This window comes from Nomascus leucogenys, chromosome 13 (genome assembly GCF_006542625.1).
Source record: "Nomascus leucogenys isolate Asia chromosome 13, Asia_NLE_v1, whole genome shotgun sequence".
Classification (NCBI taxonomy): domain Eukaryota; kingdom Metazoa; phylum Chordata; class Mammalia; order Primates; family Hylobatidae; genus Nomascus; species Nomascus leucogenys.
Window position 1 is genome coordinate 65,268,054 of NC_044393.1, and position 58,987 is coordinate 65,327,040.

Sequence of the window (58,987 nt, forward strand, 5' to 3'; positions counted from 1 at the left end):
TTTCCTGATACTGCTCCCCTCTCTGGCTGTTGAACATTTGAAGCGTGGCCACTGTGACTGAGAAGCCGAATTTTAAATTTTAATTAATTTTAGCTAATTAAAACTTAAATAAAATTATTGAAAATTGAAATAACCACGTGCAGTTAGTGGCTACCAAATTGGATGGCGCCCTTCTAGACTTCTTTCCATTGCCTCTACTGCCCCATCCTGCTCAATTTTGATTTCTCTCTAAGCAATTTCTGATTGTGGAAACTTGTCCTAGAAGAGAGTCCTGGAGGGTCAGCTTTGACATAGCACAAGGGCTAGATGGCTTCATTGCCTCCCTTCAATCCTTTTTACTTTTCCAGCTGCTATTATAAAATTGGCCTGAAATGCTTTACAATAAATAACTGGAGGAGAGCATTCTAGTTCTTCCATCCATCAGACACCATTCCATTATTTTCTTCCCTCCTCAAAACATAATCTTTTATGCATATATGTCTTGTGGCTTTCGGTGGTTTGCCCTCACCTCTTGTGTTCTGGGGTTTATGAAGGTACCATATTACCAAGTTTTGTTGTAAAGCTTATCCCTGGGCATTTGGTTTTGCTAATTAGTGGATCTGGTTTTTGTTTGTTTGTTTTTCTTAATGTAGGTTTTCGTAGGGATTGAAAACTACACAGACACTGCTCTGTCCCCCTAAAATACTTGAAATAATGTATTTTTAAATAAGGTTTTTCCATTTAAAATAGTCATACTAATCATGGAATATTTTTAAAAGGAGGAAAGAAATCCCCATGGACCCACCAATCAAAGGCAAACTGCTGGTGACATTTTAGTGTATTTCCCTCATGTTCTTTTTCTATGCATGGTATTTTTGTATAGCTGTGAGCATATTGTATATACAAATCCATATTATATTCTGTTCCTATAACATTATAATTGTTTTCCATTACAAACATTCCTAAGTATCATTGATCAGTAACTATGCTAAATCTGACATGTGGCTCATCCATTATTTACTTAGCCAATCCCCAATTTTTGGTCAATTAAAAAAGTTATGGGATATTAGTTTGCTCTAAGCTACACTGGCACCTATTTTCTTTAAAAAATATCCCTAGAGAACAACCTGTAATCTTATACAAGCTGCTAATGAGGAATAATAGCTATGTCAGGCTCACAAAGGAGTTCCTATGACAGGTGTTAATAAATGATTAACATCTCTAAAGAGGCCTCCTGGGACCACATTAATAATTGACAAGACAGGTGTATCATTTTCATCTTGAAATGTTTACCTCATCTAGTATAGAAAAGTTTTCAATAATTATTTTCCCTGGCATATGTAGTGTTTACTCTGTATGTGTATTTATGTGTGTATATGTATATATGTTTATGTATGTGTACTTGTGTATGTAGCATCATCTGTATCTTCAGCCCTGATGTTTCTTTGGTCCACCAGACTCATATCCTATTGGCCTTGCCAAATCAATACACAGAAAACAAAACCTATTATCTTTCTCAATCAAATTTTCTTCTCCTCGTTTGTTTCCCACCTTAAGGTGTGTGTTATATCCACCAAATTGGTCACCCAAAATAGATTCCTAAGAGATAGAAAATAGAATCCTAATGGATTCCTTATCCTCTCTCTTTTCAAGAATCAGTCAAGTCCAATATTTTCTACCTCTTTAATATCATTGATAAATCCTTCTAACTCTCCACAGTCATTGCTACTGCTTCACTTTGGCCCTCATCATATTTCTTGTGGGCTATAGCTAGAATCTCCTGATTAATCTTCCATTCTTTACACTTGTCCCATTCACTATCTACCCCCATTCCTAGCAGTAAAATAAACATATACAACTTTTTGCCCAAGTGGGGTTTCTGTGATTTAAATAGTTTTTGAAATGTTCAGAAACATTGAGTACACCAGAACACATAGAGGGGAACAACAGACGATGGTGCCTACTTGAGGGTAGAGGGTGGAAGGAGGGTGAGGGTCAAAAAGGTACCAATTGAGTACTATGCTCACTACCTGGCTGATGAAATCATTTGTAAACCAAACCCCAGCAACATGCAATTTAATCATGTAACAAACCTGCACATGTACTCCCAAACCTATAATAAAAGTCAAGGGAAAAAGTTCTCCAATATCTACAGAAAGAAAAATCTTCTGCTTGCATTTACTAAGCCTCTTCCTTTGCTAATTTCCTTATAACATCCGAAACAGAGATAGATATCTTTGGAGGCATTTGGAAAACTCTTATTACTCCGTCTCTGTGAGATTTGTCCTACCTATAAGTTTGGGCTTTAGTCTATGTGTTGTCCTTTGTGTCTCTCAACTGGCACCAGCTTCAGCTAATTGAATCAGAAGTCAAAGCTTATCCAAGCTGGGCTATTTAAAGTCTTTTTGTTAGAGGGGTTGAAATCCCAAACTGGGTATTTTGCTTGAACTAAGATGATGTCAACTAATGAGCTGAGACTGCCTTCATTGGTTGCCCATGTGTGCAGGAAAAGAGTCTTCAAAGAGAAAGAACTAAAGCTGATGGAGGCCAAGCAGCAAGATGAGAGACCACATAACCCCAGTGAAGCAGTAGATTCCTTGTTCCAGATGTTGGCAAGTGCCTGGTCTAGTCGCAGATGCATCTGGCCCTTGAGTTTTGCAACATGCCTCTGTATCCTTAAAATAAAATGCCACCTTTTTAAAAGTAAACTAGCTCGAGGGTTACTATTACTTGTGATATGGTTTGTATATTTCTCCCCACCCAAATCTCAAGTTGAATTGTAATTCCTAATGCTGGAGGTAGGGCCCAATGGGAGGTGTTTGGATCATGAGTGGCTTGGGCCATCTCTTTGGTGATAAATGAGCATTCTCTCTGAGTTCACAGGGGAGCTGGTCATTTAAAATTGTGTGGCACACCTCATCCTCCCCCCACACACATTCTCTCTCTCTTGCTCCTGCTTTTACCATGTGAAGTGCTTACTCCCACTTTGCCTTCCGCCATGATTGTAAGCTTCCTGAGGCCTCCCAAGAAGCCAATGCAGAAGGTATGCTTCCTGTACAGCCTGTAGAACTGTGAGCTAATTAAACCTCTTTTCTTTATAAATTACCCAGTCTCCAGTATTTCTTTATAGCAGTGCAAGAACGGCCTACTATAACTTGCAATCAAGAGTTTTAACTAAGACATTTACACATCTTCCAAGACTAAGCCAAGGTTACTCTTTTCTAAAAGATTTTACAAATCCCAATACCACCTTCTCCCTGACTCTCACGTGTGCTTCCCTCTACCTGTAACATTTCTTTTTTTTTTTTGAGACGGAGTCTCGCTCTGTCGCCCAGGCTGGAGTGCAGTGGCGCTATCTTGGCTCACTGCAAGCTCTGCCTCCCAGGTTCACGCCATTCTCCTGCCTCAGCCTCTCGGAGTAGCTGGGACTACAGGCGCCCGCCACCACGCCCGGCTAATTTTTTTTGTATTTTTAGTAGAGATGGGGTTTCACCGTGGTCTCGATCTCCTAACCTCGTGATCCGCCCGCCTCGGCCTCCCAAAGTGCTGGGATTACAAGCGTGAGCCACTGCGCCCGGCCTGTAACATTTCATTACTCTTACACACCTGCTACTCCCATACTAATCTGTAAACTGCTTAAGAACAAAGGGAACGTCTTATGTATTTTTACATCTCTCCAGTGATCGTTATGATGAAGGGTACATAAATGTTTAACACATTTCCCTCATCGGATATTGTAATTTGATAGCATAGAAACTGAATTTAACCTGAATAATTATTTTGTTTGGCCTATACAGAGAACTTCAGTCTCTCTCTCTCTCTCTCTCTCTCCTCTGTCTCTGTCTCTCTCTCTGTGTGCCTGCACACGTGTAAAATCTAGTATTTGTATTTACTTTTCTAAGGATAAATATCTTAAGAACATTCCTTAGTATTATCCAGTATATATATTGATTTCCTCTCTACTTGATTGAAACAGCAGAGTTGGGCATTTATTTGGCTGATGTTTCCATAAGTTTTGTGGAAAAGTCAAGTCCAACATTGACTAAAGCACTCTGGTAGAAACACAGGGAGATAAAATTATAAAGTAATATCTTTCCCCACAACTGCACCAAAAATGCACTTTCCAAAGTCACCAATGATCTCCTTTTTGTTAAATCCAAAGAGCATTTGACCCTTTTCTACAATTTGACATTGTTAACTAATTTCTTCTTCAAATTCCTTTCTTGCTTTTAGGGATTTGACTCCTAATTTTTTTCTTACCCTTAATCTAGCCCTTATCTCTTTTATGTGTTTCTCTTGCTCAGCCTTGCTCACTTGGTGTCTTTGATATTCTTCGCTTTTATTTTACTGTCTCCGAGGCTCATCTCACTTCTCGGCCTTTAATTATTTATTTATGTAGGATGTGAACTCCTAAATCAGCATTCTAGTCCGGGTTTCAAGATGTATATTTGGATACTTCATTTCAATGTCTCAGTCTCAAACTCAATATATTAAAAGTTGTATCCTTTATGTCCACGACCAGCCCCAAAGAATGCACAACTGAACAAAACCCTGACCATCATCCTATATTTTCTCTCTTTCTGAGCTATCTATAGAGGTGATCAAGATAGAAATGTGTGCCATCTTCTATTCATTCCACTGTCATCAACTACATGTACTCATCAAACCATGCCAGTTCTACCTCCTTAATAACTGTAGCTTAACACCTGAATAACTGAACAAAAACTTGCAATTTAATTCTCTTAACACTTATCTACCTCAATTTTATTTTTATAATTTATACATAATCTATAATTACTTTTATATAATTGGCACAGTGATAATTCCAGATGAAACTCACTGAATTTCTATTTCCATCCTTGCCGATGATACGCACACACAATGTAATGCTGAGAGGGTTGGGAGGGAAGAATGGGAGAAAGGCAGAAGTTGACAGTTAAAAAAAAAAGTTTCCAGATGGTTTTCTTAGTGTCATCTCTGCAACCTCATCAAATAAGGGTCCAAAATTTATGTTGCAACATTTGTTTGATGCCTTATTTAAATTGTTTTACTGGACATTTTCCATCTGTTAAGCTCTCTGAAAGAAACAAAATTGCCTTGTCATAGCTAGACCTCATGATCCTGTACACTTACAACGGGCAGACTTTGCAGGGGCTCACACCTTTCAAGGTGGTTTGGGAAAATGATACAGAAAAGTTTTACATCAGCTGAAAAGAAAAATGCATAACTCATTTTGGTAATTTCAGTTTTAATTCTTAATAGGATAAAGGAAACATGCACATTATAAATCAATGCTCTGTGTCAACAAATAATCAAGTAAGCAGAGTTGCAAATATTGGCTAAAATGAATTTTGGATATTTTCAGCTACCAAATTTCTCGAGGCAAGGTAGATATACATCTGGACCTGAATATCTGCATTATAGGGGAATTTTTGTTTGTTTTATATTGTTTTGTTATTTTTAAAAGTAGGTGCCAAATTAGGTCAACTGCTGTCTGGGCAATGTTATTTTTTGCCATAACCACAAATTGAAGAAAATTGACTGCTCTTTTTCTTTAGTCAACATGCTGTGCTTCCAGCCCCAAACATCTTTGAGAAGTTGTTTAGATTCCTGAGCAATGCCTCTGTCCCCAACAGGCTAAGACATTAGGAAGGTCCCTGCACCTCTGGAGTCCTCAGTTCCCTGCAAAGTGAGGAAGCTAGACTAAGTAATCTTTAGGCTTCCTTCCAGACCCACCAATCTGATGGTATTAGATGCAGTTGCTCCTGAATTAGGGCATGAAATGAATTAAGCTGTGGTGCACCAATGTGATGACTCTGCTTCATCAAAGCCGGAGCACGCAATAGGCCTAGCACCATCTCACACAGAGACAATGGGCAACCCTCTGCTTCCAAAGGAATGACACAACCTGTTTCTGAAGTGATTCACATCATCTTTACTTTTGAACAACCCAATGCTCACAAAACAATCTAAGAATATTCACTGACTTTAGGGATGTAAGATACGGTTTTTTGACAGTATTTGGGTTTGTGGAAAAAAGCAATTGAGGAAAGGGCATCTCCACAACGCAATATTGAATTTAGTGCCCAAGGTCCATCACAGGAATCCCTAACGATCCCTACAATATCTCTCTCTCTCTTTTTTTTTTTTTCTCTCTTTGCCCTGAAAATAAACTGAGAAGTTAGTATTGGGATAACTATTCCCCTTGACCCAAATAAAAAGTCCTGGGCAAACACAGGTACAAACTGCCAAAATGGAAAAAGTTCTTCTCTATCTTCAGCTAGAGGGAGGCTGGATCCCAGCTCTTTAGAAGCCGGCCCGTGGACACCCAGAGAATCCTCCAGAGACCAGGTCAGGGTCACTGAGCTTACTCCGCAGGGCGCCGCCCCGGACGCGGCCCCGCCCCTCACCTTGCCAGCGCCGCGCTCGGGCCGCGAAGGTGCGTGCGGCGCTCGGTGATTGGCGGCGGCCCGGAGCTGCCCGGCTGCCATTGGCTGCCCGGCCTTCTTTGTTCCCGGGTCCCTGCCGCAGGCCGGCTGCGGCGGTCTGGGCGGCGGAAGTTCGACGGCGCCGGGCGAGTGGCTGCTGAGTGGCGGTGCGGGAGTTCCGCAGGTTCCCCGTGTCCGCAGCGGAGCCGGAGGCCAACTGAGCCCGGCCGTGGGATCCCGGATAGGAGGAGGAGGGGACCCATAGGACGCATAAACATGGACCTGGAAAACAAAGTGAAGAAGGTAGGGGGGCGCTCGTGGCGGGCGGCGGCTGCTTCACCTGCGCGGGTCGCGCGGCGGCCGGAGGTGCCGAGGCGGGTGGGGCTCGCGGGCCGCCCGGCGTGAGCCCAGCTCTGGGTCTGCGGTGCCCCGGGCCCAGGGACCCGGCCCCTTGGGTAGAGGAGGTGCTCGGCGGCCCCACCAGCTCCCCAAACTCGGGAACGACAGAATTGGAAGCGCGAGCGAGGGCGGGCGCGGGCGCGGGACTCTTCTCTCCCGTCTCACGGAGTCACAGTGGTTGGAGGTGTTGGAAACTTTACTTAAGATGTTTCAGCTGTGCCTGTGCCGCCTCAAAAGGAAAGGGCGAGCTTAGGGCGAGTGCGGGCGAGACCGTGACACTTCCTGGCTCAGGAAGTTCAACTTCATTAAGCCTTTGTGGTTTGGGGCTCTGCTGTGCTTTGACAGCTCTGACCTCCTCCCTTCCAGCTGGGCTGCCTGGGGCGCTCTAAAATGAGTGTTGATTTAATGCACTGCCTTCGCACCCGTGGTGGTGGTAACTTCTAATGTGATTTTTTTTTTTTTTTTTTTTTTTTTTGGTCATTCATTACTTGTCTACCGACCGAGGCACTGCTTCCCTCTTAGGGAATTATCTGTCAAAGAGCGCATTCTCCCTGTTTGGCAGGTAGTCCCAAAGGGCGGTTGTCACCAGCGTCTCAGCGCAGGGAGACATTTCCAGCCTGGCTGCTGCCTCGCGGGCATTGGAACCGACGGCCCTACCTGAGCCACTCCGGGTTATGCGGAGCCTGCTGTCGCCTGGGAGAAAAGGGTGGGGACCAGACTATGACTCAGAAGGAATGCTGATGTCACATTCGAGTGAATTGCCCTGTGCGAAAGTTCTCCTCGTTCCAGGGGATTTGCTCATATTTTACTTTGTGGTAAATTTAAGCTAGCTGTCCCTTATCAAATAGGGAAGCTTTGCAGAGAGAGGAAGGGAAAAATACAGAAAACAGTTTTTGTTTTTGTCGTACTCATGGTTCTTAATATTCTTATTTTATCTTCTAAACACAAAGTTTTTGACTTGAGCATTAATTCTATTTTATGCCCAGAACTGGATTTTTGAAAATGGATACAAAATATTGTGTTAGGACTGCAGAGTTTTCGGTTAGGAAGCTATTGACCAATAAAAACTTGAAATGAGAACACAGTTTTTTTCATTCCTTACCACTAAAATTCTCAAGCACTCAAAAAGGTATCCAAGAACAGAAAAACATAAATTGTTAGTAGTAGCGTGATTGCATTCTATTCTCTTCCCATTTGGTTTCTTTCTTTCTTTTAAATAACTGTAATATTTTTGGTTAATCTTGTTTGTCATGGGGGAAAAGCAGGGAAAGCATTTTGCCCGCTTAGCTTTCTGTTGATGAATACTACACTCATTTAGTTTTCAAGTGAGTAAGAGCTACTTAATTTAGTACTTGTCTAAAACTTGGAGGGTCTTGTCCTTGCTTTTAAGTATTTATTTGAAGACAACTTTGCAAAAGTAAACATATTTTGGGCTGGCGCGGATGAACAGGTGAAGCACAGGATTTTTAGGGTAATGACACCATTCTGTATGATACTATAAAATGGCGGATACATGTAATTATACATTAATCAAAATCCATAGAATGTAGAACACTAAGAGTAAACCCTAATGTAAACTATGTATGTTGGGGATAATGATGTGTCAATGTGTTTCATCACTTGTAACAAATGTACTGCACTGATACGGGATGTTGGTAGTCCGGGAGGCTGCTGGAGACGACAGGGAGGCATGGGGGAGGTACATAGGAACTTCGAATTTTCTGCTCGATTTTGCTGTGAAGCTAAAAAATGCTTTAAAAAATAAAGTCTGTTTAATAGGGGGAGAAAAATCAAAGACATTTTTGAAACTTTTTGAGACAAGGAGTAATTCTGAGGGAAAAAGTTCAAAGTTAAAAATTGTATGTGCTTGCAAAGGAAAAATCCAGACGTTGTTTATAAACAATTTCCTTAGAGTTTGAAAATGTGGATTATGATAAATAATGCCCTTAACATATGGTGTAATTTTCCTCCTTTATCCCCCACTTTACTTTTAAAAGTTATATTTTCAACCAAGAATCTTAACTTTCTCTAATCCTCCTCCTCTCCGCCTCTACCACCCCAAAAAGAATTCCATAAATTAAAGGTTTTAGAGAGAATCCCATGATATAACAAATCCCTGTTTCACTACATTGCCTTCACTGATGATTCTTAGAATCCTCAACTGGTAAATTGGAAGCTATTAAAAAACCGCAAAGATGTCCTATTTGACTCCAATTTGTGAATCCCTTAATAGACTTGATATTCTAACAAAAAGTTTCCCAGTACAAAAGTTTGGAAATCTCAGGAATGTATTTCACAATCTTAGCCATACTCTCAAAAAGAAATTTATGTTCCTTTTAGCAATTGTTTTCTAACACATCCAAAGAAGGAAATATTACAGGACTATCTGATTTACCAGCAGGGTCCTCACCCTATTTTGCTACCTAGTTTTCAAGTCTCCTTTCTTTTTGACTCAGTTATTCAAGAAAATTTATAGTTTGAATGTACCTTGAGAAAAGGAAGATTAAAAGTTGGAACAAAGATACAACCATTTAAATACAACTAATATGACTTCTGTTTTAAGATGTATGACATTTTTTCCTTCTAAAACTTTTACATTGTTGATTTCATGAGGAATTTGTTCCAGACAGATGAAAAGCATTATTGTTCCACATTAACATTTCATGTAAAAAGAATCAAAGAGGACTGTCTTTATTAAACAGTGATTGAGATAGATGATACTATTACAAAATTCTTGGTTTGTAAAAGGAAAGCTCGTCCACATCAGTTGTACAAATTGGGATTAATTACCAGTTAAAACCCACCATCACAAAGACAAGGGGTTTTTATAATTAGATTTTGCTATATTTTGTTTTGTTTGAAGTAAGCAAGCTGTTGCTAGGATGTGGAAGCTAGTTTGGTTATACGAAGTTTTTGTTTTAATAATACTTTAGAACAGAATTTGATTCTATGTCCTTGCCCTGTCTTCTGAGTTACACATCTAGACCTCTTATTTTTTAAGTCTCATCTTGGCATTGTGTCAGTATGGTCCATGTCTGCTTGGGAAAAACAGTGGACTTTGAGAAGCAGAAACAGTCTCATTTTGTGGTGAATGGTAAATCATGGCCAACAGCCAGCTGTTTTCCTCTTTCCTTTCTGTGTTACTCTCCCATGAGAATTATTTTTTTCAATTAAGAACATACCAACAGAGAAAGAGAACTACAATAATTTCCCTTTTACTGCCTGGAATTGCTGTAGGGCTTTCATTTTACCGTGTTCATTTTTTGTCTCTCTAACCCCTTTATCTTGATTAATCCTAATATTTTGCATACTTTTCTTACGACTCTTATTTCTTTAATTTTACTTTTTAAAAATGTGATGCATTTTAAAGATTACATGTTACTAAAAATCCCCTTTCTCTGTATCCAAACTTGTTTTCAAAACCTTTGTCATTAGCCAAAAAAGCATAGTGAAACCAAATGAATACTATTGGAAAAAGGACTGAACTACAAAGATTATTTCCATTAGAAATTAGAGTGAGTTATTTGCCTTAGGTAGCCCCTGGTTGAAGTGGAAAAGGCAATATATGGTGACCTGGATGCTCAAATCTACAATTAGATTCAAGGCTTGAAGCCATTCTTGCTGCAAGAATCATTGGCAAGGCTAAGGGTAAAGGTAGGGCAAGTCACATCCAAGGCTTTGCTTTAGAGGTGTTCTGCCTGTCAGAACAAGTGCAGAAGAAAATGAGTGGTCCTCGGCCAGGCTTTTATAAAACTATTCTAACCCATGGTGTGATTCATTACACTGGTAGAATAAGAAAAGTCCCTTTCTCTTAATTGTCCTGAATATTGGTTGGAGAAAAAAATCTATAGTAGGTTTTCTATTGATTCTGTTCCTTTATGCTGTCCTATGAAGTAGAAATAGGAATTTATATCTCTACTGGCTATTACCTATGTCCCATCAACTCACCCCATGACTTTGCTTGTGCATGCCCATACTCCATCTACAGTTCTAAATTTTTTCCATCCTTCAAGGACCAACCCCTTACACTGCACACTCCTCTAGGAAATCTTTCTCCATGCTGCCACCCAGATGAAAATATTTTCTCCTTTTCTCCTGAATTCCCAAAACATGTTATTGCTAACATTAGGACACTAATCACTCTCCACCTCTGGATTATACTTATCTGTTGTATGTTGCACCTTCTTACCTTGCTTACAAACTTCTTGAGAGATGAATCCATATCCTGTTACACTTACATGGTTATTTTGTTTGCTGTTCAAAGCAACCTTAGGAAGTAGGCCTTAGCCCCATTTTCAGGATGAAGAAACTAAAGTTTAGATAGCGTATTCTGAAACCTTACTATAGAGAACTTTACTATGAACTTGAACCATAATCTGAAGGATCCATGCTCCTTCCATCATGCCAACTAGGGCGAGTCTTAGATTCTTCATCTTGCTCACTAAATATATGTGGAATGATAACTGTTATAAAAAGAGAAAGAAAATAAGGTACATTTCAACACTTTCACTCATTTCTTAAAGGAATTATATTTGAGGAAGTGGTTTATATTCCAATAAAATCACCATCCTACTAGTTTTTTATGTTTTGTTTCTACTTTGTCCATGTTGTATGTATTCCCTTTAGTGTAAGTTGCCATTGACATTCTTTGGGCAGATGCAAAGTATATGAAAAGTAAAAGTATTGTGAAAAGGAATTTCTGGGAAACTTCTACAGTCAAAGAAATAGCATAAACTCCAATAATATTCTGTACCTTATCTTCTAAGATTCTTCCAACTTCCTGACTTTCGGTGTGAGCCAATGGTAATGCTGTCTCCTAACTATGTAAAATGGCCCTGGGTAACAGTGACCCTGTATTTGGCTCTTTGTTTTTTAAGTTTAACCAATGGCATCTGGAACTATAAAGGGATGCTCATGGTCTTTTCTCCCGTTGAGCTCTGCAGTTGAGAGAAAGCCTTACACATAGCATGAGTAGGCTAAACCTCTTTTCCCTAGTGGCAAGGTGTTCAGAGTGCCTCTGGAGTGGCAGACCAGACAGCTAAGAATAGAGCAGCTAAAAAGAAACAAAAAACAAACAAACAACCTCTTAATATTGGGAGAACTATTTTTTTGTTTTAATTTCCCATTCTTCATGCAAAAACATTTCTTATGAAGCTGAGAAGCTGTGGGAAACACCAAAATGATCAGATATTTCATGAGGCTCTCATGGAGCTCCAGCGTGACATCCAGCATTGTGAACATGGGATCAACATCATAGTCCATCAGTGTGCAACACGAGTTACCAAGAGGGGCTTTCTTAGTGGAAAGAGAGTGATAAATTGGTAACATGGAAGCTACTTCCTGTGTTCTTTTTCTGAGAACTAGAAGAAGGAATACAAGTTGGCCCCAAGCTAATGTGTATATACCTTTTTTACATACCAATCACCAAAATGTGTTTAGAAATTAGGAAAGGTCAGTAAGTCTCCAGTATATATAAACATCTATAGTGTATGGAAAGGTCTTCCATAGTGTATCAGTCTTCTCCCTTCCATTTATCAGTATAATATATTTAAAATTGCCCTAAGCTGAGAGTTGGTAGATCCGAGTCCACTATTTTTTGTGATATTAACCACTTTGGCTATCAATTTCTATTTATATAAAAATCAGTAGGGGAACCAGATGATTTCTGAGGTTTCTCCAAGTCCTGCAACTCTTTGATCATGGGAAATAATATTAGTAGTCTACCATGTGTAATGCTCCACAGTGCTTTAAAACCACACAAACGAAGAACATATAAATATATGTATAAATATATACATAAAGGAGATGGCATAGTTTAAATGTTAGTGAATTCCATGAAGAACATATAGATTGGACCAAATAATTTTTTTCCACAAATCTTAGCTATTTTCAACTTGTTTGTACTTAATTTTCATAACATTTGTGGAGGTATTTGAAGATATTAGGTTAAGTTTAATTAATTTAAATCTGTAGTATAAGGCTCTGAAGGCTGTAATAATGTGGGTCCCGTAAGTCTAGGAGTGGTGTATTACTTACCTTGGTATTTAATTACGGGAAAATGAAAAATAACGGAGCATTTATTTTCTTTAAAAGTTATCTCTCTCAAAATAAGGCTGTTAAAATAATTTAAAAAGATTAAAAAAAAACTATATGAGTGCTTTATTACCTACCATGCACTGTTCTAGACTCTGGGGTTATAGTAGTGAACAAGAATGACCCTGAACTTAAGCTTATATCATAGAATTATGCTATTGCAAGTGATGATAGAGCAATGTAAATATTGGAAGTAAGCACAACTGGGATTATCCCCATCAGTGAACTCTTGATAGGTTAGCAGTACACTACATTTCTAACACAGACAGTGAGCGATTTTGATGGTGATCCCTGGGCTTGATTCTTGGTTTTGCAAAGTTTGTAATTAGGAGTTCTTATTTCATTTGTCTTAAGCAATGGCAAATGTAAAAGATGGGAAAACGAGAAAGCAGCTTTTATGTATTAGAATGTGAAAAAGATTATGAATGCATAAAGCTATACAAATAGACTTACACCTATAATATACACAAACTGTAAGTCTTCTCCCTGACTACAAATGCCTTACAAAAGAGTCATTCTTGGATTTCCTGTTTGCAGTCATAGCTAATTTTTGTTTGGTAACTACTGCCATGGTAACCAAAATTATGATTTTAAAAGAATTGTTTATTAAATCATTAATATACAGGAAATTATTTTACTTTTTACAAGGTGGTGGTATCAAGGGAAATTATATTATTAATTATGAAATCAACTTTTTCTAGGAGAGGAAGATAAGGAAACAAAAGACTAACCAAAAACATTTCAAAACCGCAGATTTTCAGGATTTTAAAGAAAAATAATTTGGTAATTGATAACTTCACCACTGTTCTTTGAGTAAATATCCATGTTTAAAATTTGCCTCAAGCACCATTAGAGGATTAAATTTAGAGGTTATGCTTTTCAACTACCCAGCTGCAATCTTTGACTCTCCTTCAAAAGAGCTGCCGTTTAGTGTGGTTTTGTCAATTTTCTGTTCTAAGTGCCCTGTCTACCTAACATTCTATTTAGATAATGGGGAATTAGAGCAATAAGGATATGCACGACTATAATTTTCTAAGTATCACTGCATTTATTTTGGTCAAATTCAAAAAAGTAAAAGAGCATAGTTTAGAATTGCCAATTTCTCTGTTCCTTAGTCTGTTAGAATGGTGGGGAGTTGGCTCAGATTTGAGCATGGCTTAAGGTGGTAGAGCTTTATTAGAAGCCAGCCAGTGGGGATTGCTGAGATCTCATCTGCTGAATGACAGCAAAGTTACTACTCTGTAAATATACTTAATCTGAAATGCTGAATTATCCTCAAACCATGAGTGATTCAGCTTGTGTTTATCATTGTGACATTCTGGCCACTGTGAAAAGCTGTAAACAGTTTCAGGGTGTTCATTGCATAGCTTATCTGAGCAGGGAGCCCAGCAGAAAAGATGGGCTTTCAGCCCAGCAGAAATGCCTTGATAAGGAGTCGGTTAATGCATCTCTAGCCACAGTGAACTTTTCCCTTGCTTTGTTTGATGATAAAGTGATACCATGTTTCATTGAAAAATGACCATGTAGATGTTAGGTGGATTTTTGTTTTTATATGAGCATAACGTGACAGTCTTAACAGAATGAGTCACAAAGTAAGGATCAAGGATCTGATTTTTCCTTTATGAGATACTGGCCTACAATAAAAATAACTGGGGTTTAAAAAAAAGTTACCATTTGTTTTTCATAGAGAATATTAAGAGTGCAGTTTAGATTTAAAACTACCGACTCTAAACTCCATATCTATCAGTATCACCTCTTGAGCAAAATACCGATGTCAGCTTTGATAGATTTTTAAAAAAAAATGGAAGGAAGGAAGATGAGTGACCAAGGCAGATGTGTAAGTTAACTACAGTGCTGGATAGAATGACATAAGTGCTATAATAATGATGTTTTTCTTATCTGGGATGAGGAACCTTTTTATAAACAAAAATTTATCATTGGCTGATATTTTTAAAAACACAATAAAAATTTATTACTGAAACAAAAGACAAATACAGGACCAATTAAAAAAATTATTAAATGCAAGAGACACAGAATTACTCTAAGTATATAGTAGCTCCTAATTGCCTACTGTCAGTTTCTCTGCCTGTCTCATCACAGACTAGTGACTTACAGTTTGCGAACTGCCACTTTGAGTAGCACAGCAATAATAGAAACACAAACAACTGTTATGAAGTCTCAAGCAGAAGTCACTAACTTTAATTGTGTGGATTGGGATTATTTTATCAAGGAAACACCTCCTATAGAATAAAGAAGCTTTCATTAGGCAAAGAAAGCATTCCATAAAGAGGAAATAGCATGAACCAAAGGTACCTAGCTGTGAAAAGTCAGTAAAACCATCATTAACATTTATTCTAAATAAAGCTAAATAAAGCTTTATTCTAAAATAAAGCTAAAGTAGATGAGCTGCAGTAATTTGTAATTTTTCCACAGTACAGGTTTGAATTAAAGAAGTATGTCACTGAGCTAGTATAAGACCCTAGCCCACAGCTGAAGAGTTTCTGATCTCCCTTGACTTTGATGATTATTTAATACATTGTGTCATCTATTGAGAGAGAGGAGGAAATTTCACAGCAGAGTCTAGCTCATGTAGGCTGGTCTGGACTCTGAGCTGTGGACTGGGACCACATTGGTGCCAGGTTTTCATCCTCCTTAGATCAGTGAAGCAAACAGTAAAGGTCATGCCCAACTGCAGGAGCACCTTTTAATTTCTCTTCTTATGCCAAAGCAGTCACATGTCCAGTCCTGAAGTCAAGGAGAGGAGAAGTCCAGTCTAGTAACTATGAGGCTACGGCAGGGATATGATGTTGAATACTATTACGTGGGAATGAAGGATTGGGACCATTACTTCAGTCTACCACATGTGCTGTAGAGGGACAGTTGAATGTAGGGGCTTGAGGATACTTTTCTGAAGATCTTTCATGTATCAGGAGTATTCTGAGATGATATTCTGTACAGTATCACAGACTACACATGTTTCAAAGCAGAGTAGTTTTTGGTCATTCCGAAAAACTGTAGAGAAGAGTTAACTTTGCAATATCCCTTACTTGATTTTTAGGGTGTCCATTTTTTAATCTAGTCACTCTTCTGTTAGCTTTGAAACATAGACCTCTCCAAATTCATTCCAGCAGGGTCACATGACTTCTGTGTTGCATGAAGAAATGTAAAACTCATTTCTTTGGGAAATGGCAAGTTGCCTAAGGTTTTGAAGGGGAATTACAAAATATTACCTTTTGTATACTGCAACAAATGGAAAATATATCCTGTGAACATTCCAATAATTGTGTTAGACTCTACCTGTGGTAATGGAATAGAAGGTTATCCCAAGAGAATTGGCAGAATTTAAAGGTAAAAAGAGGCAAGACAGATTTCAGTGGCCTAACTCCACAGCTCTTTTAAGATGTCCCAGGTAAACCAGTAGTGATGTTATCATTGTTACTTTCTCATGGACTAGATGAAATTAAGCCAGAGGGTAGGATCATCTTGTGGACTACTGTTGCCCACTTTTCTCTGACAGTTAGGGAATTTAAAGGAAGCAGCACAGACTTTGACTTTTCCAGACATAGATTTGGATCCCACCTTTGATATTTACTCAGTAATTTGGCAACAGTTGCTCCTTGGTTTCAGAGATCTAATCTGCAAAACATGGATAGTACTTCTTTATTGGATTATTGTGAAATTAAATAAAGTAGTACATGTAGATGTTTAGAACAGTGCCTGACATATAGCAAGTACCTGATCAGTGTTGATTATTAATGTTCTCTGCTCAGTTTTGTTTAGTTAGTTAGACCTTAGTACCAATAAGTAAACGTTTTGAGAACCAGAATTGCATTAAAGTTGGGTATCAGTTTTAGAACCCTGGGTTCAGTTCTTGGCCCTGGCTTTTATTAGCTGCGTGAATTTGGGAAAGCTACTTGGCCCTGTAAACCTTAGTATCCTCATCTGAAAATGGGTTTCAACTATCTACCTCACAGGGTTGTAAGGATAATCGAGATTAGTATCTTAAAGCACAAAGTATGGTGCCTACACATAGACAATAAACAAATGTATCATAATCCTCTTCAAGGAATCCAATATACAGGGAAGAAAATCCTGCATAGATCTTCGTGCTGTTTAACAGACACCTGAATATATCATCAAGAATTTTATGATGCCATGCTTTCAGTAAATTATTGCCACTTGGTGCTTTGTTGGACACAAAGAAATATCCATTTAAAGTTCGATAACTGGGGGATATATTAATTACTGGATTTAATATATCCTTTTGCTAATTTAAAAATTTAATATGTTTAATGTATCCTTTTGCTAATTTAAAAATTATTCTGATTTATATTTTTATAATGAAATTAAAATTTATAAATATTTCCAGAACTTGAGTACCTACCATGTGCCAATCGCTATGCAAAGGATTCAAAGCTGTGTTTATTAGGTTCTCAGAGAAAGCACTTGATTGAACACTGCAACGTACTGTGGTCCCGTATAGAGAATTGGTATGTTTCCCTGATTGGAATCTTCCTCAGAGTTTCTGAGGTAAATTACAGAAATGGTTACAATTCTTTGCAGCACCTCCCATTAAAAAGTGGAGTCTGTTTTCCTTCCCTTTGAATCTGGACTGCTTTCTGACTTACTTGGATCAGTAGAATGTGGTAGAAGTGGTGTGTGAATCCTAAGCTTGGACCTCAAGAGTCCTTGCTTGCTTCTACTGCTCTGTTGCTGGGATTTAAGTCTTCACAGCCTCCCACAGTGAAAGCTGTGGAAGGAGTCTTACAGAAGACTGTCCCCACTCTGAATTACCCTCATATTCCTCTGTACATCTGAAAGAATCAAGAATCAATGTACCGAAACTTCTCTAATATCATTGGTGGCTTAAGATTGAGCCCACTTTCTGCTCTAGACGAATCTAATTTTGATTTTTGTGCTGCTTGTTCCATTAAAGTGAAGGAAAATTAAAAACACGCAACTGCAATTTTATCTTAGTTGTAAATAGGTGGTATATGCATATTTTGAAAATTGTCTGATTTCCTTGAATCACTAGAGAAATTTTAAATGATGTCTGTGCACCTTCTTTACTGGTATAGTCTAAATATAGAGCAAAAAGTATGGTAATCCAAACCACTTCTCTGATATATCAGAAGTTAAAACACGGGTCAAAAATCAGTTAAGGCTCTTGGATTTATGCAGCACAACGTATCAATAAACATAATTCTTTTTTTTTCCCAGAATAAGGAATGGTGTGAAAAGGGTGGCAACAAATAAATAAGCAAGCATGAGGACCTGGCAGTAGGGTTCTTACATCTCTCCCTTCCTTTCCTGGTTCCCAAGACCCCTCTGCTTGCTATAAGACTTTGTTTTTGTTCTAAATGCCTGTGAATGCTAATTTGGGGCAAAAGAGAAAAATGAGGAGACTGTCTTTTTGCACTCCCTTTTCTGTTTTCTTTGCTGTTTCTGTTGGGCATTACTCTCTAGGTTTCCTTGGATCCTCCTGCTCCTCTGGGCAGCCTCCTTCAGTGAAGCTCTTAGCCAATGAGGTGAGCCTTTTCTTTCATTCTCCAGTCTGTGAAAACACATCTGTACTGCCGTCTTTTTCTGCATGTGCTCCAGTTAGATAGTTAAAGAATTAGTGGCAATAAATCACTTAATTGTACAGTCAACCTACTCATCCCGTCAGCCATGTATGTTAATGGGTTACACCTGAAGAAATAATACCATAGCCCTTAGGCATCGCAAGAATGATCGCAGTATTCAAGTTTGGGGATAAAGAGCCTTAATTAAGACCTCTCAAAGCAGCTCTCTGTGGGATCCACCCTTTAGAAGCAGCTGTGGAGATAGTGACATAAGACCAAATTAGGAATGTCTGCCATGATCCAGATTCTTTTATGGAACTCCTACAGATGCCTTTTGGAATCAGGTTTTTCAGGTCCCTTTTATAGCAAATAAATAGGAGGTTTTGAGGGCTGTTTATGAGCACATTCCATTGCAGTGTCCTTCAGTGGAGCCAGAGCTCAGCCAATCCTAATTAAGAAGCAATTTCAGCTGCAGTCATCGCTTATTACAATAATTGTGACATTTTTATAGCCCTACATTGTCTTTCTCAAAGTAACGGATTCAGGAGGAGGCCTTTTCTGAGTAGAGTCCACAGAAGAGGTATTCTATTGGTAAGAATTTCAAATGACTTCCTTCATACAGTAGTATAAAAATAATTTGATAGCAGGCTGTTTGAAAAATGTTTATAAGGAACCAGCTTAAACTGAGCAGATGGAATATATTTTCATCAGTTGCTTACCTAAAATAAGTACAAACCTTTTTTATTTTTAAAAAGAGGGGCCTAAATTTTGCTCCTAATAATATTGTAAGGTTACATATTAGGTTTCAAGTAGATAAGTAGTACTGTGAGGGAAGGAACTGCTAACTGTAAATACTACCTAATTTGAATCAAGTAATTTTGGCTCCTGATATCACATGGAGGTACTGAAATTTATTTTATTTTACTTAATTCCATCTCCAGGTAGATATATAATAGAATTTAAAAGTTTATATCAATCTTTTCCAATTTTTATTCTGTGTTCTTTAAGGACAGCTGTGGCATATTATAAAAATTGTGAAAATTTTCTCCCAAATATATTTGGTATTTTAATAATCTGGTTTGCAGCTGTCTTCTGTAACACAAATGTGTGTGTATGTGTGTATACACAAGTGTGTGTAACTATATATTGAGAAAGAAAATGAGACTTAGAGGCTAAAAATCATATTCTACCCTGTCTTCTGAAAGATCATTTCCTGGTTCTTACTGAGTGAACAACTAAAAAATTGAGGGGAATAAGTATTTATGAGGAAGGAACAAAGTTCTGCTTTAGATGCCCATTGGGTGAAGAGAATTTAAATATTTGAAATGGGCAAAATAAAGAGAAGTGGTAGATAAGTACCCCATATACCCCTGTTCCCCTTTATAATATATCTGTCTCATCACAAATCACTTAGTCTTTGGATTTAAAATCAAAAGAGAAAAGAGGATATAGTAGGCAGCATCTAAGATGGTTCCCAATTACTCCCACCTACTAGTAGTCACACCCTTACGTATTGCCCTCCCATTGAGTGCAGGCTAGCCTGATCATTGCCAAAAAATGAAATGTGGCAGAAGCGATGGCATCACTTCCGAGATTAGGGATTACAGCTTCTATCTTGTGATTCTCTTGCTCTCTCTGGGATCACTTGCCCAGGGGAGAACCAGCTACCATGTCCTGAGGTACCCATGTGGGTAGGCCCATGTGAGAAATCTTAGAAGTGGGTATCTCCCTAGTCGATCCTTGCAGCCCAACTGACCCCGATTGCAAACTTGTAAGAGACCCTAAACCTGCCCATCTACTTAAGCCACTTCCAAATTCCTGACCCACAGAAACTATGACATGATAAATGGTATTTTCAAACCCTAAGTTTTGGGGTAGTTTGCAACTAATACAGAGGTGTTCTATTATGAATCCAGAAATTTAGTGATTTGAAAAATATGAAAAGAATGATATTTTGCATCATTATATTGCCCCGAGTATTGCATAATGTATATAATCTTACATATAATATAGCAGATAATTTTTAGTACTAGTCATGTCTACATGTTTTGAGTAAACACCTTTCAACTTTGAAATATAATTTGTTTGTATTTCTTGCTCATTCTTTTAATTTTTTTTTCTCTTGCTGTAACATTGAAAGAGACCTATTTTGCATCAGGACCCTGGAGATTTTTGTTGACTCACACCTCATTCTTCTGAGGATCCCCTTGTGTGTGAATTTATCACCTCGGGGACTTCCATGTTAGTGTAGCTGATGTGCAGACATTCAGCTTCCTCATAATAAGTCCCAGGTTTTGCCTAGGATGGAGGAATTCCTGCCTAGCAAACAATGAGCAGTCTTTAAGATCAAAATTGATTATTCTAGAGAAGTTACAGATAAGGAACATTACCCTTTAAATTTCTATTTACCTTTTTAGTTTCAGTTTGGAGGGAAAAAAAACAGTGACTTTGTAGTGAGTGCATAGGGTTTGAGTCAGAAATGCCAAGATGCAAATCTCACTTCTGCCACTTGCTAGCTGGGTAGTCTTAGGCAAGTTAATTTCTCCAAGTCTCAATCTCCTTTTTATGAAATAGGGATGATAATACTTTTCCAGTAGGTTGTTGGGGATTGAATGTGATGGTTTATATGTATTTTAGCTGGCAGGTAGTAACATTTTAACAAATGGCGGTTGAGGTGTTTTTACTAACACTTCCAACATCACAGCCCTCAGTGCTCATTTTTTAAAGTATAGTTAAAAACACTTCAACGTATCCTGCCAAAACTAAAATTTATTATCGTTTCCTAGAATGTAGCAGGATCTATTTCTGCTCTTCTTCAAATATGTTACCGTATGTATTGAGGTATAGGTGTTTTGAGTAATCAGCTACAACTTGATTACGTCTCAAACTCAAGTAGAGAAATTGTCTTGATGACAATACGTTTGTCATTAACTTAATACTGTTACTGCCTTAAGAAATGTAGGGATAGATTGAGTAGGAATCATCTACTTTAATTTGTTAAAGTCCCAGAAAACTTGACCTGCTACCTCCAGAATATATTTTATTACAAAATATTTAGGCAGAAAGAACACTTGTTTCCTTTTCATTGCTAACATAATAGTCTGTGTGATTATTTGCTGCTGTCTGTGAACAAAAAAAGATTTCTGACCACTTGGCTTACAGTGGATTTCATCATACAGATGCATACAGGGCTTCTGGCTTTATACATCTAAGCTGAAAAGGTGAGGGGATGTGGAAATGAATCCTAGTATCTGCAGTAAATAGTTTTATTCCTGTTTCCTTATGGATGAGCCATGTTGACAGCTAAAGACCCTTAATTGATTATTCTATTCTTGAGCTATAATATTTGGTGTTCAGTTAAAAATTTCATTACATTCTGTTTTTTAAAACTGATTTAGGAAGTAGTGCTTCTTTATCAGGGCTTTCCATTTTATGACCTATCTTTAGGCACTATTTATTGGTTAAGAGCAGTCACAGCTCTGTCCCAGTTTCTTCATGTGGATAAAAATGTGGGTAGTAATAGTATCTCAGACTCTCATAAGATTGTTATGAGGATAAAATGAGATAATCCATGTAAAATACTTAGAACCATGCATGGCAATGTAAGTGCTCAATAAAAATCAGCTGCTGCTTTTATTATCACCACTCCTTCCAGTGTCTTTTTGTGTGTGTGTAAAAGGCAGTGGAAGTTCCTTGGGATAAAGATATGTTATGATAAATATCATTTGATAATTAAAGCAGTTAAATAAATAAATCTTTCTTTGTTTTTTTTTTTTGAGACGGAGTCTCGCTCTGTCGCCCAGGCTGGAGTGCAGTGGCGCAATCTCTGCTCACTGCAAGCTCTGCCTCCCGGGTTCACACCATTCTCCTGCCTCAGCCTCTCCGAGTAGCTGGGACTACAGGTGCCCGCCACCACGCCCGGCTAATTTTTTTGTATTTTTAGTAGAGACGGGGTTTCACCGTGGTCTCGATCTCCTGTCCTCATGATCTGCCCGCCTCGGCCTCCCAAAATGCTGGGATTACAAGCGTGAGCCACCGCGCCCGGCCAATAAATAAAACTTTCTAGCACTACTGTAAATCTCAGGCACTCTGGCAGGTACTAGGAGTTCAAATATGAACAAGAAGCTCACAATCTAATGGGGGTAAATTGATGTGCACACAATCATAGTATAGTAAGGAAGGACTTAATAACACAATTTGTGCCAAGGGGATGTATCGCAGAGTTACTGACATTAGAATTGAGTCTATGGGCCCAGTAGAGAGAACAACTTTGGCAGATGGAGAAGAAGAGGAACAGAGATTCAAGCAAAGTGAAAAGCTCCACTTAAAACAGAGAGCCGCTGGAGGGGAGTGATGTGAGGAAGGCAGGTGGTGCCAGGCTTTAAAGGATCTTCTTTGCATGCTAAGAAAAGTGAAATTCATTGAACTTATTAAAACCATCTAGCAAGGGGAGTGTTATGATTATCTTTAGGTTTATAAAAATAATTTTGAGGCCGGGCGCGGTGGCTCACGCTTGTAATCCCAGCACTTTGGGAGGCCGAGGCGGGCGGATCACGAGGTCAGGAGATCGAGACCACGATGAAACCCCGTCTCTACTAAAAATACAAAAAATTAGCCGGGCGTGGTGGCGGGCGCCTGTAGTCCCAGCTACTCGGAGAGGCTGAGGCAGGAGAATGGCGTGAACCCGGGAGGCGGAGCTCGCAATGAGCAGAGATTGCGCCACTGCACTCCAGCCTGGGTGACAGAGCGGGACTCCATCTCAAAAAATAATAAAAAAAAAATGTTGAGAATAGCAATACAACGTCATACAAAATGATCAGTTAGGAGAGTGTGGTCTCAGGATGATATGATGTGAGTTTGAACATGAACACTCGAGTGCAGATGAGGGAGCAGACTGTGTGGTTTTTAGAAAAGAGAAAAGAGACACTAGAATTTGGAGCATAATAAGCATGGCTAGACAAGGGACAAGGAGGCCTCTGGGCCCCAGTTTGGGTGACCAAGTGGGTGGTGACAACTTTGTCTTCAGTCTTCTCATGTATTTCAGACTTGAGTAAGTGAGAGATGGGAAGTTTTTGTTTTTATTTGCAAAGAAGGAAATGTAGCAGATTTATTAGGACTGACTAATTGTAGCTCTTAATCACACTAGTTCTTTGTATTCTTACCTAAGAAAGTTGGCAAACTAATAAAGTGTGCAACTATTTTTATATTTGTTTGGTTTTCTGTGTAACCTACACTTTTTATTTTTTATATGTATGTATGTATGTATGTATGTATGTGTTTATTTATTTATTGGAGATGGAGTCTCACTCTGGCACCCAGGCTGGAGTGCATGGCGTGATCTCAGCTCACTGCAACCTCTGCCCCCTGAGTTCAAGCGATTCTCCTGCCTCAGCCTCCTGAGTAGCTGGGATTACAGGTACCTATCACCGCGCCTGGCTAATTTTTGTATTTTTTTTTTAGTAGAAACAGGGTTTCACCATCTTGGCCAGGCTGGTCTTGAACTCTTGACCTCATGATCCACCCGCCTCAGCCTCCCAAAGTGCTGGGATTACAGGCATGAGCCACTGTGTCTGGCCAACCTACACTTTTTTGGTAATGCAAATCTTGTTAGAGATTTGGAAACAGGCAATGAACTAAAAATTTCAAATTTTAAATCTTGTGTCAGATCTTAATAAAAATATATTGATTGGGTGGGGGACTTCACAGATCACACTGGATTGCTAAGAGAGCCATTTGCTAAGAGGAATTATTTAGATATGTAGTTCCTTTGTCCAGAATATTTATCTGGATAAATAAAATCTAAAATGCTTCTTTAGGAGTGTAATATGAATATATATGTGTGTATATATACATGCATATGTGTGTGTATATATGATAGGTGGATAAACATGCATGCACACACACACTGAGAAAGGGGGAGTGGGAGAGAGAGATGTATATTTCATATGATCTACCTTCATTCCAGTATTATTAAAGAAGTCTTAGTAACGCTTGTTTAGTAACCACATAGGATTCTTTACTCCAGAGGGAAATTTGGTTATGAAAACAGCATGAATCAGATGATCTCACCCTGAATACTGCATAATATCTTCCAGACCCAAATTGTCTCCAAATCAACTCAGACCATGTTTGAAATACCAGATGTTCCATACTCTTTTTTTCCTTTTTTTTTAAGTATCTGACATGCAATACCTTTTTCTGGGTCAGAAGGGTCACCTGAAATGTTGCCAACCTATTCGACTGCTTAAAATTATGTATATGGATAAATTGATTCCATTCCCATTTCTTACTCTAAAATAAGCAGGGTGATAAAAGGGTGTTTGGAGGCACAGATCATGGGAATATAAATTCAGTTTATGGAGCCTGCAGTTAAAGATACTTAAGTCCTGTTTGTCTATGATTCGTGTTTCATAGTAAAATTATATAGTCACTTAGCATTTTTTTCTTAGGACCTTGATAGATAGTCCCAAAGCCTGACTGTAATTTCTCCCAATATAGTCAATCCAAAGGACCTGTTTTCTTGGACACTGAAGAAGAAAAATTATTCTGTCATATCCTTTTATTGATGCTGGCCAGAATGTGTTACTAAAATTATATGAAGTAGACAGCTTTGAGACTTGTGCGCTTATGAAAAACATGTGTTTTTAGGCACTAAGTGTTGAGTCTTCAGGGAATACCGTATCACATTTACTGTTGAAATTATGTTAAAATAATTATGTGCAACTTCATTCACAGCTGAAGTCTTTTGTTTCCTATGCATATTTTATAAAACTATTCCACCAAACTGAGTTACAAGTGATTCTGACTTCTGAGAGTCATTAATATATTAGCTTTTTCAAATAATTATTTTCTATTTAGTGATTAAACTGAGCAGATGACCATGCTGAATAATAACCAAACTAAGACACAGTTAATCTGACACATGATTTGCAATAAAATTAAAAGGTATCTTGGAGCCAATCTAGTTTAATTTCTTCGTTATCTAGATGAAGCCTAAAGAAGAAAGATCACTTTCAAAATCCCTGAACTCGCCAATGACACTCTGTGACCAGAACACAGTTTTCCTGACTCTCCTCCAGGGATCTTTCTACATTTTCAAAGTTCCCTGTTAGCTCTCTAGTATCTATAACTATATATTATCATTTCCTTAAAATTTGGTAATTCTCACAACATAGATATTACATACAGGTACACCTGTCTTGGTTATATTTGTCCAAGGGTCTAGATTTCACTTACTAAACAGCTAGTTCGCCTTAGCTGAGGAGCTAACCCTCTCTGGGCTCCCCTTTCTCCCCACCATACTCTCTCACACCCTGGGCATCATTAAATAACACCTTCCCTATTTATATCCCTCACCAAGAGTTCTCCAGCCCAGACATCTGTAGACATCTTGTGGGCAGAAACTAACCTACAAGATTTGGATGTCCAACAATAGTAATAGCCTTGGCTTCTCAGGAAAGGAGAAGAACCCTAAGGAGAAGGTGTGGTCTATGCTGAGGGTAAAGAGAAGGGATGAGAAGAATTCTGGGTCCTGGACTTCAGGGAATCCTGAATACAAAGTGAATAATGGAGAGAAATTAGAGAAGCCCTTAGAGTAGATGGGGTTCCAAATCCTTGAACTGAAACCAAGAGGAGTTGAGGAACCTCAGTTCTTGTGACACTCTGCCCAAAATAGGCCCTAAGAAACTGTGCTTGGGGCAGTTCTGGCTGTGAAACTCCTTTCACCACAGATTAGAGTCCATATGCTTTCCTTCATCTGATAGGCGTTTGACTTATGAAGGGGAGAATAGCAGATGATTAGATGCCTCAGTTGGAGTGGGAACAGAGCAGAAGAAATTTGCCTCGCACTGGTGGAGGTATGTGTCCTACCATGCAATTTTATAATATATATTGGATTTAACAACTGCATTCTAAATTATAATTCAGTCTGAAACTAGCCACATCCTAAACAAGGAAAATGCTAGAGTGTGAATCACATATCTTCTTTCTTGGAGAGGCATTGTTTTTGTTTCCTAACAGAGGGTTGATAAAGAAGATAAAAATATGGAAAAAGTTCTCACCCAATAATGTGGCATAAGTCAGAGATCTTCAGTGCTGGTATCAATGAGATTTAAGTTTTGTAGCTATATACTTATAGCTATAAAATAAATTTCTTACTGAAATGTTCTCAGGAAAACAAGTTTATTGCCAGCCTGAAACTCTAATTTCTGTAGCTGCTAAAAGTGATTTTGAAAACTTGGTGTCATTTTTGTTTGTGTTTGGTGTGTGTGTTTGTTTTTAATTAGGACTGCTTCCATTGGGTTATAGTAGGAGAAAGTGTATCATGTTGCCGTGACCCATTCCACTCTCTTTCACTTACTTGCTCTCTGTCTGTGATGTTTAAAAGTTCTCTCACACTTAAGTCTGAGCACGTGGGGAAAATGAAAGTGTTTGGAAAGGTAGAGGGGCACTTTTTCCAGGCAGTCACAAATCTAACTGGAAAGAGTCCATAAAGAGATTAAGCTGGCCTTCCAGACAGGGCCCAAGGGCAAAAGAACCCTGGAACAACATTTCTGGGTTTTCCAGAGTGGCCTACAGAGCCAGTTTCTCAAGTTACTGCTTGTCCCAAGGCCTGGTCTCCTGGTCCCTGTGAGGGCTTCCTGAGCTTCTGCTAGCAGAGCTTGAGAGGTGCTCTTGCTCCTCACCCTCCCCTGTTGCCCTGTGGCTTTCCTCTTTACCAGTCTCTCCTATCTCTGAGGATGTCATCCTTTGTTAAGCCGGTAGCCTAAGACATGGCATTGAATGCTTCAAGAGGTTTAGTTTCTTCCTTGGGAAAATGAAAAGAAAAGGAAAACAAAACAAAGTACTCCGCCTGCTACAAGGCCAGCCCTGTCACCCTGAAAGTGCTTTGCAATTTTTTAGCTCTTTCCTTGCCCTCTTCTGCCACAGGCCTTGTGTATGGTGTTTCCTCTGCCCTGAATGCACTTCTCTGAGCCAAATTAGATACTGCTCAGCCTTTCCATTGTAATTCATGCACCTCTCCTTCAAGGAAGCTTCCCCAGCCTTCCTTATTTAACTTGCCTTCCTTTTTAAAGCTCTCAGAAAGTCATCTACACTTAGAGATGGTGCAAGAGTGTTTCTGGATTTGTAGTCCTTTTCCTTGGGGCAGAAATTAGCTAGTGACTCTCTTTGGAAGACAAGAGCTCCCATTTGACACTCTAGTCATATGCCCCAAAAGAACAGTAGAGCAGGGGCCAGATGCTGAGTTTTAGGTCTGGTTTGCTATTGAGTAGCTGTGCAACCAGGAGCAAATTATCCCTCCTCTCTGGATTCTATTTTCCTGATCTCTTACACGAGGGAGATGCCTAGTCCTGTCCAGAATAAGAATATGTGGGACACTTTAAAAGAGCAGCAGTTCATGAAATACCATCAGCTGTAGTAATTCTAATAAATAAAATGATAGCTATTTTAAGAATATATTGATGAAAAGAGTCAAACTCTGTAAAAGTATTTGAAGATCTTATTCTGAGCCAAATATGAGTGATCAACGGCCTATGACACAGCCTTGAGGAGACTCTGAGAACATGTGCCAAGGTGGTCAGGCTACAACTTGGTTTTATACATATTACAGAGATGCAGGATATCTGTCAATACATGAAAGATGTACATTGCTTCAGTCTGGAAAGACAGGACAGCTGGAGGTGAGGGGTGGTCCTTCCAGGTCATGGGCAGATTCACAGATTTTCTGATTGGTGATTGGTTGAAAGCCTTATTATCTAAAGACCTGAAATCAAAAGAAGGAATGGCTGGGTTATGATAAGGGGGCTTGTAAGGACCAAGGTTTTATCATGTAGATGAAGCCTCCTGGTAGCAGGTGTCAGAGAGAATAGATTGTAAATGTTTCTTATCAGAGTCTGTTCTGTCAGTCTTAGGTCTCTGTGTTTATGCTAATGCTGGTCAGCTGTGAAGCAGCACCCACCCACCCACCCCCAACTCCCCATTTCCTATCATGGCCTGAACTAGTTTTTCAGGTTCACTTTGGAATGACCTTGGCCAAGAGGTGGGGTCCATTCAGATGCTTCATGGGTTTATAATTTTATTTTTGATTTACAAAGATAAAAAGTTGGTAGGAGAAAACAACTTGCCCCTTTGCAAAGTTGACTTTGTAAGTCAGTTGCGAGCTACTCCAAAGCCTTAGTGTAAAAACTGCTGACTGATAGAGGTTCTAGTTACATTCGCTCAACTTTCAAGTTGCATTCAGAAATAGTGAATGAGATGGTATTGTTCCAGGATATTTGCAGTCTTTTATAAGCCCACTGTTGTTCAGACCAGGCAATTCCAGTTTGAAGGCATGCAAGAATTTAAGTGGCCACTTAATTTAGAGGCAGAAGCATATTTCTAGATATTATCTGTCCACAAATATCAGGATTTTATACACACATGTAAGTTTTTATGTGTATATGCAAGTTCTTTGTCATGAGGTAAAATTTATTCCATGTTGTGAATTACATAAAAGAGAGTTTAAAAGCCTCTGATTTAAGCTAAGCTATGTGATTAAGCCTTAATAATGTAATCAAAATTTTCATTTGGGATTAGAGTTTATTTAGCAGGAGATGCATGAACATAGTATGAATCATATCCATACTCCAGGCACATTCAGAACTAACTCTTCTGTAATGGAAAATTAGAAAGGGCCTGAAAAAGAATACACTTTTTTGGATTTGCTTTTCATTTTACTATGGATATTGTAATGGAGAAAACATGTAACTATGCTTCTTACACAAGACCAGAAAAGTCTCCCTCTGTCTTTTGTTTAACCTACATTATTTCCATACTGTGTGAACTGTGATCATCAGTGACAAGGAAACAATTTAATTGCTTTAAAAAAAAGCTTAGTGTTGACACTAAATATACAATTTAAAGACTTTCATTTCTTTTGAAAATTGGTAATATGGACATGGCAAAGATGATAAAGCTTAGCTAATGCTGGACAGGTGTTTATTCTTTAGAGCGTATACTTTATATGGTCTAACTTAAAAGTAATGTGGGTTTTCTTAAGCAGCTGGGTGGACCACCTGGGTTTGAATATGGCCTTAATTATGGAAAAAGGATGTGGTCATTTTCTTTAGAACAAAAGGAAAGGCTTCACTTAAACTTCAGAACATGTCAGACTCATCTTTCAAGGAACCAGTTACAATGTGGTTTTGATTGCATAGTGACAAACACAACTTGGTAAAGTTACAAAAGAGGGCCATTGAAAAATATCTATTACTTGTCCAGCTTGAACTGCTACTCTAGGCACTAACCAGTAACTAATTCCTCATGGTCACTGATGTGATATTTAAAACACGGAATAATCTGATTACTGATGGTTTGCCACTGTACTGATGTAAGGCTGGCTACTCTTTTTTTTCTAATATCAGTAGTTGGGTAAAAGAGCTTAATTACAATCTTGTGTCCTCCTGCCATCTGCACCCCACTCCTTCCACTTATTAGGCCATGTCTCAGCAAGTTCTCAAAGACTATTGTTTAATATGGTAAAGAAGAAACGATGGTTTGCTGTAGCAAGGGTGATAATACAGCTCTCCACTCCTTGCCTCCCTACAACTTCAGGCAGGAGAGCACAGGCCTTGGAGTCAGAAAGACGTGAACTCAAATCTCTACCATTTATTAACACTTTGATCTTAAGCAAGTTCCATAGTCTGAGTTTCAGCAAAAACATTTCAAAAATGCCAAATAATATTGCCTATTTTGTAAGCATTTTATATAGTTCCGTAAGATCTTAATGAGATATAAGTAAAGTACTTACCTCTATTCCTCATGTCTAAGTCTATTCCTGCTGCCATAACAAAATACCTTAGACTGGGTAATTTATAAATAATAGAAATTTATTTCTCAAGTTCTGGAGGCTGGGAAGTTCAAGATCAAGGCACTGGAAGACTCAGTGTCTAGTGTGGGCTTGCTTCCTGCTTCCAAATGGCACCTTGTTGCTGCATCTTCACATGGAGGAAGGTTCAGAAGAGATGGAAGAGAGAAACTCACTCCCTCAGGGGCTAATCCCATCAGTGAGGGTGGAGCCCTCATTTCTAACTGCCTAAGCATTTCATAAAGGCCCAGCTTCTTAATATTGGTATATTGGGGATTAAGTTGCAACATGAATTTTGCAGGAGCACAGATGTTAAAGCCATAGCACTGGCATTCAGTAAGTGTATATTGTAGCTATAATAATAATATTTATCATAATAAAAATATTTCAGTTGTAATTCCTAAAATCTTTAATTCCTTGTTTGGTGCAAAATATGTTATTCAGGATGAGACTTGCTTTTTAAGCTATAGTTTTCTGAGTGTTGTACCTATTGTGCTACGGGGCTGTACTACGGGGCAAGTAGTGGCCAAAGACATAAATTCATGACTTTTTGTTATTTGCAATATTTGTAGTTTTCTATATGGTTATATTCTGATGCTTTTCTTTTCATGATAAAAAGCAATCAGAATATAAAATGTTATGTATGTACTTGGAACTGCCATGTACATACCTGGGTATCATCATTGACTAAACATAAGATTTGTTTGAAAGTTATATCAACAAACACAAGTGGTAAGTGGAATTAAAAGTGCAATTTATTGAATTTTTAGATTTGTAAAGAATCTAATAATAGATTCATGATGTTTTCTTTTTAACAGATGGGCTTAGGTCACGAGCAAGGATTTGGAGCCCCATGTTTAAAATGCAAAGAAAAATGTGAAGGATTCGAACTACACTTCTGGAGGTATTGTTTTGAAAACTGCAACCACATTAGTAATTTATACTTTTTGCAATACTTCCTCAGACAGTGGAGATATCTTCAAGTTCCCTAGCATGGTTGCTAAGTTGCAGACCTGTTATTGTCTTTTCTGAGAAATGAATACAACATAAAGTGTTCTGTCTTACTGTCATTAAGTTTGACTTAGTGAATTGGACCATAATAACTATATTTAGAGTTGTTGGATTTGCTTGCTGCCTTTAAGATTTCCTTGGAGCCTGAAATACTGAATATATCTTTCTAGTGGTAAATAAGTTTGTGGTAATCCTCCACGACTGTTTAATTAATTAATTTATTTCTTTTTTTTGAGACGAAGTCTCATTCTGTCACCTAGACTGGAGTGCAGTGGTGTGATCTCAGCTCACTGCAACCTCCGCTTCCTGGTTCAAGCGATTCTCTTGCCTTAGCCTCGTGAATAGCTGAGATTACAGGCTTGTGCCACGACACCTGGCTAATTTTTCTTTTTTGTATTCTTAGTAGAGACGGGGTTTCGCCATGTTGGCAGGGCTGTCTCAAACTCCTCACCTCAACTGATCAGCCCACCTCAACCTCTCAAAGTGCTGGGATTACAGGTGTGAGCCACCACGCCTGGCCCTGTTTAATAATTTAATTATTCTCTTCTTAAAAATTGGTAACTTCACGTCTCATCTCTACATTTTCAGTAAACAAATATGAATACTGAATTGAGCATGTATGTGTTAGTTATCAGGAAATGAAGTTGAATTTAGGTCTCTTTAAAATTTTCAGCTGTAAAGTTACCAGTGAAAAACAATGAAACACTTGAATTTTTTTAAGAAAAAAATTGTAGTGTCTTGGTTTGAATGAAGTGTATATATACACAAGACAAATGTTAGTGGGTCAAAAATGTGAATTTTATATAGATCTTATCTTTAGGTTGTTTTGAAAGTACTACTGCATATCATATAAATCTAAAATCAGTATTTGAAACCTGTGCTTATGAATGACTGTCAAGTCCATAATGGTAATTCACAAGTCTGCTCAAAGTTAGAATTAGCAGGAAAAAAAAATACAGATAACTATACAGTTTTAGGATGGCAGCTACCTTGTTAGGATGACTCTCATTTGAGAACCACTTCTGTACTACAGATTTCCACAGGAAACCTTTTAGAATAAATACTTTCATCAGCTCTTGGAGATGTGTACAGTGTAAATTAAAGGAGAATATAAACAAAATTTTAGACATTAAGCTCTTTTAAAAACTAGTTTATTGAATCAGTTTTCAGAAACAAAGATAATTGTTTAAAATAGGAAAGTCAGTAGAAACCTGCTAGAACTGATACAATTCTTCAGTTTTAGGGAGCTAAAGTTTTCCAGAAATTTTTTTTTTACAAGACTTAAACAGCTCTCCCTTGTGCTGTCTCTTCAAGGGACATAGAAGTGAGGCAGTATGTCTCTCATGTTTTAAAAAGGTAAAGTGACTTAACACAAGATAGTTTTCATGGATTAGAACATCTCTGCTCTTAATGCTCACATTATTTTCTATTGCGCCTATCAGTTAACTTTACAGAAGACTGCACTGCCCTCTCCTGGGCATAGTTTTTACCTTACAATCTTATAATACATAAAATCCAAAATCCAAAATGCTCCAAAACCAAAACTTCTTGAGTGTCAGCATGATGCCACAAGTGGAAAATTTCACATACCTGACCGTGTGACAGGTTGCATTCAAAATGCATTCAAACCTTTGTGTCTTGTACAAAATTATTTAAAATATATATAAAATTACCATCAGGCTATGTACATAAGCCGTATATGAAACAGAAATTAATTTTATGCTTAAACTTGGGCCCTATCCCCAAGATATCTCATTGTTTATGCAAATATTCCAAAATTAAAAAAAAAAATTGAAATCTGATACACTTCTGTTTTATTTTACTTGTGAAGCATTATGGGTAAGAGATACTTAACCTGCATTCTTTTTAGTTCTGCTATGCAATTGCCAAAAACTGCTCATGAGATTTTAAAGCTCATGCCTAAGAGATATCATCTTCCTTTTCTCTAAAGCAAGTTATAGTCATTTTTGTTAGTCTATGTTAATCATTTTAATCGATATTTTCAGATGAAAATATATCCGACAAGAGCAGATCTCCATGGCATGAAAATAACCTTTTTTTTACATTTCAATTTATCACACAGACTCATTTAATCAACTGGGTGTAGTCTGAAAATCTAAGAGCCATAATAGTCTAGGGCTTTGCATATGGCCTGTCATTCAGCTGGGGTTGATAACAGTCCACCCCATTGGTATTTCTTAGCAGTTCTGACATCTTCTTGGCATGGGTCCGGTCACATTTCTCTCAGAATTCTTGATAATTCCCTGACTTTTTCACCATAGCTAAAAGAGCTGAAGCAGGTGCCTTTGACCTCCATATGTAGCCTCTTTCAGTACAGTCTTTGAAGTAAAATATTCTAGACTAGTTGTCCTGAGTGTAACAAAGATTCCAGGTCTAGTCTAGGGCCACAGAACTTATGTGGGTGAGGTAGACATGGGATCCCATGACCCTGCCCACTTAGCCTCCTCCACCAGCTTCATGGTGATCCTTGACTTAGGACCCTGAGGGCTCCATCGGGCACATTTCAAAAATCAGAGTTAAATTATTCTCTACCTCTTTATTAGTCTGGCCTCTCACACAATCACAAGAATGGTCTTTTGAACATGGATACTATTACATACTTCAGATGACTTAAGAACCCTCAGTAGTTCCCCACTGGACTTATTTTAGGCAAATTTCTTGGCCTTTGACGTTAAACCCCAACATCTGGCCTCTGCTTGCTTTTCCAGCCTCTTCCACTTCCCTTCCAAGCACCCTATGATCCAAGTGCTTGATACATACCATTCCCTGAAATTTTGTGCCTTATTACATGATGTTCTCTGCCTGGAAAACCCTACCTCCCACCACTAGGAAACAAAAAGTCTCAGCTCAAGAAATACCTCTGAGAAGTCTTCCCTGCCCATGTATGTCTTCAGGCTGCCATAACAAAATATCACGGACCTGGTAGTTTAAACAGAAATGTACTTTCTTCCAGTTCTAGAGGCTGGAAAGTTCGAGATCAGGTGCCAACATGGTTGAGTTCTGGTGAGGTCTCTCTTCCTGGCTTACAGATGGCTGCCTTCTCACCATGTGCTCACATGGCCTTTCCTTGTGTGTGTGTGTGTGTGTGTGTGTGTGTGTGTCTGGAGAGAAAGAGATCTCTCTCCCTTTTCTTATAAGGTCACCTATTCCAATGGATTATGACCTTCACCTTGTGACATCTTTTAACTTTACTTCCTAAAAGCCCCTGCTCCCAATACAGTTACATTAGGGGTTTGAGCTTCAGCATATGACTTTGAGGAAACACAGTTCAGCCCACAGCACCCCCTTCCCCTGCTTCCACATACCCCCAAGTTGTTAGGAATCATTTTCCTTTTTATCACCTTGTATACTTACAGAAAGCCAGGAGATAAATACCCAGACCTCATTCTTCATCACTCTTATTTTCTGCTGGCACCTCCCATTGTCCCATTGCCAGTGACAAGGGAGCCCACAGGTGTAGTCCTTAAGGGTCAGCCTTCTGGGAAATAGCACAGAGTACTGAGGCTTGGAGAATGAATCTGGAGAGGTGAATGGAAGATGCCAGATCAAGGTGTATCACCATAGTTGCAGGAGACTGATTATTAGGAATTTAGAGTGGAACTTTTAACTAGTCGAACCTCATTTTACAGGTCAAAGAACTAAAACCAAAGGAAGTTAAAATGACTTGTTTGAGCCCATGAGTTATTAATAATATAATTTGTGAATGATTTCTATGTGTCACACACCAGTAAGCACTTGCAATAATTTTCTACTGCTGCATAACAAATTACTACAAACTTTGCAAGTTAAAGCAACAACTATTAATTAACTCAACATCCATCATTATTATTATTTTTTTTATTTTTGAGGCGGAGTCTCACTGTGTCACCCAGGCTGGAGTGCAGTGGCGCGATCTTGGCTCACTGCAAGCTCTGCCTCCCGGGTTCACGCCCTTGTCCTGCCTCAGCCTCCAGAGTAGCTGGGACTACAGGCGCCTGCCACCACGCCTGGCTAATTTTTTCTATTTTTTTTTTTTAGTAGAGACGGGGTTTCACCGTGTTAGCCAGGATGGTCTCGATCTCCTGACCTCGTGATCCACCCACCTCGGCCTCCCAAAGTGCTGGGATTACAGGCGTGAGCCACCGTGCCTGGCCTATTATGATTTTTGAGACGGGATTTCACCCTTGTTGCCCAGGCTGGAGTGCAATGGTGCGATCTCAGCTCACTGCAACCTCTGCCTGCTAGGTTCAAGTGATTCTCCTGCCTGCCTCCCAAGTATCTGGGATTACAGGCGCCCGCCACCACACCCAGCTAATTTTTTGTATTTTTAGTAGAGACGGGGTTTCACCATGTTGGCCAGACTGGTCTCAAACCCCTGACCTCAGCTGATCCACCTGCCTCAGCCTCCCAAAGTGCTGGGATTACAGACATGAGCCACCGTGCCCAGCCAACATCCATTATTTTTCAGGTTAGAAGTCTGGGGTAGGGGAGCTGGCTTAGCTGTCTATGTTTAGCACCCCAAAAAGCTGAAATGAAGGTGTTGGCCAAGCTAAGTTCTCACCTTTAAGTGCGAGGGAAGAATCTGCTTTCAAGCTCATTCTTGTTGGTAGAATTCATTTTCTGTGGTTGGAGAACCAAGGTCCCTGTTTCCTTGTTGGCTGTCAGCTGGGGGCTGGCTACTCGCAGCTTCTAGAAGCCAGTCATATTCATTGAGGTACAATGCCTTCCATCTTCAAAGCCAGCAACACTGCTTAGAATCCTTTCTGCACCTCACATGCCTCCAACTTCCTCTTCTGCTGTGAGCCAGAGAAAATTCATTGCTTTTTAAGGGCTCACATGATTAGAGTAGGCACGCCTGGAAAATCTCCCATTTGCCATATAAAAGTAACGTAATCATGAAAGTAACACCAGGGGACAGAAGTCATAGGGGCCATGTTAACATTCTGCTTACCACATCACTTTATGTACCTGATTGTACCTAATCCTCCTAATATTTATTTTCTTATGTATGAGAAATCAAAGACTTAGGAAAGTTAAATAACTTACCAAAGTTATGGCTTATAGATGGCAGAGCTGAATTTGAACTCAGAGTTTGCCAAAACCTTTCTCCATGGCAGAGTAGATATTAGAATGCACATTTTTTACTCTCAGGGCCAGTGAACTTTGAACTGCACCAGGCTGTCGCCTCTGAAGTGTGATTGTTGTGATACAGACATCCTTGCGGACAAAGGTGTACTTTTACTGTGAGCTCTCTCCTTTTTCAGTGTGCCCATGATTACAATAGTAGAGGAAAATAAAAGGTTCAGGAAGCCTAATAACGACCCAATAAGAAACACTATCTGCTGGGCATGCTTTCAAGTAATATATAAAGAGTGTTTATTGAAATGTATGACACAGACCCAAGGTTTCCAGGAGTTTATAGCCAGTTATTTCACATTGAAGGTATAGTTAATATAATTGCAACCATGTCATTTATCATATTAAGTAACAGAATTATTGTTTTGCCTTACCTTTGTTAAAGTCTCCTAATAAAACAGTTGCATTTTATTAAAAATGTGTTACTTGATTATAACATACATCTGTTCAGAATTTCTGATTGATTTAGAGCTGGGTGAAAACTAAAAATTCCCTACCATAAATGGATTAATACTTGTGTTGAATTCTGTCACAGAGGCCCACACTTAAATCCATATATGTATATCCCTGTTACAAAAGGGCAGCGTCCAACCCTTTTAAATTATGGTTTGTAGCAATGCCATGGCCATGCTTTTAAATCACCGTGAATGCTGGCAGCATGTCAAAGCACTCTACTTTCTACTGCTTGCCTTGGAAAAATAGTAAGTTTTACAAATAGTGATACAAAAAAAATTTCTTTTGGGAGAATAAAGGATAGTTTCTTGATTGCTTTCAGCTTGAAAATGTAAATATGTTTATTTGTCTGAGGCAATACTTTTGGTAGTTTTGTTCTTGCATTCGCTCTCCCAAGCTCGCTCTTTCTCTCTCTCTCTCACTCCTTCCCTCCCCCTCGCTCCTCCCTTTCCTCCACCAGTTAGATTTAACTCTAGAACTCTTAAGTTGTAATGTAAAGTTTTGAGTGTACAATTTTGATTTGTCATACATATTAATGTTTGCATATATATGTGTTAATGGTACTTTTTGTACAAACAACTTTTTAATACAAATAACCCTCCTCCATCCCCACACCTTAGAGCTTCCCAATCTGCCAGTCCACCTTTGCATCTTTTTAAAAGAATCATGAAAAAGACTTTTAAACTAACTTAATTCTGAATCCCCTTCCCTTTTTTTTCCCCATAGAACTTTTCTTAACATCCTATGGAGAATCTGGAGAGAGAACTGCTCAATAGGACAGTTCAGAAAATTTAGAGGTTTGAAAACTGTGTTAAATATGGCAACTGATTTATGTACTCTCTTAAAACTATCAACTCAGTATAGCACAAATAAACAAACTGTTTAAATCTATATATATCATCAAAAGTTACTTATGGATCATCTGATGAAAGATAATCCACACACCGTGCAAACAGCCCCTTGCACCATGGGTATTGTGCTCACCCATACCCTGTTTGTGTTTTTGTTTTAGGTTTGTATAAAACCACGTTTTTAAAGTTCTTCATTTTCTTAAGGGTAGAATCTGGGTTAGTTTAGGCTGAAATTGAATATGTGATAAACATCCCACTTATTCTCAGGCCACTCTTGGATAATAAGATCACAGTGGCATCCTTTTCTTCTCCAATTCCACAACAAGGTTTTTCTCTTAATAAATGTATTGGATTGCTTCCAAATGACTTTGAAAGTTTTTATAGGTATTTCTAAAAATAAAATTTTTTAGTTTAAATGTGAGAGATTCAAATATAAAACACTGTAGATTAGAACTCTAAGAAAAACATTTTTAAAACCTAAAACTAGGTAAATGGTAGTAGCACAGATTTCCACAATAGATAGCTCCTGGCACCTGGTGCTGATTTTATAGTATGTTTTCTTGCAGAGTGGTTTGTAGCTGGCTCTTCTTGTAGAAATGGAGCTCCAGTGTAAGGCTTCTGGAAGGGATGTGGTCATCCCAGCTGTTTTAGTGATGACAGCTCTAGTTGAAGAGCCATCCCACCCTTCTTGGGTCACATTCTTACCAAGGACTCTGTCACCACAATTCACCACATTGGAGGATGCAGATGAGGCTTTTAATATAGTCATGATTTGTAAAATTATAATGAATCAATGATAGGTTTTCTCTACTTAGGAAACTGAAAATTATATGGCATAGTATGACTTCTTAGGTATTTCTTTTTTCTCACCACTAGCGTTATTGGTATGTTGTTTTAACCTGATTTTACTTACTTATAAATAAAGGTACGTTGGGTAGAAAAGCAGAGGCTTTTGGTAGAAAAGCAGAGGCATTGGTAGAAAAGCAGAGGCTTCCTGAGATTGTGAATTCTTCTAATTGTCAAGACAAATAATAATTTAAAAAAATACAGAGCTGGTTCTTCTATAACTAGTAAATTTAACTCTTTATATTTAACACTTTCACAGTAAGTACAACTTTTTTAACCAAGCCACAGCTCACCATAGTTTATTCATGCTTCAGAAACCATCAGGCTTTATTTCACTTGTATCTTTTATTTTTTATCTTTCAGATTCTAAAATCTGACCCTTCTTATTTTGTGGTATTCATGTTGTACTGGTGTAGAACTTAGACTGTAAAAATTTCCAAAGTCCAGTATTTATTATACGGCCTCGATCCTTTAAGATACCACTTTGCTAATTATTGGGATGCATGCTGTAGCTCACAGCCATATAAGGATCTATTTAGCTATATTAAGAACTAAATTCCCACTCCACCTTTCCCCCCCACCCAGGAAGGTATAATTTTAAACTTGATCCAAAAACAGTGTGATAGTTTTATAAATAATTACATTGTTTTTGTTAACCAAAGAGTAAAAGTAAAGAACATGCTGTAGTAGGATAACTTGCTTTCCACTAGATGGGAGTACGAGATAACCAGATGTTAGAAAGATTCTTTTATAGCTGAACTAGCATATGCAAATTCTTCAACAAATTCTTACCAAATAAAGATTTCTGACTAGTGTGCACAAGGAAAGCAATTTGCCTCTTCACCACCTATCTCTTTCTCTCTCTCTCTCTCTCTGTCTTGTCTGTCTCTCGGAATATACAAGTCAAATTTAATATTTTCAGTTTGCATACTGAAAAGTATTTTAAGATAATTCAGAATACAACAAACTAAAATCTATAATTAATAATGTATTATTTGGCAATGAGATACATTTGGGTTTTTAGTTATTTTTTCTGTTTCTGATATAGATAAATTCCATGATTTATATTAATTTTAAGTTTAGAAAACTTAGTAAATTCTTCTTAATGCTAATTAATACATTGCATTTCTCTGTGGTCATAGCATCTGTGAATAGCAACAGTTTAGTTTTTTTCTTTCTGATGAATTCTTGTAACGTTTCTTTTCACACTGCTCTGATTAGTACCTTCAGAACAATGTGATTAGAATTGGTTATAGCAAAGTTGCTTTCTTGCTTCACATCTTAAAACTAATGCAGTAAGTATGATCTATGCTGAGTGTCTGGGTTTGTTCCCCCCATACCTCACCCTCCAGGAACTCTTTCTAGAATAGTTTCTATTTCCCTTTACTAGTTTCTGCTATTCTCTTTATTTTCCTTCCTTTTACTTCAGGCTTATTATGCCTTTTTTCCTAACTTCCTGAGTTGAACACTTAGTACTTTATTTTTTCCTTTTTTCTAATTTGAGTGTTTTAAACTATAAATTTTTTATTTAGTTATCTAGTTATCTCAACATGCATTCTTAACCTAATTGTATCTAATGTTAATACATGTTTATATAGACTAAACAATGTAAGTATCTTTAGAATGTGTTTTACAACACTCAGATCGCCACTCTTAATTTTATGCTGTCGTTGCCTTGTATATTGGTTCCAGCTTAAATTTTTAACACCGCTCCCTACTCCTCTGTTTTTCTCTGTCACCTTTTCCAGCTTTTTTTTCCTCTACTAGACTCTTTCTTGAGTCCTTACTTTTTCCCTCTACATTTTTGCCAAGAGGCACAGATGATCTCTTTAAGTCATATTCATTATATATTGTTCCCTGACCAAATTTATATTTCCTACCAGGCTACAGTTTTTAACATGAGAGTTATATATCCTACACTCTGTGATATCTTTACCTTGTCTCACAGGCATATCAAATTTATCAGTGGTTTCATTTCAGAGACTTCCATCAACCTTCCCCACTCCATACTGCAAAATTGTTCATCTTTTGAATATACTATCTTAATAAATTATATTCCTTCTACTAATTTATTCATCCCAGAAACTTGGTTTTATTTTTTAAGAGACTGAGTGTATTAGTCTGCTCTCAATGCCGCTAATAAAGACATACGTAAGACTGGGTAATTTATAAAGGAAAGAAGTTTAATTGACTCACAGTTCAGCATGGCTAGGAAGTCCTCAGGAAACTTAAAATCATGGCAAAAGTGGAAGCAAACACATCCTTCTTCACATGGTGGCAGCAAGAAGTGCCTAGCAAAAGGGAGAAAAGCCCCTTATAAAACCATTAGATCTCATGAGAACTCACTCACCATCACCAGTACAGCATGAGGGTAACAGCCCCCATGATTAAGTTACCTCCCACCATGTCCCTCCCACAACACGTGGGGATTATGGGAAATACAATTGAAGATGAGATTTGGGTGGGGACACAGCCAAACCATATCATTCTGCCCTGGCCCCTCCCAAATTTCATGTCCTCACATTTCAAAACACAATCATGCCCTTCCAACAGTCCCCCAAAGTCTTAACTCATTCCAGCATTAACTCAAAAGTCCAAGTCCAAAGTCTTATCTGAGACAAGGCAAGTCCCTTCTGCCTGTGAGCCAGTAAAATTAAAAGCAAGTTAGTTACTTCCTAGATACAATGAGGGTACAGGCATTGGGTAAATACAGCCATTCCAAATGGGAGAAATTGGCCAAAAGAAAGGGGCTGTAGGCCCTATGGGAGATCAAAATCCAAATAGGGCAGTCATTAAACCTTAAAATTCCAAAATGTCCTTTGACTTCATGTCTCACATCCAGGGTGTGCTAATGCAAAAAAGGTGGGCTCCCATGGCCTTGGGCAGCTTTGCCCCTGTGGCTTTGCAGGGTACAGTCTCTCTCCCAGCTGCTTTCATTGTCTGGCACTGAGTGCCTGCGGCTGTCCTTGGATCTACCATTCTGAGATCTGGAGGATGGTGGCCCTCTTCTCACAGCTCCACTAGGCAGTGCCCTTGTGGGGACTCTGTGTGGGGGCTCCAACCCCACATTTCCCTTCCACACTACCCTAGCAGTGGTTCTCCATGAGGGCTCTGCCCCTGCAATAAACTTCTGCTTGGACATTCAGGCATTTTCATACATCCCCTGAAATCTAGGCAGAGGTTCCCAAACATCAATTGTTGTCTTCTGCGTACCTGCAGGACCAACACCATATGGAAGCTGCCAAGGCTTGGGGCTTGCACCCTCTGAAGCAATGGCCCAAGCTATACCTTGGTCCCTTTTAGCCACCACTGGAGCTGAAGAAGCTGGGATGCAGGGTGGCATATCCCAAGGCTGCACAGAGCAAGGGATCCCTGGGCCTGGTCCATGACAGCATTTTTCCCTCCTAGGCCTCCAGACCTGTGATGGGAGGGGCTGCTGTGAAGCTCTCTGACATGCCCTGGAGACATTTTCTCCATTGTCTTGGTGATTAACATCCGGGCACCTTGTTACTTACACAAATTTCTGCAGCGGGCTTGAATCCCTCCCCAGAAAGTAGCTTTTTCTTTTGTATCGCATTGTCAGGCTGCAAATTTTTCAAACTTTTATCCTCTGTCACCTCTTGAATGCTTTGCTGCTTAAAAATTTCTTCCACCAGATAACCTAAATCACCTCTCTCAAGTTCAAAGTTTTGCCCCTGCCTACAGATTCTAGGGCAGGGGCAAAATGCCACCAGTCTCTTTGAATAGCCTGAGTGGCCTTTACACCAGTTCCCAACAAGTTCCTCATCTCTATCTGAGACCACCTCAGCCTGGACTTCATTGTCCATATCACTATCAGCATTTTGGTAAAACTCATTCAACATGTCTCTAGGAAGTTCCAAACTTTCCCACGTCTTCCTGTCTCCTGAGCCCTCCAAGTCTCTAGGAATTTCCAAACTTTCTCACATCAACCTGTCTTCTTAGCCCTCCAGACTGTTCTAACCTCTACCTATTACCCAGTTCCAAAATCGCTTCCACATTTTCAGGTATCCTTATGGCAGCACCGCACTCTTTAAAGTACCAATTTACTGTATTTATTAGTCTATTCTCATGCTGCTAATAAAGACATACCTGAGACTGAGTAATTTATAAAGGAAAGAGATTTAATTGACTCACAGTTCAGCATGGCTGAGGAGGCCTCAGGAAGCTTACAAACATGGCGGAACGGGAAGCAAACATGTTCTTTACATTGTGGCAGCAAGGAGAATTGCCGAGCAAAAGGGGAAAAAGTCCCTTATAAAACCATCAGCTCTCAAGAGAACTCACTCACTATCATGAGAATAGCATGAGGGTAACAGCCTTCATGATTCAATTACCTCCTACCACATCTCTCCCACGACACATGGGGATTATGGGAACTACGATTCAAGATGAGATTTGGGTGGGGTCACAGCCAAACGATATCACTGAGCCTTGCCTTTACTGTCACTATGTCCAAATAAACCACAAAGTTTAGTCAGCTTTTTGTTCAAGGAGACCTCAAATTTCCTCCTTTTTTTCATCTCCACTGTTGAATACTCTAATCCAAGCCATAACATATTTTACGTGGACCACAACAATAACCCTCCAAGATGTAAATTCCATTTGTGAAGTAGTGGCAGTATCCTGTTATGTAGAACCATGCCATTGCAAACTGGATGCATAATTAACATGTTAACTTGTCTCCCTATTGCCAGTTATGTTTCACCCCAGTCCATTTACCACATGGCAGATATTGTGATATTTAAAATTACAGATCTGATTATTTTATTCCATTACCAAAAAGCCTTTGCTGCCTCCTGATTGCTCTTATGATGAAGCCCAAATTCCTTAATGTGTTCTATGAGCCCCTGGATGACTTCATGCCTACCTCTCCAGTCTTGTCACCCTCCCATTGACTCATCTTCCTACAGTCGTACCAACCTCCCCTGGTTATGACACCTAAGGGGACAATTTCTTTCCTAATTCAGGACCACTGCAGGTATTCCTCTTTATACCCAATACTAGAGACTTTTCTTTTCCTTCCTTTTCTCCTCCCCAGGTACACACCCACATACACAATTTACACCTATGTTTCATACATCGTCCAGATCTCAATCTAAATGTCATCATCTTATGGAGTCCCTTCTTCATGAGCTTGAAGTTAAAATTACACCCTCTCAAGGGACCCTATACTTTACTTTCCTATCACAAATGAAATTTTCTGTGTGTGTGTGTGTGTGTGTGTGTGTGTGTGTGATTATTTAATGTCTGTCTCCCACCAGAGAGTAAGTTCTAGAAATCAGAGACTAGGCCCACCATTTTTTTTTTTTTTTTTTTTTTAGCACTATGTCCTAGTGTTAAGTACATTGCTTGGCACATGGGCACTCGTGTATGTTGCATGAATGAATGAATGTCTGTGTGCCAGACCAGAGTGAAGAAGAGAACATTGTCCTTGAACTATAAGAAATACCACGATGGCAGAGAGTACATGGTAGGTGGCAATAAGTGTTTGAAGAAATAAAATAAGGGAAGGAAAGAGAAAGGAAAAACAAAGGGAAGGAAATGGAGGGCAAAAGAAATTGAGAAAAAAATGAGAAAGGCTGTAAACCTAAATCTAGGATTATAGTCTTTGACGGGAAAAGTTTCCCTATCTCTCACTAAAAAAACAAACAAACGAAACCTTGGATAATGGCTATAAAATGTTAACATGCAATAAAATACAAAGCCTCTTGCTTAAATAAAATAAGGAAACACATATAATTTTTGTGGTTTTATTTAATTCATTTCTTTTTATTATTTATTCACTATTTGGTGACAGCATAAGGAATATCAGATGGGATTACACTTAGACATGTCCCTTTAAGTGTGCACTTTTTAATCACAGTCTTTTATTTTTTTTTTTAATGGTACAATTGAAGATGTCTATTATTGGGGCCATCACCACTTCTTTCAGTGAATTCATTGAAAAAATCTTGGTTGGTTTTGATAAAAATCAAATGAATAATTGCTTCTCATTATCATATCAGAAATGCAGATGCACGTTTGGTTGTCAAAACACACTGAATTTGTTAAAATACTTAAAAAATTCCGTTGAAACGTTATGGTACCATCTAAATCACAAAACTTAATTCAGTAATTTCCAAAAATACATTATTAGTGACTGATAATTCTGCTGCTTTCCTCTTTTTTTCAACTTCCATTTTAGGTTCAGAATGTACATGTGCAGTGCAGGTGTTTTACATGGGTAAATTGCATGTTACTGAGGCTTGGGGTACAAATGATCCCATCACCCAGGTAGTGACCATAGTACCTGAGTTAGCTTTTCAAACAGTTCTCCCTCTCACCCTCCCCACTCTAATAGTCCCCAGTGTCTATTAGTCCCATCTTTGTGTCCATGTGTACTCAATATTTAGCTCCCACTTATAGGTGAGAATATGTGGTATTTGGTTTTCTGTTCCTGTATTAATTCACTTAAGATAATGGCTTTGAGCTGCATTCATTTTGCTTCAAAGGACATGATTTCATTTTTTTATGGCTGCATAGTATTCTATGGTGAATATGTTTCACATTGTCTTTATCCAGTCTACCATTGATGGACATCTAGGTTGATTCTACCATGTCTTTTCTATTGTGAATACTACTGTGATAAACATACGAGTGCATTGTCCTTTCGGTGGAACAATGCATTTTCCTTTGGGATTGCTGGGTTGAATGGTAGTTCTAAGTTCTTTGAGAAATCTCCAAACTGCTTTCCACAGTGGCTGAACTAATTTACATTCTCACCAACAGTGTATAAGCATTCCCTTTTCTCCGCAACATCTGTTATTTTTTGACTTTTTAGTAATAGCTATTCCTACTGATGGGAGATGGCATCTCATCATGGTTTTGATTTGCATTCCTTAATGATTAGTGATATTGAGCATGTTTTCATATATTTGTTGGCCATATGTAGATCTTCTTTTGAGAAGTATCTGTTCATGTCCTTTGCCCATTTTTAAATGGGGTTGTCTTTTGCTTGTTGAATTGTTCCTTATAGATTCTGAATATTAGACCTTTGTCAGATGCAGGATTTGCAAATATTTTCTCCTATTCTGTAGTCTGTTTGTCCTGTTGCCAGTTTCTTTTGCTTTGTAGAAGCTCTTCAGTTTAATTGGGTCCCTCTTGTCAGTTTTTACAACCTAGCTTTTAAAAGCCTTATCAAGCAAAGTCGTGTTTTGTTTCCTTCTTGCTTAAATTTATGGATACTTATTCTCCCTCCTAAAAAAGGACTTGCCTTTGCATACCATGATATAGAATATGCCTAAAAGTATTTTATGAACTATAAATATATCAACATAAATATCAGTTAGGTACAATTAATCATTTTCTACTTATTTTCAAAATTATAGAAAAATATGTCGTAACTGCAAGTGTGGCCAAGAAGAGCATGATGTCCTCTTGAGCAATGAAGAGGATCGAAAAGTGGGAAAACTTTTTGAAGACACCAAGTATACCACCCTGATTGCAAAACTAAAGTCAGATGGAATTCCCATGTATAAACGCAATGTTATGATATTGACCAATCCAGTTGCTGCCAAGAAAAATGTCTCCATCAATACAGTTACCTATGAGTGGGCTCCTCCTGTCCAGAATCAGGCATTGGTAAATATGGGGACAGAGAGTTTCTTTATTGAAGTTCCTGGAGTATTTATTTGGGGCAGTTTCTTTGGTGACCTAATCAACTTTCACACATCCCAAATCTGTTACTCTTCCGGGGTTCTCATTACTTTGACTTCTGATTCCTGTTCTGGTCTTTTGAATGTAAGACTAGATACTTCATAAAATTTTTCCAACTCCCTAGATATGTTTAGCTTTTTGAGGGAATGGTCTAACATTCTTAACAATTAGATGGAAATCAATGTTTTATATCAATCTAGTAACTCTTCTAGCTTTGTCTTGAGAGGATTTATCTTAAGATGGTAAAGAAGAGAATTTTTGTCATAGTTTAGAACTGAAAAAAATATTCAACATTATCTTTGTGTTTTTTTTTCATTTTATTTCCTTTATTAATACTATATAAGACCAAAAAGATCGCAGTTTTATATCAAGCTCCTTCCGCTATTATAACAACCAAATGAAACATTTGGAAATCTTTTAAGGTTAGTTAAATCATTAAAGTGAATTTTGCGATACTTTTTATGTGATAAAAATGTTCCTGGTCCTATAGACCATTCCAAACATGTCTGCCTAAAAGTTTGTGTTTTCTTTCAATTGTACATTTATTTAGCCTAAGTAAACAGTAGTAACCCAGATCTTACAAACTGAAAAAATGTATAATTTCATGGAGAAAAAGTGTTACTTTTTACCTAACTAAATCTATTTAGTGTACTGTTTTTAACTTCTTAATATACTGTGAGGGTGAGTTGCTACTATTGGATAGAACCCACTTCTTTCTTAAGTAACTTGCTTCTGATGTGTGTTATAAAACATCACACTGCCTAATGGCCAATCCCAGTTAACATTGGCCTCCTTGTGGTTCAGGCCAGGCAGTACATGCAGATGCTACCCAAGGAAAAGCAGCCAGTAGCAGGCTCAGAGGGGGCACAGTACCGGAAGAAGCAGCTGGCAAAGCAGCTCCCTGCACATGACCAAGACCCTTCAAAGTGCCATGAGTTGTCTCCCAGAGAGGTGAACGAGATGGAGCAGTTTGTGAAGAAATATAAGAGCGAAGCTCTGGGAGTAGGAGATGTCAAACTTCCCTGTGAGATGGATGCCCAAGTCCCCAAACAAATGAACATTCCTGGAGGGGATAGAAGCACCCCAGCAGCAGTGGGGGCCATGGAGGACAAATCTGCTGAGCACAAAAGAACTCAGTATGTAAGTAGAGTGGTCACACTGTTAGCCCGATTTGTATACTTTACAGAATTTTTTTCCCATACTTTGAACTTTTTTGAGGACTACTCCTCTGAGTTTCCAAAAGGGAATAGGTATGGGGAATAAATAGGATTTAGATTCAGTTTAGACTTCCCACAGAGGGTCATCATGTTTGAAACTTCTGTCTAAAGCCAAATTTTCTATGTATTTATTATCAAGGATATTGTGAATTGTGAGTTTTATGTACAGACAGTAGTTGGTATTTATGTATAGACAGTAGTTGATATAATGCTGATCAAAGACAGCGTTATTATTCTGTAGTCTGTTTCTAAACATAATCTTGGTATTAATTGCTTATCTCTGCCCATAAATAAGAATATATGCTTAGGTTAATTCAGTTGTGCTTGTGAGAACATGCCTGAAATTCAAACTTAAATTTAATTTTTGTGGATATATAGTGAAGCTTTTTTTTAAGTCTCTTCTAAAGGGAGAAATTGAAGTATTTTACTAATAACTTGAAGGTAGGAGGCAATTGTGACACAGATGAACAGACATAAGAACTAAACCTGCTATAATATATTCCTCATAGCTCCAGTTAGCACACCAACCAATAAGGCTTAGTCCTGAAAAAAGAGCACTAATAAGCCCTGAGGTGATCGTTTTAGAAAATCTACTTAAAATTGAGCTGAAAATTACTATTTTCCTTTTTCCATAAGTGACCTTAATTCAGGAAATAATGCCTGTTACACACAGGGTGAATGAAGTAGATTTGAATAGCCTGCAGAAAGCTGAGATTCCATTTCACAGAATTATTAATACGTTATCTACGTCGACAGATTTGTAATTTCAGTAGAAATTATGTCTCTTCAAAGTTGTTTCTCTGAATTTCTACTGAAGCCAATGATAAGAAATGGCAGTCTTAGCCGGGCGTGATGGCACACGCCTGTAATCCCAGCACTTTGGGAGGCTGAGGCGGGTGGATCACGAGGTCAGGAGATTGAGACCATCCTGGCTAACACGGTGAAACCTTGTCTCTACTAAAAATACAAAAAAATTAGCTGGGCGTGGTGGCAGGCACCTGTAGTCCCAGCTACTCGGGAGGCTGAGACAAGAGAATGGTGTGAACCCGGGAGGCAGAGCTTGCAGTGAGCCAAGATTGCGCCACTGGACTCCAGGCTGGGCAACAGAGCAGACTCAGTCTCAAAAAAAAAAAAAAAAAAAAAAAAAGAAATGGCAGTCTTCTAATGACTAGGGTGTTCTGGATGGCTTCCCTTTCAGTCCTGCTATTGCTGCAAACTGAGTATGAAAGAAGGCGACCCAGCCATCTATGCCGAAAGGGCTGGCTATGATAAACTGTGGCACCCAGCTTGTTTTGTCTGCAGCACCTGCCATGAACTCCTGGTTGACATGATTTATTTTTGGAAGAATGAGAAGCTGTACTGTGGCAGACATTACTGTGACAGCGAGAAACCCCGATGTGCTGGCTGTGATGAGGTACGTTCTATGGGACCACCTGCATGCTGGTGCCCTCTTAGACCCTCATATGGTCCCTTTACCTAGAAGGCAACAAGACTTGACCAAACAGCAATTGCTCTGTTTACATCCAAAAAAGTTTTAAAAAATAAACTTTTGATATCATTCATTCTGTCTGTGTTAATTGGGTTGACAAATGAAAGACTAGAAATATAAAAGATTGATTTAGACCAGTGATAGCATAAGTTCAAGTTTTAGGTTATCATTTTCAAACTTTAGACCCTGAGAAAGTATGTTGTTACAGATATAAATCTCTTATTATATAAAAATCCGTCTTTATTTTTATCTTCTTCCTAGCTGATATTCAGCAATGAGTATACCCAGGCAGAAAACCAGAATTGGCACCTGAAACACTTCTGCTGCTTTGACTGTGATAGCATTCTAGCTGGGGAGATATACGTGATGGTCAATGACAAGCCCGTGTGCAAGCCCTGCTATGTGAAGAATCACGCTGTGGTGAGAAGTATTCTAAGGATATGGTTGCCTCAGCCTGCTTTAGGACTTGAGTTTATGCTTTTCTTAAAGCCTCTTGCAAATGGGAAACAGAAAGCACTCCTTCTAAGTAGAAAGCAAATGATTCCTACCACAGGGTGTTAAAATCAAGGCAATTCAAAAACAATACATGCATTGACTATAAGCCACCGCAAGATTTCTACTTGTGAAGTTTACAGTATCAATTATAGGTACTGCTTAATAATAAAATCCTCACTTAAAAAAATTCTTAATGGGAATGAGATTGATTTATTTTCATGGTTAGCAATCAGATTCCATTTCAATAAAGGTGTCTAGGGGCTACTGATATTCTTTAGCTCTATTTGAACATGATGCTTTCTGTTCGTGTTACTGGACCACCCACTGGAATTTTGTTTTTGCTACCTGGAGATTGTAAGATACCTATTTCTTAAACCCTCATTGAATTGATTTAGCATAACAAAACTTGGCCTGCACATTTAGATTTTTGTGTGGGCCAAACATTCCAATGTTAAAGTGTATTTTTTCTTGTATTTACGCTGCTTACACAGAGCTGCTGTTGTATAATGGCCAAGTGATGGTAATGTAGATAAAGGGTAAAAAGTTGACCATAGATGGTAAAGTGTATAAACCAGGAGTATCCAAATAGACATTTACTTCTTTATATGCAGCAAAACACATATGTGTTAATGGTCCCCTGAGCTATCAAGTAAAAGGGACTCCTGGCTAAGGAATGAAATTACATATGGTTTATATAGTTAGAGTTACAAGAGTGTGGTACCGTGAAGATAAGGTAACAAGTTTTGATGTCAATGCCAATTTTCAGCGTTTACCCATTGCCCCAGATACAGTTATTCATTCTGTCAACTGTGCCTCACCAATATATTTCACATTCTCATAATTACAACCACTCTACTTTAGACCTTTTTTTTTTTTGTCATTTTGACTATTGCAGTGGCCTCAAATTTCGTTCCTCCACTTTCATTCATCTTGCTCAAAAGCTACCCACCATAATGATGGAAAATTATCTTCCTAAAATGCAAATTATTAAACTTTTAATAGATCTGGCCCCTTCTTGCCTCTCCTGTCCCTTCTACTAGTTATCTAACCCAAATCATACATTTCCACACGTTCACCATCATTTTCTAGTTTACACACTGTTCTTTGTCTTTTGCTTACTCCTAATAGTTTTTCTAATACACCCTACTTTTCCCTGTTTTACCTGACTGTACCTACACATTTATTCCTTTAGATTCAGTTTAGGTTTAACTTTTTTTCGGAACACCTTTCCTGATTCCCTATGCCTATCCCTATTGCCTCCAGGCTCTTCATGTTCCCAATGGGGTGTGTGTGTGTGTGTGTGTGTGTGTGTGTGTGTGTGTGTGTGTGAATATCATTCATCTGTCTCCTTCACTAGACTGTAAGCAGCTGGAGGGTAGAGCTTGCCTTATTATTTCTATATCTTCAGTGTCAGCACTTAGAAAATGTTTGAGTGACTGACTTGTGTCCTTAATATTTCTCACTTTCGGGTTACCATGGGCATTCCTTTACCTGGGGAACAAGATGTTAAATCACCATGTAACCTGATACATTATTTAGCTAAAAACTGCTTCAATGAATATTGTTGCAACAGTTTTTCTACAGACTAAAGGTATTATAATGTATACCTTTTTTTGCTGCTGTCTGACCTTTAGTCTCAAGGACTAGAATGTAACTCCATCAGGGCAGGGATTTTTTTATCTGCCTTTTCTGTTCTGTTCCCAACACTAGGACAACATAGGTGCTCAATAAAAATGTATTGAAACAGATGAAACTGCTTTTTTTTCTTTTTTTTTAGCTGTTACAAGCTTCTCTGTATTACATTGTTTCTAATCAATGGCAGGGTATAACCACAGATAGGATTTTTTTAAATAAAAGAAATTTCAAATTATTTAGTTTTATAGTATAGCATCATTTCAGCCAGGCGTGGTGGCTCATGCTTGTAATCCCAGCACTTTGGGAGGCCAAGGTGGGCGAATCATGAGGTCAGGAGTTCGAGACCAGCCTGGCAACATGGTGAAACCCTGTCTCTACTAACAATACAAAAAAATTAGCTGGGCCTGGTGGCGGGTGCCTGTAATTCCAGCTACTTGGGAGGCTGAGGCAGGAGAATTGCTTGAACCTGGGAGGTGGAGGTTGCAATGAGCCGAGATCCTGCCAACTGCACCCCAAGCCCAGGTGACTGATAGTGCGAGACTCCGTCTCAAAAAAAAAAAAAATTATATATATGTATATGTGTGTGTTTGTGTGTATATATATATATGTATGTATGTGTGTAGCATCATTTATGTTTACTTTCTCAGTGGGATGTACCATTGGCCTTTGCCTAATATTAAAATGAGCATACATATCCATTGCCAGAACAGATTCCAGCTAACAGCAAAGAGAGCTACCCACACAGCATTGCTACATTATATAAAATTTGGAGAAGGTTATCTTGATCTGCTTAGATCTTTTAATCTTAAAGAGAGAGAGAAAATACAAATTATTTTTAGACCTGAAATCAAGTGCTCAACTCCAAACAATATTTCTGAGAAAAAAAAAAGTACCTGGAAGGAAAAAACATGGGAGATGCACCTACTTTGTCTCTGTGTAGTCACTAGAACTCCATAGTTATCCCCAGAATTCACATCCATCAGATTCACAGGACACTCCTGCAGAGAGCTCATTACAACAGGTGTCATTAGCTCTTTTACATCCTGTGTACAAATATAAAGAGGGATTGAAGGAAATAAGAATTCTTTGAAATATTAAAGGTTTAGGAACATGGGAAGATCAAATGGCAGGCAGGAAGTGGTGAAGCACATCATCTCTCTGCAGCATTCTGCAGTCCCCAGGCCCTCGGCGCAGCCTGGGCCAATTTTAGATTTTTGAGGAATTAGGGAACAGTAGATTTTGAATGAATGGTAATCAAATTATTAGTAAAATGAAATTTTATGAAACCACAAAACTTAATTCTCTATACCATTTGTGTGTACTAATTATCTTTTTGCTTAATTTTTTTAATTTCATTTGTAATTGAACATTAGTTATCTCTTTTTTGTAAATTGCAACTGAAAATGTGTGTTTTGGGTAATTTTAAAAAATCACAGGTCTGAGAAAAAGAAGATCATGGTCTAAAAGCAAGGGAATAAAACACAGTGTATTTTACAAGAACACATTCAAAATACTCACACAAACAAGAAATATGGAAAGACTGAATGCTCTTATCACAAGGAAATCAAATGTTTAAGGAGAGGGATATCCTAATTACCCTGATTTGATCACTACACTATGTATACATGTATTGAAACATCACATAGTACACCCATAAATATGTACAATTATTATGTGTTGATCATAAATTTTAAAATGGAAAGATTAATATGAAATGTAGAAAACAATAAGACAATGTTCTAAATGAATAATAAAGCTATAAAAATATATACAAAAAGCAGTTGCTTGCATGGTGCAGCTACACATTAGAAATGTGCTTGTAATTGAAGCATTCATTTTTATTGTATTCAGGAATAGTGGTTGATCACACAAAGAATTTTCATTGTATCTCAGGGAAGACTGGGTTGACCTAACTTAGAGATTACAGAGCTATAATCTCTGTAATCAGAAGCAATGTAACAAAAATATGCAGGTCTGAAGTGGACATATATAACCAGGCCTCACTTGACTGCCTAAACCAATTACCCAATGAGTAGCAGCCACATTTTGAAGTCTTTTCGAGTAAGGAGGCTCAAGCTGAATGACCTCCACCCACCTGTTCCCACCCCTTATCCCTCAGTAATTCCTGACAATCACATTATGAGACCAAGGGTGCTTAAGATTAGTCACTGTGATAGCAGACAGTCTTGCTGGCTTCTTCACTTGTTATGAAATATTTAAAACAAAAACTTTAAGACAGCTGTATTCATTCAGAACATGTATAAACTATAAGGCATGGACTATCCAGTGTTTCAGAGGTCCAAACTGGTTTTCTGTTTTCTGCTATAACATAGGTTATTTATTCATTTTCCTCATGTACATGTTTGAATAAGAAGAAAATTTTGTGGTGTAAATGTATGTATGTTTGTGTATGTATATACATGTTTGTATGTCATGTATATATTCATAACATACTGAATGGTACAGGGATTGTAAGTATTAATGTTCTACAATATTAGATTACACATAAATTATGACTGATCTTATGACAGAATGGAAGGCAATTAACTACAAGTTATATTTTTAGTGCAAATTCATTATTCTCAAACACTGTCAGTATTTTTAATTGAGTCCTTAATTACTTTGAACATGATTTTAATTTACTACTGCCTAGAAATTAGTGGTGTTAATAATCTCATATGTCATAGGTAAGACAGGTAAAATTACCACTTCAAAGCTTTAATGAACAAGGAAAAATCATCTCATAAACTTCTGTGTAATTACAAATGTGCAATCTAATAAAATACATCAGAACTAAGCACACTGCTTTGGAACTTCCCATCAAGACTTTCTGCCTTGAACGCCATGAAGTTATCTTACATGCATCAAATCACCTGTTTGGCCTTCACTCGTTATTTCTCAGGCTGCTCAGCATATTGACCTCCATTAACAGTTGGCCAAAAAGGTTAGCTAGAAGGCCACCCTCCGTCGTGTATTTCTGAGGTTGTCATTATGAGTTTTAATTTATCATCTAAAGAAACATGTTCAGTTTGTCCTAAGATGAAAATGTTACCATTACAGCTTGATCTCTCACCCTCTTTTCTTGTATTATTTCTTAATAGGTGTGTCAAGGATGCCACAATGCTATCGACCCAGAAGTGCAGCGGGTGACCTATAACAATTTCAGCTGGCATGCATCCACAGAGTGCTTTCTGTGCTCCTGCTGCAGCAAATGCCTCATTGGGCAGAAGTTCATGCCAGTAGAAGGGATGGTTTTCTGTTCAGTGGAATGTAAGAAGAGGATGTCTTAGGAGGAGGGCACCCAGAAGTATCGAGCCATAGCTATCCAAAGTGGTCTGCATTTCTACTGTAAAATGCAATTTGAAAAAAATAAAATGCAAAAAAAGAAACTGTAAAGGAAACCAAGAGATTTTGTTTAATGTTTTTGGCCATTTTTTCTTCATCAATTTTTTTTTCTGTCTCAACTTTTAAACTTGGTTTAAACATTTGATTTGTGAAACAGTAAATAATTGTATCCATAGCTTTTCAAAGTGAAATCATTTAGTTGGAAGCTTGGATATCATTAAACTTCGTGTCTCTATTCCATTTGTGCCAAACACTTAAAAGTTAGTGTACTGAATAGAAAGATGAGCATTTCTAGTTCTACACTCCTTTTTCCCCCCCATGTGTAAAGTGAAAAGGAAACTAAATTTGCCCTAATACCAAGGCGCTACGTTTATTGCCTCGTCTTATTCACTGACCTTTGTAATGATACACAGTGAATTCTTTTTGACAAAGAGAAATGCAGTGTGGTATGCAGAGCTGCTGTTTTAATGCCTATGCATTTACTCTTTCCTGATTTAGGCAGAGGTGGCCTTTTCTTTATTGCATTTCTCTATTTTTTTTAATGTCCCCTACCTTCAGTATTCTCTTTGTAAGTTGGTGACTTCCATCTGTGGCCTTGAATATTTTATTATCACATGTTGCATAACAGTATCCACACTTTTTAGTTCTTTTATTTTTTTATTTTGAGCAATTCTCCTGCCTCAGCCTCCCAAATAGCTGGGATTACAGGTGCATGCCATCACGCCCAGCTAATTTTTGTATTTTTAGTAGAGACAGGTTTTCACCATGTTAGCCAGGCTGGTCTCAAACTCCTGACCTCAGATGATCCGCCTGCCTTAGCCTCCCAAAGTGCTGGGATTACAGGCGTGGGAGCCATCATGCCTGACCTACACACTTTTTACTTCTATAGATGATTTTTGGCTTGGACATAAAAGCCAAGCCCCCCATTTGCTTTTAATCCAAAGAACATGTATAGTTTTTGTACCCAGAGACTATGATTTATATTGATTGCACTTGCCTGCCATGATTTAGATAAGATTTTCTTTTTGCATGGTTTTTATTCTTTTCTAATGGATCCTGTTTTATAATACTTCGAAGCCTATCCATGGATATATCAAATGTCTTCACTTGTATATTTTCATGGCTAGGTATTTCTAATGTTTATTTTTCCCTGTGTACTTCTACACATAGCTATGCACTATGAAAATTAAATGGAATGAGTGATATGTATATTACTCAAAATAAAGTTTCTTTCATTTTAATAATCATTGTATCTTTTTATTCATATCCTTTTTTGAGTGAAAAAAAATGCTTCTGCAACTAAGCATGTGTTACAGCAGGGGGCGATGTCTCCACGGATAAAAATTACCCAAACGAAAATAAAGTCTGACAGGACAGCACGGAATCTAGACGTTTCATTATGGAGAAAAGATAAGGTTTATGAAACTTTAAAATCAGGACTTTTAAGTTTGGTCATGCAAGAGTTTTTTTTCAAAGAAAGGGAAAGTAATTTTAACTAAAATTTGGGAGAGCTTATTTTCTATTCATTTGGATCTAACAAGCCTTTTATGCTTGGGTTTCAACTGTGGTTTCTTTATATGTAAAAAATATTAAAAGAATTTTTTCATGGAAACTTATCGTGAGACAGGAAGCAAATGGGGAATAGTGGTAGATTCATTCTTCCTAATGTTAGCGGGCCATAATACTTTCTCCCTCAGTCTACAATTATTTTTGTCATCGTGGGAGTAGTAGTTTTCTCTGATACATACCCAGAGTAACTTGCCTTTTTTTTTTTTTTTCCAGCTCCTGTTTGGCCAATAGTACTTCTCTTTACATTCCACTTCTCCACTCCCCTCCACCACACACACATGCACATGTGCATACCAAGCATACAAATTTACTCCTTCTGCACTATGCCGTCAACCATGCAAAAGTAACTTTTGGAGCTTGGATATGTGTCACCTTATCTAAAGTAATCTAATTCTGCATATAATTTTAGGAGCTAATATCACAATTATCATTACTGTCTATAAAGATCGCTTTATGCTTGCTCATATCTTTATCTTAAATGGCAACAAATATATTTTCCACAGCATATTGTCCACAAAGTTGTACAGCTTAACTTTTCCCAGACATGGCTAAGTGAGAATAAACTGAAACAGAACCCATCTGCTACTAACGGCCAATTCCCTTAGGAAATCTGGGTTGCTCTTGAGACGTACTGGCCTTCATATTTGTTGCATGGTACCTACATATCTCCCTTTCCTCCTTCCTTTTTTATTTTTTTTGGGGGGGCAGCAAATGAGGGGTTAGGGATTGTTCTTTTCATTGACTAGCTGAAACTTCTATTACTGAAGTCTTCAAGCATAGATTTCCAAATTTGACTTTGAAGTATTTCAGCCCAATTTCACCAAAGACAAGGGATTCATCACTGATTCATTCTCAAGGAATTTCCAACACATAGCATTTAAGCTTATACAACTTCACCATAGTTACCAAAGAGACACCAACACCCAAGACCAGTATTCAGCCTTTGTCTTGAGATGCCTTGGCATATCTGAACTTGTCTTCTGGGTATTCACTTAATTCTTTGGAAAACTTGGGATTCCGTCAATGTCTCTATAAAAAGGCACTTTGCCACAATTTCTTACTCATCTGCCCCTTCTTGACCTCTGTGGATTTAAATGCTCGCCGACAACTTTGATGACTGTACTGAATGCCCACATGTATGCAAAGGACCCACTGTGCTGGGATATGTGTATGTGCTTTGACCACACAAAACACATGCTGGCTTGATTAATAGGATCTTTTTTCGTATATTTAGTTGATGCTTAAATAGCTTTGGCTAATTATTTTGTTCTTTCACAGAGAACATGTCATTGTAGCTTCTATTTGATGTGATAATACAACTTGAAGCACTCAAAATAAGATGCCATTAACTTTTTATACTTGTTTTGAATGGCATGATGACATTTATGAAGGCTGCTAACAATTTTTTTTTCAGTGATACTCCTCACCAGGGTATCTTGCCCCTCAGCCAATAACAAAACCAACTTGTACCCAGTTATCTTTATTAGAGTCAGACAGTAGTGAATAGAGACTAATATTAGAGTTGATTTCTCCATAAATATTGATAGACTGTGAAGGCATCATGGTATATAGTTCCAGGGAGAGCTGGATTTAGGAATCTAGACAGACACTTTCTGGCCACATCCCATTGATTCTCCTCCTCTCCCATTACAGTAGGATGGAGGACAACATTGTTGGATTTGAAGAGTAAGAAATATCAGGCCCAAGTGTTGAATGGACATAATATATTGAATAACCACATCATCAAGAATAACCACAGGGAAAATGGTGGAGAGAAGAGTAAGCCAGAGCTAACGTTATCAAAGTATGTGGAGAAGTATTGTAGCATCTGATAGAAGATGGAAACTCAGGGTGGAGATGGGTGGTAAAGTCTAAGGCCATGTGCTACACCTCAAAGAGCTATGATTGTTAGGAAACAAACAGCCTTTAATGGGAAAAACAGTAGACAGTGAAGAAGACACCTACCCCACAGGGATTGTGTCAGACTCTACTTGAAATACTACAGAAGAAACAGACTTTGGGGATAACTAGGTCTCAGTTGGAGAAGATGATGAGGAGTTTGAGAGTACAAAGGAGTCTGCAGTTCACAGAAGTTGGATGTCAGTGGGTACAGAGATAAGAGTATAGGAGGAGATAGGGCCAGATTCGAAGTACAAAGCAGAATGGGTATCAGGTTTCCAGTAAGGCTGAAAAATCTAGAGGCCAGAGGTAATAAACAGGGTCGAGAGGCAGGCTAAGGTTAGTTCTGGTAGTTTCCTAGGGAAAATTGGATTATCAGGGATGCTTTTGGCTGTAAGTAACTAAAAAACTAAGAGTGGTTTTAAGACAAGGTGGAGGCTAACCCAAATTTGGCTCAGAACAAGTTTATTTTAATCTCTATTCTTCCACCCTCTGTGTTGTTGCCTTCTATTCTCATTTGTCCCTTCATTCAAGCCACACTGCCTCATATGACATCATCCAAAATAATAAAGAAGAGAAGTGGCAAAAGCGTATTTTACCTCTAGACAAGGAACAAGATCTTTCCCCGGGGCCCCCAGCTGATTCACCTGCCTTTCCACTTCATTGGCTACAAATATGTCACCTGCTCATCCTCATCAAAGGCAAAGGGAAACAGAGTTGCTATGGTTGACTTATCCAAGCACAATTCATACCATGAGGTCTGGGCACATGCTGCCCAGAACAAAATTATTTTGCTAATGTATGATTGTTTAGATTCAGCATTGTTTAGATAACTAAAAGGTATGTTTGTAAATAAGTATGAATCTAAAGTTTGGGGTTTCTGTTGACTTGTGAGATGAGTCAGGAACATCATTTGGGGAATACCTTTGTTAGGTAACATTTCACTTTTCATGGCCAGCAATGATGTGGAGTCAGGGCAGGAGACACTGACGTCCTTGTGGTTCTGGTTACTGGACT

At 38.3% G+C, this 58,987-nt stretch overlaps 2 protein-coding genes across 3 annotated transcripts; one reads left to right on the forward strand and one right to left on the reverse strand.

Moving 5' to 3' along the window:
- Nucleotides 1-5,210: 5,210 nt before the first annotated feature.
- LOC105740792 lies at nucleotides 5,211-6,704 on the reverse strand. The gene has a single exon (XM_012512342.2). The coding sequence runs from the start codon at nucleotides 6,468-6,470 to the stop codon at nucleotides 5,949-5,951; it is 522 nt and encodes a 173-aa protein (XP_012367796.2). The 5' UTR covers nucleotides 6,471-6,704; the 3' UTR covers nucleotides 5,211-5,948.
- On the forward strand, nucleotides 6,474-55,743 carry TES (testin LIM domain protein). 2 transcript variants are annotated; one of them, XM_003261224.4, is made up of 7 exons: nucleotides 6,474-6,710; nucleotides 31,127-31,212; nucleotides 45,994-46,246; nucleotides 47,126-47,461; nucleotides 48,737-48,952; nucleotides 49,289-49,447; nucleotides 54,259-55,743. In XM_003261224.4, exons 1-7 carry the CDS (start codon nucleotides 6,684-6,686, stop codon nucleotides 54,445-54,447), a joined length of 1,266 nt encoding a protein of 421 aa, XP_003261272.1. In that variant the 5' UTR covers nucleotides 6,474-6,683; the 3' UTR covers nucleotides 54,448-55,743. The 2 variants fall into 2 exon arrangements, with proteins under 2 accessions (XP_003261272.1, XP_003261273.1); XM_003261225.4 differs by lacking the exon at nucleotides 6,474-6,710 and adding an exon at nucleotides 18,985-19,054.
- Nucleotides 55,744-58,987: the final 3,244 nt, after the last annotated feature.

What these genes read in the sequence shown, in the direction of transcription:
- LOC105740792 (XM_012512342.2), bottom strand. Translation starts at nt 6,470, where the DNA reads ATGGCAGCCGGGCAGCTCCGGGCCGCCGCCAATCACCGAGCGCCGCAC.
- TES (XM_003261224.4), top strand. Translation starts at nt 6,684, where the DNA reads ATGGACCTGGAAAACAAAGTGAAGAAG. An exon ending in AGCACAAAAGAACTCAGTAT is followed by an intron (nt 47,462 to 48,736) that starts GTAAGTAGAGTG and finishes CTTCCCTTTCAG; the next exon opens with TCCTGCTATTGCTGCAAACT. An exon ending in GATGTGCTGGCTGTGATGAG is followed by an intron (nt 48,953 to 49,288) that starts GTACGTTCTATG and finishes TCTTCTTCCTAG; the next exon opens with CTGATATTCAGCAATGAGTA.